At 47.6% G+C, this 72,089-nt stretch overlaps 2 protein-coding genes across 2 annotated transcripts; both read right to left on the minus strand.

Annotated features, from left to right (window-relative positions):
- Positions 1-34,945: 34,945 nt before the first annotated feature.
- LOC123104303 (uridine kinase-like protein 1, chloroplastic) lies at positions 34,946-40,707 on the minus strand. Its single transcript, XM_044526123.1, has 14 exons — positions 40,337-40,707; positions 40,144-40,235; positions 39,742-39,811; positions 39,536-39,654; positions 38,698-38,794; positions 38,506-38,585; positions 38,181-38,375; positions 38,015-38,098; positions 37,840-37,900; positions 36,960-37,020; positions 36,402-36,495; positions 36,223-36,295; positions 35,560-35,642; positions 34,946-35,480 (listed from the first exon to the last, which is right to left on the minus strand). The coding sequence occupies exons 1-14, from the start codon at positions 40,557-40,559 to the stop codon at positions 35,334-35,336; spliced, it is 1,479 nt and encodes a 492-aa protein (XP_044382058.1). The 5' UTR covers positions 40,560-40,707; the 3' UTR covers positions 34,946-35,333.
- A 573-nt stretch (positions 40,708-41,280) lies between these two features.
- Positions 41,281-45,301, minus strand: LOC123104304 (ribulose-phosphate 3-epimerase, cytoplasmic isoform). The gene is made up of 8 exons (XM_044526125.1): positions 45,069-45,301; positions 44,237-44,241; positions 43,104-43,166; positions 42,902-43,008; positions 42,729-42,826; positions 41,914-42,006; positions 41,746-41,787; positions 41,281-41,630 (listed from the first exon to the last, which is right to left on the minus strand). Exons 1-8 carry the CDS (start codon positions 45,183-45,185, stop codon positions 41,475-41,477), a joined length of 681 nt encoding a protein of 226 aa, XP_044382060.1. The 5' UTR covers positions 45,186-45,301; the 3' UTR covers positions 41,281-41,474.
- Between the last annotated feature and the right edge of the window lie 26,788 nt (positions 45,302-72,089).

Consider the following 72,089-nt stretch of genomic DNA (forward strand, 5'->3'; position numbering starts at 1 on the left):
TCTCCGAACCCCTTCGCCCGCGCGATTGCCTGCTCTGCCCTCGAGGTCTCCGGATCGTCTTCTCGCCGCCAGCAGCCTCCAGTCGCTGGTCTCCGTCGCCGTCAATGGGAATTCTGCCCCGCCGTTGCCGCCGTAGCAAGTCCCCGCCGAACTAGGGTATGGACTTGATCTTTGTGCTATTCCTCAATCTGATTCCTAGCACATTGTGATCATATTGTTTCTAGCCACGTTTGATAAACTTCTATCCAGTCAAAACGCTCATAGATTAGGTTTGATTCGAAAATTCTAGGTTTAGGTTTCCGCCGAAACTATCTCGGACCCACCGAGTTGAAAAACTCGGTCCCACCAATTTGGCTTATGCTTGCACAAGTGAGACTCGGTCTGACCGAGATTTACTTATCAGTGTGACCGATTTTTGAACTCAGTGAAACCCTAGCAGTCTCGGTGCCACCGAACAGTGACTCGGTCCTACCGAGTTCACTAGTTTAGGTTCCAAAACTGCTTCAGTATCACCGAGTTTGAAAATCGGTAGATCCGAGATGATTTCAGTGGGAAACTAAAACTAAGTTTTTGGATCATTCTTTTTGCAAAAATCTCTGCATTTTGTGATGCTCATCCACTCTATCTCCTCTATAATCTATTCACAGGGTCAGCAGTCAGTTTGCAGCATGTCAAACCAGAGTGATAGCCAGAATTTGTCAGAGCAGCAAGTGGTGATGAGTGAGGGCACTAGTCCCTCCAGTTCATCTGATGAAGGCAGCAGGAGCACTCCTAGCAATTTGCCAAAGGCTGCCACGAGACAAAGGAAGAAGAAAACTTCAGACTCTAAAGATGAGGACTATGTGGCAGAGGAAGAGGCCACTTCCAAGAGAATTGAACCAGCTCAAGGCACTAAGCCAGGTCTGAAAACCAAAAGGCCAGCAGGCAGGCAGCCCATGTCAAAGGCTAGAGCCTCAACTGAGAAGCCCACTTCCCAAGAACCAGCTGCAGCTAAGGGCAAGAAAAGGAAGGAGAGGGTGAAGAAGATTGTGGCTAGAGTGCTTGGCAAAGCTTCCATCATGGAAGAGGAAGAGGAAGAAGAGGCAGCTGCACCAGCGCCCAAGGCACCCAAGCTAATGGGAGATGCCATAAGGTCAAGGGGAGCTGCATCCAAGCCCAAGGAAGCACCTAAGGCTGCATCTAAGCCTAAGAGTGCACCAAAGAGAAACACAAGAAGCATCCCAGCCACTGAGAAGAACAAGGCCCTAGTGCCTGAAGCTGCAGAGGAAGAGGAAGAGAATGTCCTTCGGAAGCTCAAGCCCAAGATCCCAGGCCACAACGATGCTCATCCTGTGGCTGAGGATATGAAGCTCAGGAGAGACTCAGGGCTCAGGAAGTGGAGAGAAGCAGATCCATATGCTTCTAGGAGAAGGACTGCAGTGGACTACATGTTTCATACCAAGGAGCAGCATGATTTCTATGAGACAGTGCTACTTGACAAGAAGCCAATTGTATGTGACATGAGATGGGTCGACTGGACCTATATCAAGGACAATGAAGAGTACTACCCTAGAGTATTTGACAGCTTTAGTGCGTGTGGAGTTGCAGACTTTGTTGGGCAAAAGCTCACAAAGTGGAACGAGGAGCTAATCATGCAATTCTACTCCACAGCACACTTTTATCCGGATGGCAGGATCACGTGGATGTCAGAGGGTACAAGGTACCACTCTACTGTTGAGGAATGGGCGAAGCTGATCAATGCCCCAGAGGAGCAAGCAGATGACTTGGACATTTATGCCAAGAAAAAGATGGACCACAACTCCATGTCCAACATGTACAAGGAGATTCTGAATGAAGCACTTGACACGTTCAAGTTTTGCTCAGTGCATTATCTGCTATCAGGATTGCCTACGATCAACTGGATCCTTAGGCACACCCTTCTGCCCAAGTCTGAAGATCACAAGATGATCAGAGGTCACGCGATCAATTTGCTTCATGTCTTTGACGTGCCTCAAAAATTCAAAGTCATGAGCCTCATAGTGGAAACAATCAAAAGGACTGCGGCAGATCAGAAGAGGAGCTGTGGATATGCCCCTCAGATTCAGGAGCTCATCAACTCCAAGATGGGCACGGGCGTATATTTGTTGGATAAGGAACACCTGCCCATCCGTCCAGATTTCGAAGATAATCAAGTTGTTATGACTGAGAATGAACCATCATCTGCCCATGCACAAGCTCAGAAGGAGAAGGCGAAGAAGGAGAAAGCTGCCAGGATGCCTACTCAAGCGGAGGCATCTGATTACTTCCTGAAAACCAAACAAGAGCAACTTGGTTACCTGATTGCGTCCACCCTGCGGATTGAGCAGAGTATAGCCACCCTGACTCAGAACCAGGCGAGTTTAGAGAGGATCATGGAACAGAGATTCTATGACTTGGACATCAAGGTGACAGAGATACAGACTGCCGTGGAGCAGCTCCAGGAGGACATGAATGAGAGGAGAGGCAGGACCACGACTGATGCTTTCGCGAGGGTGCCACGAGGTCCGAGGTCGTCTGCACTGCCAGTTGCTGACACTAGAGCTACAACGTCTGCACCAGCCACAGCCTCAGTTCCACTAGCTCCAGCATCCACTTCAGCCTCGACTCCGACCACGTCTACCGAAGGCTTCGTCCTTGGAGTGCTCCGGACTCCACCACCGCCTGAAGATCAAGCCTGAGCGTCGATCTAGTGCTATGAATTTTCTAGGAACTTTTTGGTAACTTGTTGCCAAAGGGGGAGAAGATGTATAGATCATAGGCTTCGAGAGAGAGAGTGTTGCTTTTCTCTCTTGCTTTATTTGGTGGTTTTTCGAACTTATCTGCTTTTGAGTGCTTGATACTACGTCATTATTTGTGAGACATTGATGATCATGTGTTTGATCATAAGCTACACTTAATGCTTGCTTAATGCCATTATCCTATCTATCTTGTGTGATCATTCATTATTCTTGGTGATGAGTGCATGTATTTCATTCTTATCATTTTGAGCGCTCCACCAAGATGTATGTGACATGGAAGAGTAACCCATGACTCTAACTCTTTGTGCATTTGCAGTCCAAAGCAAATTTTAAATATGCACAAATTTAGGGGGAGCTCTTACTTATCACATACTTCTCAAAGCGACGATATATTTCATGCTTATTATCATTTGTCGAAGCTTTGATCTATATGTTGTCATCAATTACCAAAAAGGGGGAGATTGAAAGTGCAACTATCCCTAGGTGGTTTTGGTAATTCATAACAACATATAGCTCATTGAGCTAATGCTATTCCAAGATGATTATTTCAGGAAAGCTCAATGATTGGCATGGCATGGATGTGAAAGTGGAACTCTCAAAATGCTAAGGACAAAGGATTGGCTCAAGCTCAAAGCTCAAGACTCTTCATTTTATATTTTAGTGATCCAAGATCACATTGAGTCTTTAGGAAAAGCCAATACTATTAAGGAGGGATGAGGTGTTGCTTAATGAGCCTCTTGCTTCATGTGCTTAGTGATATGCTCCAAAACCCTCAACTACTTTCCCATATCCACATATGACCTAAACCCTAAGCCAAACTCGGTCCTACCGATTCTTCCTATCCGGCGCCACCGAGTTTCACTTGTCATTAGCCACTACCAAACCCTAGCAATTCGGTTCTACCGATAAGGATCTCGGTCTCACCGAGATGGGGTTGCGAACTCTCTGTTTCCCTTTCGTAACTTTTCGGTCTTACCGAAAGAGCGAATCGGTCCCACCGAGATTGCAATGTAAACTCAGTGTTTCCCCTTTGTAACTTTTCGGTCTCACCGAGATGGGGTTGCAAACTCTCTGTTTCCCTTTCGTAACTTTTCGGTCTTACCGAAAGAGCGAATCGGTCCCACCGAGATTGCAATGTAAACTCAGTGTTTCCCCTTTGTAACTTTTCGGTCTCACCGAGTTCCACTCGGTCTCACCGAAAGAGCAAATCGGTCCCACTGAGTTTGCCTGACCAACTCTCTGGTTAGCTAATTACCAAATTCGGTCTCACCGAGTTTGTGTAATCGGTCTCACCAAGATTACGTTATGCCCAAACCCTAACCGAATCGGTCCTACCGAGTTGCATGTCAGTCCCACCGAAATTCCTAACGGTCACTAGGTTTACTATTTCGGTCAGACCGAGTTTTCTGATTCAGTCCCACCGAGATTGGTAAACTGGATGTAACGGTTGGATTTTGTGTGGAGGCTATATATACCCCTCCACCTCCTTCTCATTCGATGTGAGAGCCATCAGAACACACACACCATTCCAACTCATATGTTCTGAGAGAGAACCACCTACTCATGTGTTGAGATCAAGACATTCCATTCCTACCATATGAATCTTGATCTCTAGCCTTCCCAAGTTGCTTTCCACAAAAACCCTCTTTCCACCAAATCCAAATCCTATGAGAGAGAGTTGAGTGTTGGGGAGACTATCATTTGAAGCACAAGAGCAAGGAGTTCATTACCTACACACCATTTGTTACTTCTTGGAGAGTGGTGTCTCCTAGATTGGCTAGGTGTCACTTGGGAGCCTCCGACAAGATTGTGGAGTTGAACCAAGGAGTTTGTAAGGGCAAGGAGATCGCCTACTTCGTGAAGATCTACCACTAGTGAGGCAAGTCCTATGTGGGCGATGGCCATGGTGGGATAGACAAGGTTGCTTCTTCGTGGACCCTTTGTGGGTGGTTGCTTCTTCGTGGACCCTTCATGGGTGGAGCCCTGTGTGGACTCGCGCAACCGTTGCCCTTGGGTGGAGCCCTGTGTGGACTCGCGCAACTGTTACACTTCGTGGGTTGAAGTCTCCATCAACGTGGATGTAGGATAGCACCACCTATCCGAACCACGGGAAAAACATCCGTGTCTCCAATAGCATTTGAATTCTCCAAACCCTTCCCTTTACATTCTCGCAAGTTGCATGCTTTACTTTCCGCTGCCCATAAACTCTTTGCATGCTTGCTTGAGTGATGTGATGATTGCTTGACTTGTCCTAAATTAGCTAAAATCTGCCAAGAACTAAAATTGGGAAAAGGTTAAGTTTTATTTGGTTAAGTAGTCTAATCACCCCCCCCCCCTCTAGACATACTTTCGATCCTACAATAACTTTCTTTGGCCATGTTATTTTGAGAAGACATGATTGCTTTGTTAGTATGCTTGAAGTATTATTGTTTCTATGTCAATATTAAACTTTTGTCTTGAATCTTATGGATCTGAATATTCATGCCACGATTAAGAAGAATTACATTGAAATTATGCCAACTAGCATTCCACATCAAAAATTATCTTTTTATCATTTACCTACTCAAGGACGAGTAGGAATTAAGCTTGGGGATGCTTGATACGTCTCCAACGTATCTATAATTTTTGATTGCTCCATGCTATATTATCTACTATTTTGGGCAATATTGGGCTTTATTATCCACTTTTATATTATTTTTGGGACTAACCTATTAACTGGAGGCCCAGCCCAGATTTACTGTTTTATGCCTATTTTAGTGTTTTGAAGAAAAGGAATATCAGACGGAGTCGAAACGGAACGAAATCAACTGGAGAAGTTATTTTTGGAAGGAAATACACCTGATGGACTTGGACCCCACGTCAGAAGATACATGAGCTGCCCACGAGGGTGGGGGCGCGCCCACCCCCTAGGGCGCGCCCCCTGCCTCGTGGGGCCCCCGTGGCTCCCCTGACGTACCTCCTGCACCCATATATACCCACGTGACCTAAAACTTCCAGAACGCACAATAGATCGGGAGTTCCGCCGCCAGAAGCCTCCGTAGCCACCAAAAGTCAATCGGGACCCTGTTCCGGCACCCTGCCGGAGGGGGGATCCCTCACCGGTGGCCATCTTCATCATCCCGGCGCTCTCCATGACGAGGAGGGAGTAGTTCTCCCTCGGGGCTGAGGGTATGTACCAGTAGCCATGTGTTTGATCTCTCTCTCTCTCTCGTGTTCTTGATTTGGCACGATCTTGATGTATCGCGCGCTTTGTTATTATAGTTGGATCTGATGTTTCTTCGCCCCTCTACTCTCTTGTAATGAATTGAGTTTCCCCTTTGGAGTTATCTTATCGGATTGAGTCTTTAAAGATTTGAGAACACTTAATGTATGTCTTGCCGTGGATATCTGTGGTGAAAATGGGATACCGCATGCCACTTGATGTATGTTTTGGTGACCAACTTGCGGGTTTCGCCCATGAACCTATGCATAGGGGTTGGCACACGTTTTCGTCGTGATTCTCCGGTAGAACTTTGGGGCACTCTTTGAGGTCCTTTGTGTTGGTTGAATAGATGAATCTAAGATTGTGTGATGCATATCGTATAATCATACCCATGGATACTTGAGGTGACATTGGAGTATCTAGGTGACATTAGGGTTTTGGTTGATTTGTGTCTTAAGGTGTTATTCTAGTACGAACTCTAGGGCTGTTTGTGACACTTATAGGAATAGCCCACCGGATTGATTGGAAAGAATAACTTTGAGGTGGTTTCGTACCCTACCAAAATCTCTTCATTCATTCTCCGCTATTGGTGACTTTGGAGTGACTCTTTGTTGCATGTTGAGGGATAGTTATGTGATCCAATTATGTTAGTATTGTTGAGGGAACTTACACTAGCGAAAGTATGAACCCTAGGCCTTGTTTCCTATTATTGCAATACCGTTTACGCTCACTTTTATCACTTGCTACCTTGCTGTTTTTAAAATTTCAGATTACAAATACCTTTATCTACCATCCATATGAAGGAAATATGCCCTAGAGGCAATAATAAATTTATTATTTATTTCCTTATAATCATGATAACTGTTTATTATTCATGCTAGAATTGTATTTACCGGAAACATAATACATGTGTGAATACATAGACAAACAGAGTGTCACTAGTATGCCTCTACTTGACTAGCTCGTTAATCAAAGATGGTTATGTTTCCTAACCATGAACAATGAGTTGTTATTTGATTAACGAGGTCACATCATTAGTAGAATGATCTGATTGACATGACCCATTCCATTAGCTTAGCACCCGATCGTTTAGTATGTTGCTATTGCTTTCTTCATGACTTATACATGTTCCTATGACTATGAGATTATGCAACTCCCGTTTACCGGAGGAACACTTTGGGTACTACCAAACGTCACAACGTAACTGGGTGATTATAAAGGAGTACTACAGGTGTCTCCAATGGTCGATGTTGGGTTGGCGTATTTCGAGATTAGGATTTGTCACTCCGATTGTTGGAGAGGTATCTCTGGGCCCTCTCGGTAATACACATCACATAAGCCTTGCAAGCATTACAACTAATATGTTAGTTGTGAGATGATGTATTACGGAACGAGTAAAGAGACTTGCCGGTAACGAGATTGAACTAGGTATTGGATACCGACGATCGAATCTCGGGCAAGTAAACATACCGATGACAAAGGGAACAATGTATGTTGTTATGCGGTCTGACCGATAAAGATCTTCGTAGAATATGTAGGAGCCAATATGGGCATCCAGGTCCCGCTATTGGTTATTGACCAGAGACGTGTCTCGGTCATGTCTACATTGTTCTCGAACCCGTAGGGTCCGCACGCTTAAGGTTACGATGACAGTTATATTATGAGTTTATGCATTTTGATGTACCGAAGGTTGTTCGGAGTCCCGGATGTGATCACGGACATGACGAGGAGTCTCGAAATGGTCGAGACATAAAGATTGATATATTGGAAGTCTATGTTTGGACATCGGAAGTGTTCCGGGTGAAATCGGGATTTTACCGGGTTACCGGGAGGTTACCGGAACCCCCCGGGAGCCATATGGGCCATCATGGGCCTTAGTGGAAAGGAGAAAGGGGCAGCCCAAGGGGGCTGCGCGCCTCCCCCCTTCCCCTAGTCCTATTAGGACTAGGAGAGGTGGCCAGCCACCCCTCTCCCTCTTTCCCCCTTGGGAATCCTAGTTGGAATAGGATTGGGGGGGGGGAGTCCTACTCCCGGTAGGAGTAGGACTCCTCCTGCGCCACCTCCTCCTGGCCGGCGCCTCCTCCCCCCTTGGCTCCTTTATATACGGAGGCAGGGGCACCTCTAAACACACAAGTTGACACAAGTTGATCCACGTGATCGATTCCTTAGCCGTGTGCGGTGCCCCCTGCCACCATATTCCTCGATAATACTGTAGCGGAGTTTAGGCGAAGCCCTGCTGCTGTAGTTCATCAAGATCGTCACCACGCCGTCGTGCTGACGGAACTCTTCCCCGACACTTTGCTGGATCGGAGTTCGGGGATCGTCATCGAGCTGAACGTGTGCTCGAACTCGGAGGTGCCGTAGTTTCGGTGCTTGATCGGTTGGATCGTGAAGACGTACGACTACTTCCTCTACGTCGTGTCATCGCTTCCGCAGTCGGTCTGCGTAGGGTACGTAGGCAATACTCTTCCCCTCGTTGCTATGCATCACATGATCTTGCGTGTGCGTAGGAAAATTTTTGAAATTACTACGAAACCCAACAGTGGTATCAGAGCCAGGTTAATGATGTTGATGTTATATGCACGAGTAGAACACAAGTAAGTTGTGGACGATACAAGTCATACTGCCTACCAGCATGTCATACTTTGGTTCGGCGGTATTGTTGGACGAGACGACCCGGACCAACCTTACGCGTACGCTTACGCGAGACCGGTTCCCTCGACGTGCTTTGCACAGAGATAGCTTGCGGGCGACTGCCTCTCCAACTTTAGTTGAACCAAGTATGGCTACGCCCGGTCCTTGCGAAGGTTAAAACGGAGTCTATTTGACAAACTATCGTTGTGGTTTTGATGCGTAGGTGAGATTGGTTCTTACTTAAGCCCGTAGCAGCCACGTAAAACATGCAACAACAAAGTAGAGGACGTCTAACTTGTTTTTGCAGGGCATGTTGTGATGTGATATGGTCAAGGCATGATGCTGAATTTTATTGTATGAGATGATCATGTTTTGTAAACAAGTTATCGGCAACTGGCAGGAGCCATATGGTTGTCGCTTTATTGTATGCAATGCAATCGCGATGTAATGCTTTACTTTATTACTAAACGGTAGTGATAGTCGTGGAAGCATAAGATTGGCAAGACGACAACGATGCTACGATGGAGATCAAGGTGTCGCGCCGGTGACGATGGTGATCATGACGGTGCTTCGGAGATGGAGATCACAAGCACAAGATGATGATGGCCATATCATATCACTTATATTGATTGCATGTGATGTTTATCTTTTTATGCATCTTATCTTGCTTTGCTTGACGGTAGCATTATAAGATGATCTCTCACTAAATTATCAAGAAGTGTTCTCCCTGAGTATGCACCGTTGCCAAAGTTCGTCGTGCCCAGACACCACGTGATGATCGGGTGTGATAAGCTCTACGTCCATCTACAACGGGTGCAAGCCAGTTTTGCACACGCAGAATACTCAGGTTAAACTTGACGAGCCTAGCATATGCAGATATGGCCTCGGAACACAGAGACCGAAAGGTCGAGCGTGAATCATATAGTAGATATGATCAACATAACGATGTTCACCATTGAAAACTACTCCATCTCACGTGCTGATCGGTTATGGTTTAGTTGATTTGGATCACGTGATCACTTAGAGGATTAGAGGGATGTCTATCTAAGTGGGAGTTCTTTAGTAATATGATTAATTGAACTTAAAATTTATCATGAACTTAGTCCCTGATAGTATCTTGCTTGTTTATGTTGATTGTAGATAGATGGCTCGTGCTGTTGTTCCGTTAAATTTTAATGCGTTCCTTGAGAAAGCAAAGTTGAAAGATGATGGTAGCAATTACACGGACTGGGTCCGTAACTTGAGGATTATCCTCATTGCTGCACAGAAGAATTACGTCCTGGAAGCACCGCTGGGTGCCAGGCCTGCTGCTGGAGCAACGCGAGATGTTATGAACGTCTGGCAGAGCAAAGCTGATGACTACTCAATAGTTCAGTGTGCCATGCTTTACGGCTTAGAATCGGGACTTCAACGACGTTTTGAACGTCATGGAGCATATGAGATGTTCCAGGAGTTGAAGTTAATATTTCAAGCAAATGCCCGGATTGAGAGATATGAAGTCTCCAATAAGTTCTATAGCTGCAAGATGGAGGAGAACAGTTCTGTCAGTGAGCATATACTCAAAATGTCTGGGTATAATAATCACTTGATTCAATTGGGAGTTAATCTTCCGGATGATTGCGTCATCGACAGAATTCTCCAATCACTGCCACCAAGCTACAAGAGCTTCGTGATGAACTATAATATGCAAGGGATGAACAAGACTATTCCCGAGCTCTTCGCAATGCTGAAAGCTGCGGAGGTAGAAATCAAAAAGGAGCATCAAGTGTTGATGGTTAACAAAACCACTAGTTTCAAGAAAAAGGGCAAAGGAAAGAAGAAAGGGAACTTCAAGAAGAACAACAAGCCAGTTGCTGCTCAAGATAAGAAACCCAAGTCTGGACCTAAGCCTGAAACTGAGTGCTTCTACTGCAAGCAGACTGGTCACTGGAAGCGGAACTGCCCCAAGTATTTGGCGGATAAGAAGGATGGCAAGGTGAACAAAGGTATATATGATATACATGTTATTGATGTGTACCTTACTAGAGCTCGCAGTAGCACCTGGGTATTTGATACTGGTTCTGTTGCTAATATTTGCAACTCGAAACAGGGACTACAGAATAAGCGGGCACTGGCAAAGGACGAGGTGACAATGCGCGTGGGAAACGGTTCCAAAGTCGATGTGATCGCGGTCGGCACGCTACCTCTACATCTACCTTCGGGATTAATATTAGACCTAAATAATTGTTATTTGGTGCCAGCGTTGAGCATGAACATTATATCTGGATCTTGTTTAATGCGAGACGGTTATTCATTTAAATCAGAGAATAATGGTTGTTCTATTTATATGAGTAATATCTTTTATGGTCATGCACCCTTGAAGAGTGGTCTATTCTTACTGAATCTCGATAGTAGTAATACACATATTCATAATGTTGAAACCAAAAGATGTAGAGTTGATAATGAAAGTGCAACTTATTTGTGGCACTGTCGTTTAGGTCATATCGGTGTAAAACGCATGAAGAAACTCCATACTAATGGACTTTTGGAACCACTTGATTATGAATCACTTGGTACTTGCGAACCGTGCCTCTTGGGCAAGATGACTAAAACACCGTTCTCCGGTACTATGGAGAGAGCAACGGATTTGTTGGAAATCATACATACCGATGTATGTGGTCCGATGAATATTGAGGCTCGTGGCGGATATCGTTATTTTCTCACCTTCACAGATGATTTGAGCAGATATGGATATATCTACTTAATGAAGCATAAGTCTGAAACATTTGAAAAGTTCAAAGAATTTCAGAGTGAAGTTGAAAATCATCGTAACAAGAAAATAAAGTTTCTACGATCTGATCATGGAGGAGAATATTTGAGTTACGAGTTTGGTGTACATTTGAAAAACTGTGGAATAGTTTCACAACTCACGCCACCCGGAACACCACAGCGCAATGGTGTGTCCGAACGTCGTAATCGTACTTTACTAGATATGGTGCGATCTATGATGTCTCTTACAGATTTACCGCTATCATTTTGGGGTTATGCTTTAGAGACGGCCGCATTCACGTTAAATAGGGCACCATCAAAATCCGTTGAGACGACGCCTTATGAACTATGGTTTGGCAAGAAACCAAAGTTGTCGTTTCTTAAAGTTTGGGGCTGCGATGCTTATGTGAAAAAACTTCAACCTGATAAGCTCGAACCCAAATCGGAGAAATGTGTATTCATAGGATACCCAAAGGAAACTGTTGGGTACACCTTCTATCACAGATCCGAAGGCAAAACATTCGTTGCTAAGAATGGATCATTTCTAGAGAAGGAGTTTCTCTCGAAAGAAGTGAGTGGGAGGAAAGTAGAACTTGACGAGGTAACTGTACCTGCTCCCTTACTGGAAAGTAGTTCATCACAGAAAACTGTTTCAGTGACACCTACACCAGTTAGTGAGGAAGCCAATGATAATGATCATGAAACTTCAGATCAAGATACTACTGAACCACGTAGATCAACCAGAGTAAGATCCGCGCCAGAGTGGTACGGAAATCCTGTTCTGGAAGTCATGCTACTAGATCATGATGAACCTACGAACTATGAAGAAGCGATGGTGAGCCCAGATTCCGCAAAGTGGCTTGAAGCCATGAAATCTGAGATGGGATCCATGTATGAAAACAAAGTATGGACTTTGGTTGACTTACCCGATGATCGGCAAGCAATTGAGAATAAATGGATCTTTAAGAAGAAGACTGACGCTGATGGTAATGTTACTGTCTACAAAGCTCGACTTGTCGCAAAAGGTTTTCGACAAGTTCAAGGGATTGACTACGATGAGACCTTCTCACCCGTAGCGATGCTTAAGTCCGTCCGAATCATGTTAGCAATTGCCGCATTTTATGATTATGAAATTTGGCAGATGGATGTCAAAACTGCATTCCTGAATGGATTTCTGGAAGAAGAGTTGTATATGATGCAACCAGAAGGTTTTGTCGATCCAAAGGGAGCTAACAAAGTGTGCAAGCTCCAGCGATCCATTTATGGACTGGTGCAAGCCTCTCGGAGTTGGAATAAACGTTTTGATAGTGTGATCAAAGCATTTGGTTTTATACAGACTTTCGGAGAAGCCTGTATTTACAAGAAAGTGAGTGGGAGCTCTGTAGCATTTCTGATATTATATGTGGATGACATATTACTGATTGGAAATGATATAGAATTTCTGGATTGCATAAAGGGATACTTGAATAAAAGTTTTTCAATGAAAGACCTCGGTGAAGCTGCTTACATATTAGGCATTAAGATCTATAGAGATAGATCAAGACGCTTAATTGGACTTTCACAAAGCACATACCTTGACAAGATTTTGAAGAAATTCAAAATGGATCAAGCAAAGAAAGGATTCTTGCCTGTATTACAAGGTGTGAAATTGAGTAAGACTCAATGCCCGACCACTTCAGAAGATAGAGAGAATATGAAAGATGTTCCCTATGCATCAGCCATAGGCTCTATCATGTATGCAATGCTGTGTACCAGACCTGATGTGTGCCTTGCTATAAGTTTAGCAGGGAGGTACCAAAGTAATCCAGGAGTGGATCACTGGACAGCGGTCAAGAACATCCTGAAATACCTGAAAAGGACTAAGGATATGTTTCTCGTATATGGAGGTGACAAAGAGCTCATCGTAAAAGGTTACGTTGATGCAAGCTTTGACACTGATCCGGACGATTCTAAATCGCAAACCGGATACGTGTTTACATTAAACGGTGGAGCTGTCAGTTGGTGCAGTTCTAAACAAAGCGTCGTAGCGGGATCTACATGTGAAGCGGAATACATAGCTGCTTCGGAAGCAGCAAATGAAGGAGTCTGGATGAAGGAGTTCATATCCGATCTAGGTGTCATACCTAGTGCATCGGGTCCAATGAAAATCTTTTGTGACAATACTGGTGCAATTGCCTTGGCAAAGGAATCCAGATTTCACAAAAGGACCAAACACATCAAGAGACGCTTCAACTCCATCCGAGATCTAGTCCAGGTGGGAGACATAGAGATTTGCAAGATACATACGGATCTGAATGTTGCAGACCCGTTGACTAAGCCTCTTCCACGAGCAAAACATGATCAGCACCAAAGCTCCATGGGTGTTAGATTCATTACAGTGTAATCTAGATTATTTGACTCTAGTGCAAGTGGGAGACTGAAGGAAATATGCCCTAGAGGCAATAATAAAGTTATTATTTATTTCCTTATAATCATGATAAATGTTTATTATTCATGCTAGAATTGTATTTACCGGAAACATAATACATGTGTGAATACATAGACAAACAGAGTGTCACTAGTATGCCTCTACTTGACTAGCTCGTTAATCAAAGATGGTTATGTTTCCTAACCATGAACAATGAGTTGTTATTTGATTAACGAGGTCACATCATTAGTAGAATGATCTGATTGACATGACCCATTCCATTAGCTTAGCACCCGATCGTTTAGTATGTTGCTATTGCTTTCTTCATGACTTATACATGTTCCTATGACTATGAGATTATGCAACTCCCGTTTACCGGAGGAACACTTTGGGTACTACCAAACGTCACAACGTAACTGGGTGATTATAAAGGAGTACTACAGGTGTCTCCAATGGTCGATGTTGGGTTGGCGTATTTCGAGATTAGGATTTGTCACTCCGATTGTTGGAGAGGTATCTCTGGGCCCTCTCGGTAATACACATCACATAAGCCTTGCAAGCATTACAACTAATATGTTAGTTGTGAGATGATGTATTACGGAACGAGTAAAGAGACTTGCCGGTAACGAGATTGAACTAGGTATTGGATACCGACGATCAAATCTCGGGCAAGTAACATACCGATGACAAAGGGAACAACGTATGTTGTTATGCGGTCTGACCGATAAAGATCTTCGTAGAATATGCAGGAGCCAATATGGGCATCCAGGTCCCGCTATTGGTTATTGACCGGAGACGTGTCTCGGTCATGTCTACATTGTTCTCGAACCCGTAGGGTCCGCACGCTTAAGGTTACGATGACAGTTATATTATGAGTTTATGCATTTTGATGTACCGAAGGTTGTTCGGAGTCCCGGATGTGATCACGGACATGACGAGGAGTCTCGAAATGGTCGAGACATAAAGATTGATATATTGGAAGTCTATGTTTGGACATCGGAAGTGTTCCGGGTGAAATCGGGATTTTACCGGGTTACCGGGAGGTTACCGGAACCCCCCGGGAGCCATATGGGCCATCATGGGCCTTAGTGGAAAGGAGAAAGGGGCAGCCCAAGGGGGCTGCGCGCCTCCCCCCTTCCCCTAGTCCTATTAGGACTAGGAGAGGTGGCCGGCCACCCCTCTCCCTCTTTCCCCCTTGGGAATCCTAGTTGGAATAGGATTGGGGGGGAAGTCCTACTCCCGGTAGGAGTAGGACTCCTCCTGCGCCTCTCCCTCTTGGCCGGTGCACCCTCCCCCCTTGGCTCCTTTATATACGGAGGCAGGGGCACCTCTAAACACACAAGTTGACACAAGTTGATCCACGTGATCGATTCCTTAGCCGTGTGCGGTGCCCCCTGCCACCATATTCCTCGATAATACTGTAGCGGAGTTTAGGCGAAGCCCTGCTGCTGTAGTTCATCAAGATCGTCACCACGCTGTCGTGCTGACGGAACTCTTCCCCGACACTTTGCTGGATCGGAGTTCGGGGATCGTCATCGAGCTGAACGTGTGCTCAAACTCGGAGGTGCCGTAGTTTCGGTGCTTGATCGGTTGGATCGTGAAGACGTACGACTACTTCCTCTACGTCGTGTCATCGCTTCCGCAGTCAGTCTGCGTAGGGTACATAGGCAATACTCTTCCCCTCGTTGCTATGCATCACATGATCTTGCGTGTGCGTAGGAAATTTTTTGAAATTACTACGAAACCCAACACCATATACCACTTGTATCACCACCTCTTCGCCGAACTAGTGAACCTATACAATTTACCATTGTATTGGGTGTGTTGGGGACACAAGAGACTCTTTGTTATTCGGTTGCAGGGTTGCTTGAGAGAGACCATCTTCATCCTACGCCTCCTACGGATTGATAAACCTTAGGTCATCCACTTGAGGGAAATTTGCTACTGTCCTACAAACCTGTGCACTTGCAGGCCCAACAACATCTACAAGAAGAAGGTTGTGTAGTAGACATCACCGGACTGTTGGACTATGAAGATACAAGATTGAAGACTTCATCTCATGTCCGGATGGAACTCTACTTGGCGTGGAAGGCAAGCTAGGAAGTACGGATATGGATATCTCCTCCTTTGTAACCGACCTTGTGTAACCCTAGCCCCCTCCGGTGTCTATATAAATCGGAGGGTTTTAGTCCGTAGGACAACATACAATCATACCATAGGGTAGCTTCTAGGGTTTAGCCTCTCCAATCTCGTGGTAGATCAACTCTTGTAATACTCATATCATCAAGAATAAATCAAGCAGGACGTAGGGTTTTACCTCCATCAAGAGGGCCCGAACCTGGGTAAAACATCGTGTTCCCTGCCTCCTGTTACCATCCGCCTTAGACACACAGTTCGGTACCCCCTACCCTAGATCCGCCGGTTTTGACACCGACATTGGTGCTTTCGTTGAGAGTTCCTCTGTGACGTCGCCGTAAGGAAGGATGCCTCATCTCGTTGTTAAAAATAACATTACCGCCGGGGGAGCTCTGGCTGTCGGCCAAACTCTCCGGCTAGGCAGTTTCGTCATGACTGCCTGTTCGGCCGCTGCACCGACGATGACTTCTCGGGTCATCAAAAACAGCCTCCACGTCGGCTCGGAATTTGCCGAGCAGATGGATCCAATGGAGCTCTCTTCCCTAAACGAACTCTTGGATCGCATCACCGCCTTGGGAGTCGCTACAAACTATGATCAGATTGGGTTTAAACCCGATCAAAGGGAGATTAACTCTCCATCGGTCACCCATCACGTTGCGGTGGTGGAGGAACAATGCGGCAACTCTTCCTCTATTTTGAGGACTAACTATGTACGGATTCCTGAGCCCTCCGAGCCGGATACCCACTTATGGGAGGACATCACCCAAGCCCTGAACCTAGAATCAGGCAGTGGGCCAGACTTATTGGGCAACACTCTGGAACCCGAACTTCCAAGATTGGAAACTCCTCGGCCCCTGGGTCTCAGATCGGGTAGGGGTTCGGACTCAAATCCACCCACCCACCCAGACATAAACGATCTTTCCCACATCAGGCAAGAGCCCCATGAAACAGTACATCATTATTGGGCCAGATTCCTCCTTGTGATGAACAAGGTTAAGGACTATCGCGAGGAAGATGCAGTCTCACTTTTCTGCAATAATTGCACGGACAAGGGAATCCTTAACGCCTTAAGTCGCTGTGACATATCACGCTTCGCTGACTTGGCATCCATAGTACGAAAGTATGTGCGATGGAAAGCGCCTGGAAAACCAAAATGAAATTTTGGGATAATCCGGCTCCGAATATACACCCAGTTCAAAGTACAAGGGTGCACTATCATAAGACACCCGAGCTAGTTGCAAAGAAATAAAAACCCTCTACAGGGCATGGAACCGTACTGTAGGGATGGCTTAACGGACCCTGCAAAATTCATAGTACAACAAATACAATACCAACGCACAACCTTAGAGCATGTTGGATACTCCGGCAGGTGGCCAAAAGTGGTGAGGATCTTCTTATCCCAAATGCCACAGAGCACCATCCCGTGGATAACAATACAGTGTTAATAGTATTTGAGACCTTCGCGTCAAATAATAGGCGCAAGCGAACAGCATGGCCGAAATCTACCACGTAGCAGCAATAAATCCATGGAGTGACACGGCTATTACCTTCAATGCCAGTGACGAACCTAAATTCCGAACAGCCCAAGCACCAGCCGCACTGGTCCTCAGTCCAATTGTGGACGGCTTTCGACTCACCAAAGTACTCATGGACGGCGGCAGCGGATTAAACCTCATCTATGAGTAAATTCTTCAAAAAATGGAAATAGACTGGAACCGCATTGAGCAAAGTAGCACAACCTTCAGGGGAATCATACCCAGTCGAGAGGCACGATGCGCTGGGAAAATCACACTAGATGTGATATTCGGTACGCCAGAGAACTATAGGTCCGAAGAAATTACATTTCAAGTGGCCCCGTTCAGTAGTGGATACCACGCCCTTTTAGGACGTGAGGTGTTCACGATCTTCCAAGCCGTACCCCATTATGGGTACATGAAGCTCAAAATGCCCGGGCCCAATGGAATCATCACCCTCGCCAGTGATCCGGACACAGCACTCCGCGCCGAAAACAAAATAGCCGCACTGGCCCTCAAGGCATTATCCGAAGCCCTCTCGACCGAGGAATTAACCACGCTACGCTCCACAGTGGACAAGGACGACATGATCCTCGATAAGAGATCCAAGTCCACCTCTTTTAAACCAGCGGATGAAATAGTCAAATTCCAAGTCCACCCAACGGACCCTACGAAAACAGCCTCCATCGGGGCATAGTTAAACCCCGTCGTGGACGCCGCACTACGAGAGTTCCTGCACGAGAATTGGGACATATCTGCCTCGCATCCCTCAGACATGCTAGGACCCCCACGCAGGCTAGCCAAGCATAGCCTCAATATCCTAAATGAGTTCAAGCCGGTTAAGCAAGCTCTTCGGCGTTTCTCCGAACCTAAGAGACAGGCCATAGTTATTGGAGGCCGGATTCATCAGAGAAATAAAACACCCGGACTGGCTAGCAAACCTAGTGATGGTACCAAAGAAGGATAAATCCTGACGCCTTTGTGTCAATTTCAAGGACCTCAATAAAGCCTGCCCAAAGGATCCCTTCCCCCTCCCCCGCATCGATCAAATTATTGATGCTACTGCAGGACATGAGTCATTGTGTTTCCTCGACGCATACTCCGGTTACCACCAAATCAAGATGGCGGATTCCGACCAAGCCGCAACGGCATTCATCACACCATACGGTGCCTTCTGTTTCAACACAATGCCTTTTGGGCTCAAATACGCTGGCGCAACATATCAGCGCATGATTCAGACATGTCTGGAGAAACAAATCGGCAAAACAGTAGAGGCATACGTAGACGATGTGGTCGTCAAAACCAAACACGTTGACTCTTTGATAAATGACTTGAGGCTCACATTCGACAACCTCCGAACATACGACATCAAGCTCAATCCGGAAAAATGCGTTTTCGGCGTACCAGCCGGAAAGCTCCTGGGTTTCATTGTCTCCAGTAGAGGTATTGAAGCTAATCCGGCCAAAATCCGAGCTTTGTCACAGTTGGCTACCCCAACAAACCTCAAACAAATCTAGAAGTTAACTGGAAGTGTGGCGGCTCTAAGCCGCTTTATCCCCCGCTTAGGAGAAAAGGCTTTACCCCTTTATCGCCTCCTTCGGCGCACCGAACACTTCGAGTGGACGGATGCGGCCACAGCCGGATTGGAAGAAATAAAGGCCATTTTGGCAACCAACCCAATCCTGGCTGCACCAAACATCGGCGAACCAATGTTGTTGTACATTGCAGCAACTCATCAAGTTGTAAGCGCAGTGCTCGTTGTCGAACGGGAAGCGAACGGACATAAATTCCCTCTTCAAAAGCCGGTATACTATGTATCCACTGTCCTCACTCCATGCAAATCACGGTACCCACATTATCAAAAGATAGCCTATGCGGTATTCATGGCATCCCAGAAGCTACGACACTACTTTCAAGAGTGTTCGATTACAGTAGGCTCGGAAGTGCCACTTAATGATATTATAAACAACCGCGACGCTACAGGCCGGATTGCCAAATGGGCCATTGAGCTCCTCCCATTCGTCATAACATACAAACCTCGACGAGCCATTAAGTCACAAGTATTGGCCGACTTCGTCGCCGAATGGACGGAGGCCGAACTCCCTAAAGAGTACGGCGCATACTCCAATTGGATCATGCACTTAGACGGTTCTAAAATGTTGGCGGGTCTAGGGGCTGGCGTCGCCCTGACATCCACAACCGGAGATACCGTTCAGTATGTACTGCAAATATTGTATACAGACTCCAACAACGCAGCCGAATACGAAGCTTTGTTGCATGGTCTTCGGATGGCAGTCTCCATGGGCATTCAACGCCTGGAGGTGCGTGGGGATTCAAACCTCGCAATATCCCAAATAAATGGAGACTTTGACGCCAAGGATCCGAAAATGGCGGCCTACCGAAATGCCATCCTAAAAATGTCAGCTCGGTTCGAGGGGCTCGAATTTCACCATGTTGCTCGGGAAAACAATCAGACCCGGCCAAAATACCCGATACCGAACACTCTGACACAATCGGAGGCTCCGCCACCGAAATAACACCTTTAGCCCACGTAATAATGGCCATCATAGCCCCGTGGACAGAACCATTCCTGGCCTACCTAACTAGGCAGGAACTTCTGGAGGACCAAAACGAGGCACGCTGCATAGTGCGGCGATCTAAGGCCTACAGGGTCCATAAGGAAGAATTGTATAAAAAAAGCACTGCCGGAGTTCTTCAAAGGTGCATCTCCGAAGAGGAAGGGCGGAACCTTTTGGCAGAAATTCACGCCGGACTCGGCGGTCACCACGCCGCAGCCCGGGATCTTGTAAGCAAGGCCTTCCGTACAAGATTCTATTGGCCAACAGCCCGGGCAGATGCACAGGACTTGGTCCAACATTGCGACGGTTGCCAGCTCTTTGCAAATCAAAGCCACATGCCACCCACCGCCCTCCAAACAATCCCCATTACGTGGCCCTTCGCGGTCTGGGGGCTTGACATGGTTGGATCCCTTAAAGGGGGAACCCACAAGAAAAATACTTACTGGTCATGGTGGACAAATTCACCAAATGGATAGAGGCCAAACCTGTTAAAATGGCCGAATCCGGACCGGTGATAGACTTCATATCCGGGGTCGTACACCGTTATGGCGTCCCCCACAGCATCATCACTGACAACGGCACGAACTTCACTGCCGATGAGGTAAAACTCTGGTGCAGCAAAATGGGCATCAAGCTCGATTATGCTTCAGTCTATCACCCACAAACCAATGGCCAAGTTGAGTGAGCAAACGGTCTTATAATGAGTGGCATTAAACCCAGATTAGTGCGTTCCTTAACGGAGTCTAACACACACTGGGTAGAGGAGATCGACTCCGTACTCTGGGGGCTGCGGACCACGCCGAACTGTAGTACCAGATATACACCCTTCTTTATGGTGTACGGCGCAGAGGCAGTCTTGCCCTGCAACATAATTCATGACTCGCCTCGGGTGCGCATGTACGAAGAAAGAGAAGCCGAGCTCGATCGATAGGACAGTCTGGACACCCTGGAGGAGGAGCGCGACGTAGGAAAAGCTCGTTCCGCATTTTATCAGCAACAGGCTCGCAGATACCAAAGCAGAGAAGTATGGGCAAAAACTTATAACGTTGGCGAACTAGTTCTACGCCTGCCGGATAAGAAAAAGAACAAGCTCGAGCCCAAATGGGAAGGTCCCTTCATTATTGACCAAGTTCTGACCAGTGGAGTGTACCGACTGCGGGATGCATTGACTAATCGACTCGAGCCGAACCCATGAAACGCGGCTAGACTCCGAAGATTCTACGCCTAGCGTCGGACTCTATGTTCGTCCACTTCCTCTGTCCATTTTTTGCATATACATTATATGTCTTGTTTTTCTTTCTTTCTTTTTTTATTCTTTCTCTAGGCCTTCAAGGGCCAACTTGTGCCTCACTTGCACACTATAGATGCGCTAGCCGCGCTCGTCATACCTGGGGGCTTCTTTCACAGAAGCTTAATTATTTATCTGGGCCTCATGCCCCGCACATGTGTTATGCTTCCGCATGTACCTTTTTTCGACATTATATGCATCGATATGACTTAAGTTTTGGCCAAGCTGGGTTGCGTGGCTCTTGTATTTATGCCCTACGTTTCCGTTAATTCAGCTAGGGCATAAGGGGAGCACCTTTGCGATTGTTACTGCCAGGTCAGTCGGATGTGTACCTCGGACTGGGTGAAGCCGAAAGCTAGCGTTCTTAAGAGAATATTCGGTCGGTGAACAAAAAATGATTTTTTTATTTTCCATATCTGCCCCTAGATGTTTTTTTCATGCGTTTCTTATCGCAGTCCGGACATGCACTTTAGGGCATGCATACCCAGGGAAAGGAACCCTTAACGGAACTATTCTCCCTGAAAGATGTTTCTTACTACCCATGTAATATAACATAACTAGTTGGGCACTTGTCCGTTCAAGCACTAATGACCCCTACGCCCGGTACCCACGCATACCCCGGTTCTTATATAACTGAGCGGGTATTCGGATACACTCCGAACTATCGGGTCCCGAGGTTGAAGCGAAAAGGTCCGCCAAGACAAATGATCTACAATCCGGCTAGAAGGCATTATACATGTCACTTTAATTACATAGTCATGCAGACTGACTAAATTCCTCTTCTATACCATCCAACAGGCGGTCTAGCCTACAATCCTGTTGGAAATACTTTGCGGCTAATTCTACTTGCCCATAAACTAAGCTAACGGGGATCTCTTTTCCGTCGGGCCCCACAGGTCCGACCTTGGCCATGTGATTTGGGTCAGCCTTGGTATACCGCGTCTTCACCATGGCCCAGGCTTCTTTGGCACCTTGTCGGCAGGCCGATATCTTCCATAATCGGAAGCGCCGCCGTGCTCCCTTGAGCTTCTCCGTAAGCTCTGCAACGCCCTCTGGCAGGGAGATGGATGGCCACAAGGCTTGGGCAACACCTTGCATCACCTGCCGAACTTGTTCGTGCAGATGTGAGAGCTCAGATAGAAGATCACCCGCAGACCCGGGCATTTCCTCCGCAGGACGACCCGTCAGCATACCTACAGACATAACGCTATCAGTCGGCTTCTTCGCCAAACTCCTTCAAAAGGATTCGTTCAAGCACTTACTGAAAATGTCGCGCCGAAGCCGCTTATTCTCCTTCTCGGAGTCTGCAAGCTGGGCTCGAACGTCTTTTAGTTCCACGCTCAGCTTGATATTGGCGTCTTGGAGATTGTTTTTCTCCCGCCTAACCTCAGTCAGCACGCGTTTGCCAGCCTCTAGCTGTCGCACGACATGCTAGTCCTCCGGATTTTCTCCGGATTCATTTGTAACATCTATTGTTAGATCTGCAGCCACGCCGCACACTATATGGTAACCATCATTCTTTAAAGTAAATGTTACCAGCGGGAGACTTTTTCGGTTCCTGCAATGCGGCAACAACAGCCCGTAGTTGGGTCTTGCATTCCTCCAGCTCCTGTGACAGCCTAGTATTCTTCTCTGTAAGAACCTGCACAATAAAGATGATCCTTAAATCAGTTTTGCTAACTGTTTCAAGTCTCGGGGGCTACTGATACATATAAATTGTCAGGTCCGGTCCTGGCGCCCGACTGGTGGAAGCGTGATTAGCAACATCGCCGGACATATTCCGGCAAGCGTTTTTTCTGTTAAAGAAACACTGGCGTCATTACATTTCGAGAAAGACGACAACCACGGAGCAGGGTTTTTGTTATAGCTTTTCGCCGGCGTCTCTGTCCTGACCGCCTTTCTTTTTGGCCTACCCGGCCTCGGTGCCTCTTGTTGGCGAGTTGCCGCGGGTTCGGCAGGGCGTCCCGAATGCCTTCCCTGTAAAAATGCCATATGTATATGGTGGGTGAAGTGTATAAAAGGGGATCCTAGTTTTTGGAGTTGGGATTTTTTGGTTTTTCTTACGTGCGATGCAGGGAGCAGTCCAGGATAGTTGGCCGTAATGGCCACCATGGCATCATCACAGCTTAACTGATAGAACTGCCGGTCTATCAGCTCCACGAATATAACCGGATCTTCTTCAAGTCCGGAGTCGAGGGCCCGATAGGGTCCTATGGTTGTGGAGAAGGGCTGCTGACCTCCTTTATGGCTTTTCGCAATTCCTACCGCAAAGTGGCAAGGTGAATACTTACGACAAAGAATGCGGGAAAAATGGGAGTAAGGAGATATAACTTACCCAGCTTGGAGGATTGTACATGGAGAATCCATCCCGTGGCTTGATGCGGGTGAACTCCTCTTCCTCTCCCTTAAACAATTCGGGCAGAATTTTTGCTAAAGCGGCAGCATTGTCCGGACCCTTACGCTCGCAGCGGGTGGCATCATCCGCCCCGTTAAAACACCACAAGGGGTGCCCACGATATTGAAGTGGTTGCACTCCCCGCATTATGCAAATCGACATAACTTCGATTACTGTCAATCCTGATTGAGCCAGTGCTTTAATCCGGTTCATCAGATAGAGGACTTCTCCATTGTCTTCCACCTGGGGGCTCCGTGGGCGCCAACGTCGGTGTTTCTTTAGAGGAGCATTGTTGAACTCAGGAAGACCCCGCCGAACAGGGTCCGGAAGGGGAATGTCCTCCATATAAAACTATTGGAAATATGCCCTAGAGGCAATAATAAATTAGTTATTATAATATTTCCTTGTTCATGATAATCATTTATTATCCATGCTAGAATTGTATTGATAGGAAACTCAGATACATGTGTGGATACATAGACAACACCATGTCCCTAGTAAGCATCTAGTTGACTAGCTCGTTGATCAATAGATGGTTACGGTTTCCTGACCATGGACATTGGATGTCGTTGATAACGGGATCACATCATTAGGAGAATGATGTGATGGACAAGACCCAATCCTAAGCCTAGCACAAGATCATGTAGTTCGTATGCTAAAGCTTTTCTAATGTCAAGTATCATTTCCTTAGACCATGAGATTGTGCAACTCCCGGATACCGTAGGAGTGCTTTGGGTGTGCCAAACGTCACAACGTAACTGGGTGGCTATAAAGGTACATTACAGGTATCTCCAAAAGTGTCTGTTGGGTTGGCACGAATCGAGACTGGGATTTGTCACTCCGTGTAAACAGAGAGGTATCTCTGGGCCCACTCGGTAGGACATCATCATAATGTGCACAATGTGATCAAGGAGTTGATCACGGGATGATGTGTTACGGAACGAGTAAAGAGACTTGCCGGTAACGAGATTGAACAAGGTATCGAGATACCGACGATCGAATCTCGGGCAAGTATCGTACCGATAGACAAAGGGAATTGTATACAGGATTGATTAAGTCCTTGACATCGTGGTTCATCCGATGAGATCATCGTGGAACATGTGGGAGCCAACATGGGTATCCAGATCTCGCTGTTGGTTATTGGCCAGAGAGTCGTCTCGGTCATGTCTACGTGTCTCTCGAACCCGTAGGGTCTACACACTTAAGGTTCGGTGACGCTAGGGTTATAGAGATATTAGTATGCGGTAACCCGAAAGTTGTTCGGAGTCCCGGATGAGATCCCGGACGTCACGAGGAGTTCCGGAATGGTCCGGAGGTAAAGAATTATATATAGGAAGTGCTATTTCGGCTATCGGGACAAGTTTCGGGGTCATCGGTATTGTACCGGAACCACCGGAAGGGTCCCGGAGGTCCACCGGGTGGGGCCACCTGCCCCGGGGGGCCACATGGGCTGTAGGGGGTGCGCCTTGACCTGTATGGGCCAAGGGCACCAGCCCCAAGAGGCCCATGCGCCAAGAAATAAGGGAAAGAAAGAGTCCTAAAGGGGGAAGGCACCTCCGAGGTGCCTTGGGGAGGATGGACTCCTCCCTGGCCGCACCCTTCCTTGGAGGAAGGGCCAAGGCTGCGCCCCCCCCCCTCTCCCTTGGCCCTATATATAGTGGGGGAAGGGAGGGCAGCCATACCTAAGCCCTGACGCCTCCCTCTCCCTCCCATGACACATCTCCCTCCTCCCGCAACGCTTGGCGAAGCCCTGTTGGAATCCCGCTACTTCCAGCACGCCGTTGTGCTGCTGGATCTCCATCAACCTCTCCTCCCCCCTTGCTGGATCAAGAAGGAGGAGACGTTGCTGCTCCGTACGTGTGTTGAACGCGGAGGTGCCGTCCGTTCGGCGCTAGGATCATCGGTGATTTGGATCACGACGAGTACGACTCCATCAACCCCGTTCTCTTGAATGCTTCCGCACGCGATCTACAAGGGTATGTAGATCCACTCCTCCCTCGTTGCTAGATGACTCCATAGATAGATCTTGGTGACACGTAGGAAAATTTTGAATTATTGCTACGTTACCCAACAGTGGCATCATGAGCTAGGTCTATGCGTAGTTTCTATGCACGAGTAGAACACAAAGTAGTTGTGGGCGTTGATTTTGTTCAATATGCTTACCATTACTAGTCCAATCTTGATTCGGTGGCATTGTGGGATGAAGCGGCCCGGACCGACCTTACACGTACTCTTACGTGAGACTGGTTCCACCGACTGACATGCACTAGTTGCATAAGGTGGCTAGCGGGTGTCTGTCTCTCCCACTTTAGTCGGATCGGATTCGATGAAAAGGGTCCTTATGAAGGGTAAATAGCAATTGGCATATCACATTGTGGTTTTTGCGTAGGTAAGAAACGTTCTTGCTAGAAACCCATAGCAGCCACGTAAAACATGCAAACAACAATTAGAGGACGTCTAACTTGTTTTTGCAGGGTATGCTATGTGATGTGATATGGCCAAAAGGATGTGATGAATGATATATGTGATGTATGAGATTGATCATGTTCTTGTAATAGGAATCATGACTTGCATGTCGATGAGTATGACAACCGACAGGAGCCATAGGAGTTGTCTTAATTTATTTATGACCTGCGTGTCAACATAAACGTCATGTAATTACTTTACTTTATTGCTAACCGTTAGATGTAGTAGTAGAAGTAATAGTTGACGAGACAACTTCATGAAGACACGATGATAGAGATCATGATGATGGAGATCATGGTGTCATGCCGGTGACGATGATGATCATGGAGCCCCGAAGATGGAGATCAAGAGGAGCAAAGTGATGATGGCCATATCATGTCACTATTTGATTGCATCTGATGTTTATCATGTTTATGCATCTTGTTTACTTAGAACGACGGTAGTAAATAAGATGATCCCTCATAATAATTTCAAGAAAGTGTTCCCCCTAACTATGCACCGTTGCGACAGTTCGTTATTTCGAAGCACCACGTGATGATCGGGTGTTAGATTCTAACGTTCACATACAACGGGTGTAAGACAGATTTACACACGCGAAACACTTAGGTTGACTTGACGAGCCTAGCATGTACAGACATGGCCTCGGAACACAAGAGACCGAAAGGTCGAGCGTGAATCGTATGGTAGATGCGATCAACATGAAGATGTTCACCCATGATGACTATTCCGTCTCACGTGATGATCGGACACGGCCTAGTTGACTCGGATCATGTAATCACTTAGATGACTAGAGGGATGTCTATCTGAGTGGGAGTTCATAAGATGAACTTGTTTATCCTGAACATAGTCAAAAGGATTTTGCAAATTATGTCGTAGCTCGCGCTTTAGTTCTACTGTTTAGATATGTTCCTAGAGAAAATTTAGTTGAAAGTTGATAGTAGCAATTATGCGGACTAGGTCCGTAGACTGAGGATTGTCTTCATTGCTTCATAGAAGGCTTATGTCCTTAATGCACCGCTCAGTGTGCTGAACCTCGAACGTCGTCTGTGGATGTTGCGAACATCTGACATACACATTTTGATAACTATGTGATAGTTCAGTTAAACGGTTTAGAGTTGAGGCACCGAAGACGTTTTGAAACATCGCGAAACATATGAGATGTTTCGAGGGCTGAAATTGGGATTTCAGGCTCGTGCCCACGTCAAGAGGTATGAGACCTCCGACGATTTTCTTAGCCTGCAAACTAAGGAGAAAAGCTCAATTGTTGAGCTTGTGCTCAGATTGTCTGAGTACAACAATCGCTTGAATCAAGTGGGAGTTGATCTTCCAGATGAGAAAGTGATGTTTCTCCGAAGTCATTACCACCAAGCTGCTAGAGCTTCGTGATGAACTATAATATATCAAGGACATATATGATGATCCTTGAGATATTCGCGATGTTTGACACCACAAAAGTAGAAATCAAGAAGGAGCATCAATTGTTGATGGTTGGTGAAACCACTAGTTTCAAGAAGGGCAAGGGCAAGAAGGGAAACTTCATGAAATGGCAAATCAGCTGCTTCTCTAGTGAAGAAACCCAAGGTTGAACCCAAACCCGAGACTAAGTGCTTCTGTAATAAGGGGAACTGCCACTGGAGCAGAATTACCCTAGATACTTGGTAGATGAGAAGGCTGGCAAGGTCGATAGAAGTATATTGGATATACATTGTGTTAATGTGTACTTTACTAGTACTCCTAGTAGCACCAGGGTATTAGATACTGGTTCGGTTGCTAAGTGTTAGTAACTCGAAATAAAAGCTATGGAATAAACGGAGACTAGCTAAAGGTGAGATGACGATATGTGTTGGAAGTATTTCCAAGGTTGATCAAATATCGTACGCTCCCTCTACCATCGAGATTGGTGTTTGCGTTGAGCATAGACATGATTGGATTATGTCTATCGCAATACAGTTATTCATTTAAAGAGAATAATGGTTACTCTGTTTATTTGAATAATACCTTCAATGGTCTTACACCTGAAATGAATGGTTTATTGAATCTCGATTGTAGTGATACACATGTTCATGCCAAAAGATAGTAATGATAGTACCACCTACTTGTGGCACTGCCACGTAAGTCATATCGGTATAAAACGCATGAAGAAGCTCCATGTTGATGGATCTTTGGGCGCACTCATTTTGAAAAGTTTGAGACATGCGAACCATGTCTATTGGTGTATATGCATGAAGAAACTCCATGCAAATGGACCGTTTGGACTCACTTGATTTTGAATCACTTGAGACATGCAAATCATACCACATGGGCAAGATGACTGAAAGCCTCGTTTTCAGTAAAGTGGAACAAGAAAGCAACTTGCTGGAAGTAATACATTTTGATGTGTGCAGTCCAATGAGTGCTGAGGCATGTAGTGGATGTCGTTATGTTCTTACTTCACAGATGATTTGAGTAGATGTTGAGTATATTTACTTGATGAATCATGAGTCTGAATTATTGAAAGGTTCAAGTAATTTCAGGGTGAAGTTGAAAGATCGTCGTGACAAGAATATCTATGATATGATCATAGAGATGAATATCTGAATTACGAGTTTGGCATAGAATTAAGACATTGTGGAAATTGTTTCACAACTAATACAACCTGGAACAGCATAGTGTGATGGTGTGTCCGAACATCATAACTGCACCCTATTGGATATGGTGCATACCATGATGTCTCTTATCGAATTACCACGATAGTTTATGGGTTAGGCATTAGAGACAACCACATTCACTTTAAATAGGGCACCACGTAATTCCGATGAGATGACACCGTATGAACTATGGTTTAGAGAAACCTAAGCTGTCATTTCTTAAAAGTTTGGGGCTGCGACGCTTATGCGAAAAAGTTTCAGGCTGATAAGCTCGAACCCAAAGAGGATAAATGCATCTTCATAGGACACCCAAAACAGTTGGGTATACCTCCTGTCTCAGATCCGAAAGCAATAAGGGATTGTTTCTAGAATCGGGTCCTTTCTCGAGGAAAAGTTTCTCTCGAAAGAATTGAGTGGGAGGATGGTGGAGACTTGATGAGGTTATTGAACCATCTCTTCAACTAGTGTGTGACAGGGCACAGGGAGTTGTTCCTGTGGCACCTACACCAATTGAAGTGGAAGCTTATGATAGTGATCATGAAACTTCAGATCAAGTCACTACCAAACCTCGTGGGATGACAAGGATGCGTACTACTTCAGAGTGGTATGTAATCCTGTCTTGGAAGTCATGTTGCTAGACAACAATGAACCTACGAGCTATGGAGAAGCGATGGTGGGCCTGGATTCCAAAATGGCTCGAGGCCATATAATCCGAGAGAGGATCCATGTATGAAAACAAAGTGTAGACTTTGGAAAAGCTACTTGATGGTCGTAAGGCTGTTAGGTACATATGGATTTTAAAAGGAAGACAGACAATGATGGTAAGTGTCACCATTGAGAAAGCTCGACTTGTCGTTAAGATGTTTCCCGACAAGTTCAAGGAGTTGACTACGATGAGACTTTCTCACACGTAGCGATGCTAAAAGTCTGTTGGAATTATATTAGCAATTACTGCATTATTTGTGAAATCTTGCAGATAGGATGCCAAAAACCATTGTTTCCTCAACGATTTTTGAGGAAAGGTTGTATGTGATACAACCGGAAGGTTTTGTCAATCCTAAAAGATGCTAACAAGTATGCCAAGCTCCAGCAATCCTTCTAAGGACTGGAGTAAGCATCTCGGAGTTGGAATGTATGCTTTGATAAGATGATCAAAGTTTTGGGTGTATACAAAGTTTATGAGAAACTTGTATTTCCAAAGAAGTGAGTGGGAGCACTTTAGAATTTCTGATGAATATATGTTGTTGACATATTGTTGATCAGAAATGACATAGAATTTCTGGAAAGCATATAGGGTTATTTGGAAAGTGTTTTTCAATGGAAAGCCTGGATTAAGCTACTTGAACATTGAGCATCAAGATCTATAAGGATAGATCAAAACGCTTAATGGTACTTTCAAATGAGCACATACCTTGACATGATCTTGAAGGTGTTCAAGATGGATCAGTCAAAGAAGGAGTTCTTGCCTGAGTTGTAAGGTATGAAGTTAAGACTTAAAGCTCGACCACGGCACAATAGAGAGAAAGGACGAAGGTCGTCCCCTATGCTTAAGACATAGGCTCTACAGTATGCTATGCTGTGTACTGCACCTGGAATGTGCCTTGCCATGAGTCAGTCAAGGGGTACAAGAGTGATCTAAGAATGGATCACAGGACAGCGGTCAAAGTTATCCTTAGTAACTAGTGGACTAAGGAATTTTCTCGATTCTGGAGGTGGTAAAAGAGTTCGTCGTAAAGGGTTACGCCGATGCAAACTTTGACACTAATCCAGATTATTCTGAGTAGTAAACTGGATTCGTATAGTAGAACAGTTATTTGGAATAGCTCCAAATGTAGCGTAGTAGTTGCATCTACAAGATGACATAGAAATTTGCGAAGTACATACGGATCTGAAAGATTCAGACCCGTTGACTATAACATCTCTCACAAGCATAACATGATCAAACCCAGAACTCATCGAGTGTTAATCACATGGTAATGTGAACTAGATTATTGACTCTAGTAAACTCTTTGGGTGTTAGTCACATGGGGATGTGACCTTGAGTGTTAATCACATAGCGATGTGAACTGGATTATTGACTCTAGTGCAAGTGGGAGACTGTTGGAAATATGCCCTAGAGGCAATAATAAATTAGTTATTATAATATTTCCTTGTTCATGATAATCGTTTATTATCCATGCTAGAATTGTATTGATAGGAAACTCAGATACATGTGTGGATACATAGACAACACCATGTCCCTAGTAAGCATCTAGTTGACTAGCTCGTTGATCAATAGATGGTTACGGTTTCCTGACCATGGACATTGGATGTCGTTGATAACGGGATCACATCATTGGGAGAATGATGTGATGGACAAGACCCAATCCTAAGCCTAGCACAAGATCATGTAGTTCGTATGCTAAAGCTTTTCTAATGTCAAGTATCATTTCCTTAGACCATGAGATTGTGCAACTCCCGGATACCGTAGGAGTGCTTTGGGTGTGCCAAACGTCACAACGTAACTGGGTGGCTATAAAGGTACATTACAGGTATCTCCAAAAGTGTCTGTTGGGTTGGCACGAATCGAGACTGGGATTTGTCACTCCGTGTAAACGGAGAGGTATCTCTGGGCCCACTCGGTAGGACATCATCATAATGTGCACAATGTGATCAAGGAGTTGATCACGGGATGATGTGTTACGAAACGAGTAAAGAGACTTGCCGGTAACGAGATTGAACAAGGTATCGAGATACCGATGATCGAATCTCGGGCAAGTATCGTACCGATAGACAAAGGGAATTGTATACGGGATTGATTAAGTCCTCGACATCGTGGTTCATCCGATGAGATCATCGTGGAACATGTGGGAGCCAACATGGGTATCCAGATCCCGCTGTTCGTTATTGGCCGGAGAGTCGTCTCGGTCATGTCTACGTGTCTCCCGAACCCATAGGGTCTACACACTTAAGGTTCGGTGACGCTAGGGTTATAGAGATATTAGTATGCGGTAACCCGAAAATTGTTCGGAGTCCCGGGTGAGATCCCGGACGTCAGAGGAGTTCCGGAATGGTCCGGAGGTAAAGAATTATATATAGGAAGTGCTATTTCGGCTATCGGGACAAGTTTCGGGGTCATCGGTATTGTACCGGGACCACCGGAAGGGTCCCGGGGGTCCACCGGGTGGGGCCACCTGCCCCGGGGGGGCCACATGGGCTGTAGGGGATGCGCCTTGGCCTGTATGGGCCAAGGGCACCAGCCCCAAGAGGCCCATGCGCCAAGAGATAAGGGAAAGAAAGAGTCCTAAAGGGGGAAGGCACCTCCGAGGTGCCTTGGGGAGGATGGACTCCTCCCTGGCCGCACCCTTCCTTGGAGGAAGGGCCAAGGCTGCGCCCCCCCTCTCCCTTGGCCCTATATATAGTGGGGGGAAGGGAGGGTAGCCATACCTAAGCCCTGGCGCCTCCCTCTCCCTCCCATGACACATCTCCCTCCTCCCGCAGCGCTTGGCGAAGCCCTGTTGGAATCCCGCTACTTCCACCACGCCGTCGTGCTGCTGGATCTCCATCAACCTCTCCTCCCCCCTTGCTGGATCAAGAAGGAGGAGACGTCGCTGCTCCGTACGTGTGTTGAACGCGGAGGTGCCGACCGTCCGGCGCTAGGATCATCGGTGATTTGGATCACGACGAGTACGACTCCATCAACCCCGTTCTCTTGAACGCTTCCGCGTGCGATCTACAAGGGTATGTAGATCCACTCCTCCCTTGTTGCTAGATGACTCCATAGATAGATCTTGGTGACATGTAGGAAAATTTTGAATTATTGCTACGTTACCCAACAAAAACCATTCTGAAGGCCAGTCTTCGGACGACTTCTTCGGGGTACCGGAGAGGTATCCGGTACCGGCGATGCGCCATATTTCGGCTCCGCCCACTTGATAAAGTGACCCCCTCTGTGTGCGAGGGACGAGGCAAAATAGCCTTTCCCACAGCTCGAAGTGAGCCTCGCAGCCCAGGAACAACTCGCAGAGAGCAACATAGCCAGCGATATGTAGAATGGAGGCAGGGGTGAAATTGTGTAATTGGAGGCCGTAGAACTCCAGGAGCCCGCGGAGGAATGGATGAATTGGAAATCCAAGTCCCCTTAATAAATAAGGAACAAGGCAGACCCGTTCCCCCATAGAGGGGCAGGGAAAACTCTCTGCTTGCTCCCCGCCATTGTAGGTGGCAAGCCCGGCTCGAACAGGCACCATATACGCCGGAGGGAGAAATCCCTTAGTCTGCAGTTCGACTAATCGATTGTGCGGGACTGAACACCTCTCCCAATCACCGGGCTTAGGGCTATGGGGGCGGGAGGAGGAGCTGCGGAGGTCGGCCATGCTGGAATGGATCTTTCCGAAACGCGCTCTGATGGATTCTCGCTGGGGAAGGATGGTATGGATCGGATCTAAGAATCCCCATTCCTTTAATAGATAATTTATTTATCTGGCTAGGGGGGCGAATGTAAAAACGGCCTGGCGCCTCGTATTCATTCGACGCGTGGGATATAGCCCTTATTGGGCACAGAAGCCAAGAGGTCCAAACATTTATGGGACCGGACACTGCTTTACAAACGTTTGAAAGATGGAGAAGAACCCGCCTTGCAATGCCGAAGACAACATTGCGCGCTGGACTCATCGTCATTGAAGCCTGGTTCGGAGGCTACTGAGGGAGTCCTGGATTAGGGGGTATCCGGACAGCCGGATTATATCCTTTGGCCGAACTGTTGGACTATGAAGATACAAGATTGAAGACTTCGTCTCGTGTCCGGATGGAACTCTACTTGGCGTGGAAGGCAAGCTAGGCAGTACGGATATGGATATCTCCTCCTTTGTAACCGACCTTGGAGTAACCCTAGCCCCCTCCGGTGTCTATATAAACCGGAGGGTTTTAGTTCGTAGGACAACATACAATCATACCATAGGCTAGCTTCTAGGGTTTAGCCTCTTCGATCTCGTGGTAGATCAACTCTTGTAATACTCATATCATCAAGAATAAATCAAGCAGGACGTAGGGTTTTACCTCCATCAAGAGAGCCCGAACCTGGGTAAAACATCGTGTTCCCTGCCTCCTGTTACCATCCGCCTTAGACGCACAGTTCGGGACCCCCTACCCGAGATCCGCCGGTTTTGACACTGACAGCGCCCATCCACCGCCCCCAGGGCAGGCGCGTCCGGCTTGTACGTCTCCTTGGCCTTGGCGACGGTGAGCCGGACCTCCCTCTACTTCTCGCATGACTCGTTCCGGGAGAACACGTGAAGGAACTTGAACTCTTGGTCGTTGTCGTCCTCGCGATACATGTTGAACACCCGAACCATCTACGCAGCCGAAGAACAAGTCTCGGCGACATACACGGCGAAAGAAGTGAGTCGGCGGCTGGACATACCTAACCCTCGACGTTGGCGCCGCTTTCCGGGCGAGCCGCGATCTCCTCGACGATCCCATGCCATTTGTTGCAGGCCACCTGGATGATCGCCCAATGGTCCGCCATGGCCTTGTCGCGAGGCACTCGTCTTCCTTGGAAGTCCACTTGACGCGCGGCTCGCCCGGCCTGGCACTGGCCGCCCGCTTCTTCTTTCTCCCTTTCGTCACCGGCGCAGGGTTCATCTCCTCCTCTGCATGTTCTTCCTCCTCCCCTCCTCAGCGTCATCGAGCTCGTCGTCCATGTCGACGGCGGTGTCCATTGTTTTGTCTTGCGCGTGGAACCCAGGGCAGGAGGCGGCGGCAAGCTGCCCCACGCGCCTTTTCCTTCGGCCGGCGCCCCAGGGGGCTAGGTTCGGCTCAGGTTCGCCGGCTGTTATTTCGATCCAAACTGACGATAACTGAGAGTTGAGGACGCGGCTGGGCCATTTTTCGCAGCCGACGCTAAAAAAAGGCGCCTGGGGCCTGTTGGGGGGACCTGCATGCTGTGGACTTCTCCGGTTTGCCTACGCTAAATACGGTTCACCCTGCTTCAATCGAAAACCTCAATCTGTTGATGATCGAGGGCTTGTGTCCTGATACGGAATGTGCATTTGCTACAGAGATTAATTTGTGCTGACGATTAGAATAAATCGAAAGCACGGTTTACTGGCTACCTCCCAGGCATGGAATACTAGCGTGATAGATGCGGTTCAGCAAAATGTTTTTCTCAAAGCCACTTCTAGATTTGGCTTGATTAGAGGACACATTCTCCAACTGTTAACTGTAACATCTGATATCAAGAGGTGCAAATAGGTTTGATATAATTTTACACAGTAGCAGCGAAACGGGCTAGCTGAAGCAGCACAGCAACAGAGATATTCAAACGAAACGAGCTTGCAATCATTTCTACTACTCCCTCTGTTCCGAATTGTACCTCCAGTCCTCCATTCAGGGCTAAGGCCAGACTACCTCCAGCAATGGCTAAGGACAGATATCTAACTCTGGAGTCTAAAAAAATTCATGTTGTATCTTCTGATTCAATGTTTCCCCGGCATGTATCCTCGGTCCAATCGATGCTACCGCCGATTGTACGATCATCCCTCTGCAGTCTCCAGCGATGAAGTCAGCTTTTGCACAGGCATCGATAGCAGTACGAGCCACCATCAGTTGTCTGTGCCGAAGTAGCGATCACCATACTCTCCCAAACCTGGGATGACTCTGAATTCCTCGCTCAGCCCGGTATCTATCTCTGACGTTACAAGCTTCAACTTTGGAAATCGCGTGCACACACATTGAATCCCTTCGGGTGCCTACAAGGAGTCGAAAAAACAGGCTGGAGTGACATGAAAAAGAGACGAGTAAACTGATTCAGTATGCTAAGAGGTTTACCGAGATGAGAGTGAGGAATATGATCCTCTCCTCAGCAACGCCTTTCCTTCGAAGAAGATCTATAGCTTGATTTGCTGAGTTCCCTGAATAAAAAAGGAAGAAGTAAAACACTTCAGTCACGAGCAAATCGGAAGATAGCTGGTGCAATATCAATTCAATTGCAGATGGACGAACGAATTACAGATTTGTGGATCTAAAGAACAATAATCATCTACGAGTCATGGAGTACTATATATGAGTAGCAGCTTATCTTCCAAAGTAAAGATGTAGCACCAAACTTCCACTATTTATTGAGAACACGGTTAAATATATTTGACATGAAATTTACCAAAGCCAAGACATCTCCCAACAGATAAACCAACAATGAAAAAGTTTATTAAATCTTTAATTTTATGCATTAGTAAAGGAAAAATTATCACTGGGTGAGATTTGGTATCAGGATATCTCATAACATCCAGATATGTTTCTGTGAATGCATGCCATATGTATAAACTGCATCGAATAAAAAAAGCACTCATATCTATTATCATACAAAGCATTGCTTTCAATAAGAAATACGGAGTACAATTATAGGGTGTGCCAAGGGAAACTTTTACTAACACAACCTAAATAACTTTAGCGCCAACAAATAAATGAACAGGAATAGAGGCAAGCAAAACTGACCTGTGCCAAGCACCGGATCCAAAAGCAGAACATGCCGTTCATCTATGTCCATTGGCAGTTTGTGGTATATGAGCTAGATGAAGAAAGTGTATTGTAGTTATTGAGATTTGACACCACAAAAACTTAACCATTTTACAAATTTATTAGCAAGTCATTAATCACAAGATCTTAGTGCTTACTTGCTGTCCATTATCTCCAACACGATGTATCAAAATTTTGCCAATTTTTATTCCTTTACAGCAAGCACGCAAAGCATTCTCCATACTTTCACCACTGCAGTGACAATGAATTTGTTTACAGTAGTGCTGTTGTCTCAATATATATTAACAGAATGGGTGAGAAAAGAACATATGTAACATGGCTGGTGTGCAAAGAGTAAACTGCAACTATTTGGTATTTATAGACATCGTTTCATGATGTTGAACTAAGATTCAGGATTAAATGGGACATGAGTTCAAAATTGTAGTCTGGACTCTGGAACTATAAAACTATCTTACAACTTGCAAGACAATGGCACAGAGAAAACAAAAGGTTCCACATGCCAGGACAGAACAGAATGTATACTCATAATAAATTATCTTTTGCAGTATTAACTAGCATCTCTAATAAAATGAAGAACTTCTGTTCAAACATAGTTATTACTAAATGCAGTCTGCATGCCCGACGTTCAAAAAAATACTTCTGTCAATGGTGTGTGCTGTTGTGTTGGGTTGATAATAACTATCTTCAGTGTTTACCTTCGGACAATAGACACTCCGCAGAGCTTCTTGCAGAAATCAACTCCCGTATAAACAGATCCTGGACAAACAAGTAGAGCATCACATAATGTTTGGCACAGATAAATAAATACAAGCATGTGTGCACCTAGCATTACAGAAAACAACTGAAAACATATAAATATATGAAAATGGCCAGAGCTCCAGGTTTCCACATGTTTTATGCATATTAAATCAGAGCATCCAAATTCAAATGTTCGCAGCACAAAACAAATTGCTGCTTTCAAGGAGTACTAATTTATCGGCATATGAAGTTAGGTGACAAACCCCAAGGCTCGGTAATGGTAGAAATAGTAAGCATGAGCTCATGTCAACGAGCTTCATTTTCCATCTAATACTGTGTAACATCAAAGCTATAAAGAAAAAATAATTCTAAAGGGAATAGACTCTTCATATTAACAAGCTTCAGTTTCTACCTACTACTGCATAACATCACAGCTACAAATCAAAAATAATCCTAGTGGGGGATAAACTCTCCATATCAACAATTTTCAATTCGTACCTAGTACTGTGTAATATCAAAGATATTATTCAAAAATGTAATTCGAGGGGAAATAAGATACTAGCATTTAGCCCAACATTAGTCAATGCATCGATTCTATTTTACTTCCTATTATTGTTGAAGTGGAAATGTTTGTCTTCACAACATTTCAGAACTTATGGTGTTAACTATTTTAGCAATAAAATTCCGTAGGTATAAATTCTTCTAGTTGATCAAACAACAATTATTCTAGGAAATCAATCAAAGTGAAAAACTTCTCGATGAAACAGTACTTGAAATGCAAAATCGAAAAGTGGACAACTAAGTGAAAAAAGATACGCAATGCCATTTGCAAACTACCTGTTGGAGTAATAATCTGCTTTTCTGTAAATGGCAAATGGCCCAAACCATGCTCAACTACCTAACATGACATTATTCAAACAAACAGGAGACCAGTTAAATCAATTTTAAACTCAATGCAATTAACTCAACATAAAGTTGATAATAATAAGATAAAGGCTTGGAAACGAGGTACCAAACGTATCAATCGATCTGAATAAAACACAAAGTCAGGTGTAGTGATATCCCTATCACGAATCAGAGTATGCATTCCTCGGATCTGGCAAATTCATCATAAAGGCAACTTCAAGATACAATGAAAAACAGTATAATGCTTAATCAATGAAGATGATTAACTTTACCTGGAAAGTTGATTGAACTACAAAGACGTTTCGGAAGACTTTGCACAAGTCATGCATACCAAGCTTTGTACGAATATGTTGAACGATCAGGTCAATTGCAACATGGTTATCACCTCCGCGTGGTATGATCACATCAGCATATTTCTTTGAAGGCAGAACAAAATCATCAAATGCTGGCTTCACAAACCTCCCATACTGAGACACCAAAAGAATTGCATATTACATCACAGGCATTTACATATCAAGAAACAAATAGACAGAATCTTCTTGCAAATCACAATGAAAAATCTAAACAACAGCAGAAAATCTACAATAGTTAACCTACCTGATCAAGCACCGAGCTAACATCTCTACCTCTTTCAACTGTATCACGCCTTATTCGCCGGGCAAGCCTAATATCTGCATCTGTTTGGATACACCATGGATGCAAGAAAGTGAACAAAATTTTAGCTACCAGCGAGAAAATTATAGAGAACAAGTCAAATGCTTATAAGTACACTGTACACATAACACAGACCTGTGTCCACAAAAATTTTCATGTCCATCAGATTGCGAACCCTTTGATCATGGAAGACTAAAATGCCCTCCAAAATAATGACATCTGATGCATTGACCTTACAAAATGAAATTTGACAATTCGTTTAGTTGGCAAAAAGGTTCATGATTAGACCAGTTTTCCTACTTATCCAGTACTTCAACTAAAATCATCTCGGTTGACGATCCCTGGTACTGATAGAAGCCAGCAAACATAATACTAAAATATAATTATTCTAAACTAACAAACTGAAATAAATATATATCAAGATATTCACTAGTGCTAATTGAAGGAACTATATTCTTTATCCCAGATTAATACAGTTTACTTCAAAATTAAGAATACAGACTGCATAAGTTCACAAGTCAGAATAGTGGATAGTTTTGGAAATAATTTGCCCGTTCATACAAATGTCTATGACATGATCAAAAGGGTAAAAAAATTAACAAAAACAAAACCTTCAGTGACTATATTAACAGAATTCCTTGCAAGGCTGTAAATTATCAGGCTGCAAAAATGCTGTACACGCTATGCAATAAATCTTCATACTCAAACTAGTATTATTTTCCAATTCACGCAGAAAGCAAATAGCATCCTCTGTAATTTCAATAATTCCCATAGAAAGCATTGCACCCTACCATACAATATACCTGATGGTCATATGGTTGTACATGTAGAAAAAAGGCTTCACCCAAAGTTATCGAATAGTAATTCTCAGGAACAAGTTATTGAAAAGTCAAATGAGCTGGACTCAACATTGTAAACACGGGAAACTTCTTCATGTCAACAAGTTCATAAGGCATAACTGATTACTACCAACCTTTCGGAACCTTTCTGAGCACCTTCGGTGATTTTTGAAGTCATATATAGGAACATTTACAGGCAATGCACGTTTTAGTTGCCCCATGCATTCAAGAAGTTGCTCCGTATCAAATGCATCTGTAAACAAAGAAAGCATCTGCTTCACATTCTCTGATCACTAACAAAGGTAGAACACTTCCAATCAACATGGCATAGGTGAAATACCAGGATGATCGAAATTGTAGTCCTGAGCGCGTGCAGATTCCTCAGCGGTTAAGCCGCGGTAGAATGAATCCTACAAAATCAAAAGCCATACTGAAAATCAGGCATGTCCCGGAAATGAAATTGGTCTCCCTTTGAAACTTGCTGTAGGGTTGTGCGCGACTAGCTTTATTGCAACTTCATTGTTCAGTTCTGAAGGTACAATCATTAATTGTTCAGTTCCCAGCTAAGTAATGACTATGGCAGCACGACAGGCCTTCGGATTTCATAAACTGCATCACTTGGGCACGACATACAAACTAAAAGGCGTGATTCCACTGCAGGAGCTAGTATCAAGTGAGGACACCTAGCAATCTCGTAACGCAGAGCATTTGCAATGGCAGAAGCAGACAGTGAGGAGCAGACCTGGTTGACGAGCACGACGCGGTGGTCGTGCAGCTGCTGGATGATCATGTCGCACACGGTGGTCTTCCCCGAGGCCGTCCCGCCCGAAACCCCTTGAGACAATTAGCAGTGTCAGTCAGGACTCGCAACCACCGCACTGGGCAAACTGATCAGCAGAATGGGGGGCGCAGGGGCGGCCGCAGAAAAAGGTTACCGATGACGAAGGGCTGCCTGAGGGAGGATGGGGAGGCGACGTCGGCGTGGGCGTGGGCGAGCCCGTTGGCGAGGGCGGCGGCGGCGGCGGCGCCGGCGGAGGTGGAGGAGGAGGGGGAGGAGGACCCGGAGGGGGCGGGCAGGCGCAGCGCCTCGAGGCGGAGGCCGCTGAAGTGGGCCCCCACCGCGGACTCCATGGCGTCGTCCACCGCCTTGTCCGGCATGGTGTCAGCGGACTCCGGTCGTCGGTCCCGCCGCCGCCGCCGCCGCGCCGCGATTGATCGGGATTCGGTCGCTCGCGGGTCCTGCTGACTGTTCTCCCCGACCCGGATCCGCTCGCGAGTCGCGATCGGGTTTTTGAACCGACGGGAAAATAATTAGTTCCCCCGAGCGAAACGTGGTGCGTGGGGCCGGTTTTGCTCGTGGAGGGGATGGGATGGGTGCGTGCGCCGTGGACTGGGGGAGTGGCGGGTGGGCCCGCCGACGGGGATGGGAGTCACGGCGCAGGAACACCTCGCGCAGGGAGGGAGCAGGACGGCCGGATGGTGTGGGGCCGGTGGCTAGCTCGGTGTACGATCTGATCACGCTGTTTTTCCCTTCTTCTCATCTCAACGACAAGGCCATGAAGCATGTTGATCCGTTCGAGTCTGTCGTCTATCAGCAAGTAGTAGCGTATATAATACGGGTGCATCAGTAGCATGAGCATGCGTGACCCAGTTTAGGGCATGGATGGATGGACAACTGATCGGTCAACGTGCGATGCACATGGCTCGAGACGTCTTGGCAGTGTTGAGAAAAAAAGAGACCAGGACCAATCTGATTCCGTTCCTATCGACAACGCGTGCCGCCTCGCCGTGTCCTCCCGTTTGGTAATGGCAGCGTGACAGGGAGGGAACGAGGAATCAGATCCAAAGCTCCAACCTGCGACGCACAGTGAACCAGAAATATCATACGGTAGTAGTAGTAGTATGCCATTCATGTCACTGTTACCACCATCTCTACAAGACCCAAACTGCGTGAAAGCCAAGGGCACATTTTATTCGGAATCGCAAAACTGCTGACCGAGCGTCGGTCGTGCAGAGTGGTTCTAGTTTACAGCAGAAACATGCGTCCGTCCGAGCGCGCAGAGCTACAGATGATCAGCTCTTGATCTGCGACGCCTCCACGCTCTTGCGCAGCGCCGAGATGACCTCTCCGGGGTCGGGCGCGCCGAACACGGAGCTCCCGGCGACGATGCAGTTGGCGCCGGCCGACGCGGCGGCGTCGATGGTGGAAGGACCCAGGCCACCGTCGACCTACACACACAAACAATATAACGTCAGGAAACGAGACGCCGTGGGAAGATCGCCTATGGGCGCCTGTGGCTGTGATGTGATACTAGCCTAACATGGATCGGCATTGTAACTGTACCTCAATGTCGAGGGACGGGTACTTCTTCCTCAGCGTACGCACCTGGAGAAACATATCCAGGTTACAGAGAGGAAGTGGTCAGAACTAAGCTTAAAAAAAAGTGGTCAGAACTATCCTAGATAAGAAACGGTAAGAGTATCGACCCCAGAAAACAAAATGGGTGGATACCTTATCCATCATCTCCGGCATGAACTTCTGGCCACCAAAGCCAGGCTCGACCGTCATCACGAGAACCAACTCTACAGGGGTTTCTGCTTCCACCTGTAAATACAGTTATTAGTAGAAATGCTAGCTAATCGGAGATCAGATGATTAAGTTTAGACAGGTCATCATAAGTTCATAACAAAGGCCATTCATCTGCAATGGAAGATGTACTAGAGTACAGTAACATTCAGTGATGATTGTAAGAAGGGGAGGTGAAATGCGCCTGAACAAGGGAAACTGGATGTGCTTGTGCCACGATCATTTTGATCAACAAATTATGCTAAAAGTTAAACATAACACATTGCTACTTGATTGGATCAATGAACCAATGGTCCAGTATACGAGTGTACAACAACACTAGTACACACCTAAAAAAGAACTACTTCCTACATAAATCAGCTCTGGACGGGGTTTCAGTTCTGGACACAAAAGGAGGACACAATGAACTTTATGCATTAGAAATAAAGCTAACTGTGCACGTTGAAAATAAATGCATACGAGCTCACTTCTCATGTTAGCTATTAATATGAAAAAGTTTCTGGAAAATGTATTCCAGTGGTTTTTCTATAATGTACTCCCTCCGTTCCTAAATATTTGTCTTTTTAGAGGTTTCAACAAGTGACTACATTCGGAGCAAAATGAGTGAATCTACACTCTAAAATATGTCTATATACATCCGTATGTGGTAACCATTTGAAATCTCTAGAAAGACAAATATTTAGGAACGGAGGGAGTACAACATGATAACAAGAATAATTGTATGGGGCAAATGAAGTTACCAGGGGGAAAACATCCTCCACAGGAGTACCAGGCTTCAATGATACACCAGGCCGCATGCCCTTTGCTTTGATGCTTTGGGTGAGCTCTTTCCAGTTATCTACACCAAGCTTTCCATAAGGCAACAAAAATCATGAAGAACCATTCGCAGATTTGTCAGCACGTGTTTATTTACCCCTCGCTACTTCTATATGGAATGTGAATCCTGAGGCACCAGCTTTTCCAAATGCCTCTACATAATCGGAAGGATTTGTGACCATGAGATGGCAGTCCAAATATGCCCTAGAAATCGAGAATAGCAGTATTAGGTGCATACAGCCTATAAGAACAGAATCCATCAAAGTGAATATTAAATAAGACAAGGAAGGTCACCATACTTTGTGTGCTTCCTCAAGCTCTCAATCACTGGAGCTCCAATAGTTAAATTAGGAACGAAGTGCCTGCGTGTGCAAACAGCCAGCTTCAAAATTGATAGTTCTTTTGGTCGTCATCAAAATAGTCTATCATCAAATTTCCGAACAAGATGAATGCATTGTCCTTCAAACTTGATTCAACATATAACATAATAATGATATTCTTTTTGCATGCAGTCTTTCATCTGGGAGTTATAGAAAGATATTCAAGAGAACATCCAGACATAGGATCTGTATGATCCTGTTGACAAAAAAAAAAGATTCCCACGTGAAGGAAGACAGCAATTCATGTTCAATACTTACTTCGATGATGTCCAGTTCATAAAAAAAAAGCATCTTAAGCAAGCATTCTACTTTTCACCAGCTTGAAGAAGGTGTCTAATTTCTCTCCCGTATGCTCAAGGTGTGTGATCTCTGTCTAAGAAAACAGAGGGAACACCATCTCCATACTGACTGCAGATACCTCTTGTTTCATCATTAGCTACTTGAATTTTCCTATTGTTTATTTTCAGAACGAAAGGTCAACATTCCTTTAAGTAGGCAAAATGTGAAAGAATAGAGCATAGTTTAAGCTGCTTCTTTTTCAAGTTTAGTCACATGGCTATCAGGCTTATTGCTTTCCTTCTTATATACATATTTTGGAAATCATGCTCTTTATGTGAGATTTTATTAACATTTCGCATCCATGAGCAGGATGTTCGAATAAGTAAGGTATCTAACGAAAGTAGCCAAAAATTAAATAGAAAGGTCCATAGGTCGAACAGCAACTAAGAGAACATACATGTGTGGGTTAAAAACAAAAATCATCTAGGTAGATGTAGCTTGTAGGCATGTATACAGCCACCTGCATACTTATCTAGTTAGCTTAGCTTAAACACCCACTGCCAGCCTGCTATGCTAGCAGATAAATAAGGGCAAACATATCTTCCATTATTTGAACGAAAGGCAGAGTTCTGCCTACATACTAAGAGATAAGGAATAAAATTTGGCATTGGTATGTCAGAATAGTTTTTTGGCACCAGAAAGTGCCGACACAATTCAGTAACAGATCAAAATCGATCTGCCGCATCCGCAGTGGAAAGTAGAGACAAACTCACCCATCCTGCAAGGTGGAAAAGGAACAGAATGAGCATAAGGCAAATGGAATTCCAAGCTTGAATGTCCATGATCAATGCACACGATCCCTGTCTAAAAGAAAAATAAAATGGAACACAATCGTTGGGAGGAACAAAATTAACTACTACTCCCTCCGTTCCAAATTACTCGTCGCAAAAATGGATGTATCTAGAACTAAAATACATCTATATACATCCATTTCTGCGACGAGTAATTCGGAACGGAGGGAGTAGAACACATTCCCTGAGAGGAACAAAATTAACTGAACTTGTCACATGCCTGTAACAGGCAAGTCACAGCCTTGACATGGATTTGGCTGTATTTCCGTTATATCTTTATTAATGGAAAGGGGATTAGCCCGGTTCAAAAAAAAAGTCACTGCCTTAGACTAGTAAGTACCAGTACAGTTGCAGCATAGCACATCGCAGACCAGAACTACTGCGAACATGACAGCTCACGCTCATGCTCTGAACAACGATGTTCAGAGTAACCTTTCAGTAGCAGAAAGCGGAGCAGAGAAGACTGTCAACTCCGAACAGATTCTACCGAATCGCCTATGCTCACTGCAAGGCCTGGTTGTGTGCAGAAACAAGAAGTATGGCAGCTCCTCTGATTCATTCAGTGGTTCAATCCTATTATCCCTAGTTCCCTAGCATGACCGACTCCGTCACGGCGGCAAACGACTGAAGCGACCATAACAGTGCGCGGTCCAATCCTACTCCTGAACGAATCTCGAGGATTCGAGGGTGGATCAATCAAGCAGGGTTAGGAAACATGGTGGGGGGAGAGAGGGGACGGGAGGGGGGATCGTACCATGACGTCCATGTGGAGCCAGTCGGCGCCGAGGCGGACCATGCGCTCGGCCTCCGAGGCGAGGTTGGCGAAGTCCGACGAGAGCATGGACGGCGCTATCTTCGCCGCCGCCGCCATGGTTGGTGCTTCCGATTGGAGGACCGGTGGTCGCTGGATGGTAGTAGTTGAGTGTCGAAGGTGGGGAAGCGGACGACGTTTCGTTCGGGTCTCGTGACGGAACGGAGGCTGGTTTGTTTCACGCCTGTGTTTGGGGCAGGTGAGCCGCCTATGGCCCACTCGTCAGTGGCCGGAGAAGGGGCTGCTACTGCCAGGGCCAACACAATACTGTTTTTTCTTTTTCTTTCATCAACCCTTGGTTGTGGGCTCAGACGAATTATTTGTTGAATTTCATGAATAAATATCGAGACTTGTAAAAGGTTGTGAAATGAGGGGAAATACATATGAGCACTCGGGTGCTCCACCCCCCAATGCAACTTGTGGCACGTGGGTGGCGGAGGCTGCACACGAGGAGGCGTTCTCGAGACGTCACGTTGTTTCTCGAAGCGGCGCCATAATCACCCTCACATTCATTTACTGATCTCTCTCCCCTTTCTCCGCTCTCCCCGCTCTCATACTGGCGGCGGCAATGGCAGGACTTTGACAATGGTTGTAAGCCCTTGCCCTCTCTTTCGATTACCTGCATTCAACTCGCACTTTAGCATTTCCACATTTGATTCAAGCGTTAGGGATTGGACTAAAACAAGGGGGTGGAGGGATTGGATTTTCACATTCGATTATGTAGTAGTTCGGAAATGGCATTATCAATGGATTTTAGGGTTCATACGGTGATTTTGAGTAAAGGGGGTTGGAGAATGGGGGTACATCAACCTTACAAGCACCTAAACATTCTAAACCGGCGACCTTGGAGGTGCTTGGAGCAGCGGGGCCCTGTAGCCTTGTTGTTGTCCACCACCGGCTCCACCGCAGCATCCATCATCTCCTCTACATCATCTTCGTCTAGAACGATGGGCCTTGCGCGGTCGTTTGGTGCCGCCGCCCTAACCAGCAGCTCCACCACTTTGTGGTCATCCTCCGACGCCACCGCAATGGCCGGTTGGGCATGAGGAGGCCTCACAAGCCTGTACATTGCCCATCTGGCCCTCTGAACAGGATCGCCGAACTCGGCCTGATCCATCGCCCAGCATAGTATGTCCACTAACATAGCGCCTTTCACTAGGTCGGGTATCATCGTCTTCAACTGCTCCTTCATCCCCATAGCGCATGCCTCTTTTTGTGCATCTCCTTGATGCTAGTGAACTGAGAGCACACCTTCATGGTCTTGACGAACTTGGTGCGGTCATCGAGCGAGCATCCATGGAAGAAAGCCCTCCATCTAATGCCCCAGGGGAAGGGCTGGGGATGGATTCGTGGCAATGCTGAGGTGGTGAGACAGAGCTGTGGAAGAGGATAGAAGTGAAGGAAATATGCCCTAGAGGCAATAATAAAGTTGTTACTTATATTTCCTTATATCATGATGAATGTTTATTATTCATGCTAGAATTGTATTAACCGGAAACTTAGCACATGTGTGAATACATAGACAAAACAGAATGTCCCTAGTATGCCTCTACTTGACTAGCTCGTTAATCAAAGATGTTTAAGTTTTCTAACCATAGACATGTGTTGTCATTTTATGAACGAGATCACATCATTGGAGAATGATGTGATGGACAAGACCCATCAGTTAGCTTAGCATAATGATTGTTTAGTTTTATATTGCTATTGCTTTCTTCATGACTTATACATATTCCTTTGACTATGAGATTATGCAACTCCCGAATACCGGAGGAACACCTTGTGTGCTATCAAAAGTCACAACGTAACTAGGTGATTATAAAGATGCTCTACAGGTGTCTCCGAAGGTGTTTGTTGGGTTGGCATAGATCGAGATTAGGATTTCTCACTCTGTGTATCGGAGAGGTATCTTTGGGCCCTCTCGATAATGCACATCACTATAAGCCTTGCAAGCAATGCAATTAATGAGTTAGTTGCGGGATGACGCATTACGGAACGAGTAAAGAGAATTCTCGGTAACGAGATTGAACTAGGTATGATGATACTGATGATCGAATCTCGGGCAAGTAACATACCGACGACAAAGGGAACAACGTATGTTGTCACGCGGTTTGACCGATAAAGATCTTTGTCGGTGTCAAAACCGGCGGATCTTGGGTAGGGGGTCCCAAACTGTGCGTCTAGGCCAGATGGTAACAGGAGGCAGGGGACACGAAGTTTTACCCAGGTTCGGGCCCTCTCAATGGAGGTAAAACCCTATGTCGTGCTTGATTAGTATTGATGGTATGGGTATTACAAGAGTTGATCTACCACGAGATCAAAGAGGCTAAACCCTAGAAGCTAGCCTATGGTATGATTGTTGAAGTGTATGTTGTCCTACGGACTAAAACCCTCCGGTTTATATAGACACCGGATGGGGTTAGGGTTACATAGAGTCGGTTACAATGGTAGGAGATCTGAACATCCGTATCGCCAAGCTTGCCTTCCACGCCAAGGAAAGTCCCTTCCGGACACGGGACAAAGTCTTCAATCTTATATCTTCATAGTCCAGGAGTCTGGCTTGAAGGTATAGTTCGGCTATCCGAACACCCCCCTAATCCAGGACTCCCTCAGTAGCCCCTGAACCAGGCTTCAATGACGACGAGTCCGGCGCGCAAATTCTCTTCGGCATTGCAAGGCGGGTTCCTCCTCCAAATACTTCATAGAAGATCTTGAACACAAAGATAGTGTCCGGCTCTGCAAAATAAGTTTCCACATATTGCCATAGAGAGAATAATAATATTAACACAAATCTAATCTGCTGGCGTATTCCATGGTGCGACACGCCATGGCCAAGCCTTTATCCCAATCGTTTCATTATCCCACCTTAGCGCGTTATGCGAGGCAGTTTCCTTGGCACGTCTTGTCAAAGCAGAGATCATGTGCCCTCATTTCGGGATTCTCATCAATACGGGCGTGGGTAACCCAACCGCGCCTTTGATTACGGCGCTTGGAGATAAGCAAGTTTTACCAGGCTGGTGGGGACACATAATCGCGTCCACCCATATAAGGGGATAAGGATCCACCTTTTTACCCACGCCTTCTTCCTCCTCTGCCTATCCATTCTTGCGCACTCGAGCTCCAGCGGCCAAGTTCGCACTACCACCTCAACCCTCTCCAGTCATGTCCGGAGCGGGAGGCAAGTGGATGGTCTCCTCCGTCACGGAAGGACACATCAAAAAGTTGAGGAAGGCCGGATATCTGGCTAGCGACATCGCGCACCGACTCCCCGAGAAGGGGCAGCTCATCCCCACTCCTAGGTAGGGGTGGGCATATAAACCGATGACCGAAGTACTGACCCGAAATAACCGGGACCGAACCCGAACGCACCGAAACCGATTCGTTCGCTCGTAACTTCGGTCAGCCAATCTGGAGAACCGAACTTTCTTCGGTTGATTCGGGTGCATGTATCAAGTAACCGGACACACCAAAGTACCGAAGCAATTTTCAACTCACGAGAAATCTATGTAGCCCACGGCCCACAGCCCAACTACTGAACCTGGATAGAGCGAGTCATACATTCACATCAGCAGCATCTCGAGCCCTAAACGCTCGACCGCGCCCTAGCCGCCGCCCGCGAGTGTCTGTGCCTCGACCACCTCAACCTAGTCGCCACTGCCTTTGACTTCTATCCATCCCTGCGTCCGGCGGCGGCGGCGGCTCCACTTCCACCTCTCATCCATGTCCCTCTGCTTATATCCATCCCCGGTATGACGGTGTCAGTGTTGCTGCTCATGGAGGCGAGGCGGCGACCATCTCTCTTCGACCTACCGAGCATAGATCTGTGCTGCAGATCTTCAATTTTTGATTCTGTTTTTGTGCATGGATCTGAGGATTTGATTTTTGATTCGATTTTTGCCACAACTGATCTTCGTCGCTGTCATATTTCCTCTATCTTCGTTGCATGCTCAGTTTTGTTTTCGTCAGTTGTTCAGTCTCAACCGAGACCCAAACCGAAGCATCGGTACACCGAACTCTCGGTTAGTATTTTTATAGGAAACCGATCGGTCTGCCAAATCTCAAAACCGAAATTCATTAAAACACGAAGCACCGAACTGTTCGGTTCGGGGGAACCGAACGCCCAGCCCTACTCCTAGGCCCCATGAGAGGATGGTATTTCTCCCCCATTTCCTCCGCGGACTGGGCTTCCCTCTGCATCCATTTGTCCGGGGGCTCATGTTCTACTACAACCTGGATTTCCACGATCTGGCCCCGAACTCCGTCCTCAACATCTCGGAGTTTATCGTCGTGTGCGAGGCTTTCCTCCGCATCCGCCCTCATTTCGGCTTATGGCTAAAGACCTTCAACATCAAGCCGAAGGTGGTGCGCGGCATCCAGGCGGAGTGCGGCGGTGCCATGGTTGGCAAGATGGCCAACATCCTGTGGCTCGAGGGCTCCTTTGTGGAGACCCTGAAGGGGTGGCAATCGGGATGGTTTTACATCACCGAGCCGTGCGACCCCGAATGGGTCGCAGCCCCCGAGTTTCGGTCTGGACCCCCTACGCGGCTCACCTCCTGGAAGGAGACCGGCTTGTCGTGGGTAAAAAAGGAGAGCTGACCGGACTCCAAACATGCATCCAAACCCTGGTGGACAAGAAGCTCAAGCTTGTCAACGTAGTCCAGGTTATGCTCGTCCGCCTGATCCTCCCGTGTCAACGACGGGCCTTCAACCTGTGGGAGTTCGACCCGGCGCAACATTAAACTCTAAACAAGCTCTTCGACACGACGTACGAAGATGCCTGGAGGGTGCTTTTCAAGGGCGCCGAGGCTCCCGCATCCGCCGCCGAGGATCGCAAATTCAGTACTCAGCATCACGCTCATGCAGTAAGCCGTTTTTGTCTTTTTACAGGGTACCAGTTTTTCATGGTTTGACTCTATGCGGGATCTGAGCTCCCTTATCTTTGATAGGATTGGGTGGCAACGTCCAGACAGATCAACTGTCCGGCTCCTCTGCCCAAAGGCCCAGCGGACGCTCGCTTGGCGAAGCTGCTGGTTCCGGCGCCCTACGTGGTGCCGGAGAAGAAGGCCACGAAAAGGGCCACGGGGACTCGAAAGAGTGCCCGGAGTCAGGAGGTGTCGGATTCGTCATCCGACGGTCCTGAAGCGCCTTCCTCTCATGAAGACAAGGAGGAAGAAGAAGAGACCTCTCCCCCTCCAGCGGGAGGAGAGAAGAAAAGGAAGGCCGCCCTCCTCGAGGAGGCCGGAGGGTCCAAGAAGGGGAAAACCCTTCCTCCGGATTGCTCCACCGACGCCGACGACAACGAAGAGGAGTGGCAGCCCAGGGCCAAGCCCCTGGCGAAATCGTAAGTGTCCGGATACCGGGGTAATTCATAGTATTCGTTTTTCGCACAACTTTTCCTTATGTCGAATATGTTTGTGCAACCCACCCAAGGACCCGCTTGACGCATCGTCGAGCGGCTCGCTGGACCCATCGAAGGTGAACTTGCTTCCGACGGCTTCATCCCCCCGCCTTGCGGATGACACCGAAGTGTTGTCCCAACAGGTTCCAAGCCGGGAGGAGGTGGTCCTGGGGGTGCCGCAAGGCGACCTCCCGGACTCCAGGAGTAAAGGGGATGAAACCCCCCAGGGCTCCAAGTCCGGCTTAAGGCCGGACACAGCTCTGGAATCTTCAAGGGTTCCAGAGTCCGGCGAGCGACCTCCTTCCAAGAGGAACAAGCCTACCATGCCGGTGACCTCCGCCCAACCGGAGGCGCCGGACAATATGTTGGAGGCGCTCCAAGGTGCCTCCATCAACGAGAGGCACCGCACTATTATGAGTGCAGTGATCCAGAAGGTTCAGTCCGCCAAAAGCGGACTGACTGAAGCTTGTACAAGCCTTTTAACAGGCTTTGAGGTAAGTAAAGAATGTTCAAATAATGTTACCGCATAGACAGTAGCCCCTGATGCTCTGTTGGGTGTTCGGGAAGAAAAGCCGAATAGAGGATCAAAGAATTTGCAGGAGTCTAACAAAAGGAGTCAATATGCGTATGCAGGCTTCTCTGCTAGCGTCCGCCACACTGACTGCGGAAGTGGACATGCTGAAGCAGAGTCTCGAGAAGGCCGAGCAAGAGCTCGGGCGTGCCAAGAAGCAGCTCGAGGAGAAGGAAGGTAAGAAATACCCTGTTTGGATATGTATATAAAAAAGGTGCAATTGCAAAAAATGACAGGATTGACATGGCTATTGCAGGGGCCACGTCTGAGTTGGCGACCCTTAAGCAAGCACTGCTCGAGGCCGAGAAGAGTGCGGCCGTGGAGCGCACCAAGCGGGGGAGGTATGAGGCTGAGGTTGGCAAGGTGCGGGAAGAGCTCCAGGTTCTCATGAAGAAACATGAGAGTTTGGAGCTTGACTCAAAGACGCGAGCGTCCGTGCTCGCTGCAGCTATAGAAAATGCCAAGTCTGCCAAGGCCGAGTCCCAGAAGACCCTCCAGGAGTTGGATGAGGTGAAGAAGATTGCGGCGGGTAAGGCATTCTTTATGCAAAGCAAACACATAAACGTGAGTTACCTGTTACTTACCCGAATCCGGAGCTCTCTAGGAGCGTTCGCAGATCTTCCCCGGAGTGTATATGATGCCGCCGCATTCTATCGAGCCGAGGAGGGCAGCTCGACGGAGAAGGTGTTCTGGTCTCAGTACGCTGAGGCCGGACACCCCGTGCCCCTGAGCGACCAGCTGAAGCAACTGGTCAAGCTCCACAAGGCGGCCGAACATGCCATGAAAGGCCTCCTAGTTTGGCTGTGGCCTGGAGAGGCTCCGCCTAGGAGCTATTTCGGGCTGGTGCGGTGGCTGGTGGAGGCCTGTCCGAGGCTTGAAGACATCAAGCGCTCTGTCTGCATTGAAGGTGCCCGTAGGGCCCTTGCCCGTGCCAAGGTGCACTGGGGCAAGCTGGATGCGGAGAAGCTTGTGAAGGACGGGCCACCTCCGGGGAAAGAGCATCGCAAGCCCGAGAATTATTATAAGGATGTTCTGAAGGGTGCCCGTCTTGTTGCGAATGAATGTACCAAGGATGTATTTTTTGAGTAAAACCCGCTCGTGTTATCCTGTGCGCTGAAAAATTATCCATATGCGCTAAGCAATGTTGCTTGAATTTAAAATATTACCTTCTGTGCGGCTGTTTATCAATACTGAGAGATGGCGAGTCGTCGGCTTCTGCCCCCATGCCGCTAGTGCTGGGGTGTTCGGGGATAAACCTGGACGCTCTTTTTCCCATATTTGGGTCCTTCGAGGGAGGCGCTCAGCCCAACGAACGAGGCAATCAGACTATAATGCATGAACACTCTCACTTAGCCATAGAATTCTATAATTTTAAATTTCGGCGAAGCCCCTAGTATTCGGAAGACCAATTTCGGGGCGCTATCCATGCCTTGGCCGGACATAGCCGGCTCTTCGCCCGAAGAGGCATAAGTCTTTAGGGACTCGAAAAAACCTCTCGAACAGCGACCAGCTCTCGCTTCATCATGACAGTCACTTTTAGCTTTCTCCACTGAGTTGCTCGGCCCAGCTCAACTGGGGCACAATCGCAGTGGTTCTCCTAGTGCTACCTTAGCCGATATAGCGGAACGTAAGGCACCAAAACATAGAAGCCGGGCAAACCCAACTATTGATCCAAGACATGATTCGGAGCCGATGCATATAATGCTATAAGTTCGGGGTGCCGCACTTTTTAGAGTGTTCGGACTTCTCACACCATGTTGAGGGGTATTGAAGCCCCTGGCGTATTTTGGCCGTACCAAAGTGTACGGGTGCAACATGTCATTAAGGAACATATATATATATATATTAAAAAAAGGGTAATGCAAAAAATGGGCAAAAGCTACGCATTGTTCACTAAAATAGCTGCGATCAAAGCAGAATGATACAAGTGATGCGATAAATGAAAAGTTGGACTATTTAACATGTTTGCTTCAGGGCAAGCTGCGGGATAATATGCGAAACGGGTATACTGCTCGTGATAGAGACCACCTGGGATTTCCGTAATGCGGCATGGCTTGTCTTCTTTCCTGGTCCTTGCATCGTTTGTGCGGCAATTGAACTGCCGAACAAGCCTTCCGAAGAGTAGAGCCCTGGAAGTAAGAGAAAAGTATAAAAAAGGTCGGCAGCCCCTGGTGCGGTTTAAGCCGTGTTTTGGGCGCGCCGTGATGGTGCCCCTCCCCCTATGCCCATGGTATTTCTAGGGCGTAGTTATGTATGCGAAGTACTGGCATCACCTTTTTGCGGGGGTTGGGGTTGGGGCCGCATTGCTACGCCTGCTCGGAACGTGCAAGGCGGTCTTGTTGTAGGTTACTCCGGGCGCGCTTGACTGTGTCCGGACGTTTAATGGCCGGACTGGAGAACTGCCTGGAGAGGCTGCTTTGTACTTCCGCTGCAAGGGCCGCCGTGTGCTCCTCCGTTCGGAGGGAGCGTTCGGTGTTTCCATTGACCGTAATTACTCCTCGAAGGCCTGGCATCTTGAGCTTAAGGTATGCGTAGTGCGGGACCGCATTGAACTTGGCAAATGCGGTTCGCCCGAGCAGTGCATTGTAGCCACTGCGGAACGGGACTATGTCGAAGATTAACTCCTCACTTCGGAAATTATCCGGAGATCTGAAGACCACTTCAAGTCTGACTGAGCCTGTGCAGCTGGCCTCTACACATGGTATTACGCCTTTAAAGGTCGTTTTGGTGGGCTTAATCCTCGAGGGATCTATGCCCATTTTCCGCAATGTATCCTGGTAAAGTAGGTTCAGGCTACTGCCGCCGTCCATAAGGACTCTAGTGAGATGAAATCCGTCAATAATTGGGTCAAGAACCAATGCGGCGAATACGCCATGACGGATGCTAGTGGGATGGTCTCTTCGATCAAAGGTGATCGGGCAGGAGGACCATGGGTTGAACTTTGGGGCGACTGGCACTACCGCGTATACGTCCCTTAACGCGTGCTTCCGCTCCCTTTTGGGGACGTGGGTGGCGTATATCATGTTCACCGTCCGCACTTGTGGGGGAAAACCCTTCTGCCCATTATTGTTCGGCGGCCGGGGCTCCTCGTCGTCGTCGCTATGCAACCCCTTGTCTTCATTGTCAGCGCTTAATCTGCCGCCTGCTTGAACACCCAGCAATCCCTATTGGTGTGATTGGCTGGCTTTTCGGGGGTGCCGTGTATTTGGCACAAGCGGTCGAGTATTCGGTCCAAGCTGGACGGCCCCCTAGGGTTCCTTTTGAATGATTTTTTCCGCTGACCGGATTTAGAGCCTCTAAATCCGGCATTAACTGCCGTATCCTTAGCATTGTCGCCGTTGAGGCGGTGCTTCTGTTGGTTGCGACGCGACCTTCCACTAACGTCCCTGATGTCTGAACTACCAGGGTTCTTGGTCATATTGTTGCTACGAGCAAGCCAACTATCCTCTCCTGTGCAAAAGCGGGTCATGAGTGTCGTGAGTGCTGCCATAGATTTCGGCTTCTCCTGTCCTAGGTGCCGGGCAAGCCACTCGTCGCGGATATTATGCTTGAAGGCTGCTAAGGCCTCTGCGTCCGGACAGTCGAGTATTTGATTTTTCTTTGTTAGGAACCATGTCTAGAATTGCCTGGCCGATTCGTCTGGCTGCTGAATTACATGGCTTAGGTCATCAGCGTCTGGGGGTCACACATAGGTGCCCTGGAAATTGTCGAGGAATGCGGCTTCCAGGTCCTCCCAACAGCCGATTGACCCTGTTGGCAGGCTGTTAAGCCACTGCCGGGCTGGTCCTTTAAGCTTGAGTGGGAGGTATTTGATGGCGTGGAAATCATCACCGCAGGCCATGTGGATATGAAGGAGATAATCCTCGATCCATACCACGGGATCTGTTGAGCCGTCATATGATTCGATGTTTACGGGTTTGAAACCCTCGGGGATTTGATGATCCATTATTTCGTCTGTGAAGCACAATGGGTGTGCGGCGCCTCTGTACTGGGCGATATCATGACATAGCTCCAATGAGCTTTGTCTACTATGTTCGGCCCTGCCGAATTTGTGGTCGGCGTGACGATTATCGTCTCGAGCCGTGGGGTGCCTACGTGATCCGTAGATCGATCTTGTTTGCCTTGCCTTGTCCTCCAACATGTCTCGCAAGTCCCGCGCATATTCTCGTGCCTTGGTATGGGGTGCGGCTTGGGTGGAGGGCCATGAGGCCTCTCTGTCGCGGCCACGAGGTGGCCTGTTGGCCGCGTCTAGTGCTTCCTCCTCTAATCGGGGTAGCAACATGCGCTTTGGGTAGCACTTGGAGGGGCGTTCGGGTTTATGCTCTTCGGCCGCGAGGACTTCAGTCCATCTATCGACTAGCCGATCTTGATCAGCTTTAAGCTGCTACTGTTTTTTCTTGAGGCTTCTTGCCGTGGCCATAAGCCTGCGTTGAAAACGCTCTTGTTCGACGGGATCCTTCGGCACGGCGAATTCGTCGTCGTCGAGGCTTGCCTCGTCTTCGGAGGGAGGCATACAATTATCGTCCTCGACCTCTCTGTCGGCCGCTCTCTCATGTGGGCTGGTTTCTCCATCCTCCTATGCTAAATCTTGCTCGGGGGGATGTTCTTCGGCACTTTCCGGGGTATTATTATCTCCCGTGCTGGAATCGCCGTTTTTGTGTTGGCGGGATTTTGAGCGGCGCCGCTGACGCCAGCGCTTTTGCTGTTTCTTGGAGGGGTCATCCTCCGCTGTTCCATTGCCCTCTCCCTCTTTTGGGGTGTCCACCATGTATATGTCATATGACGAGGTGGCTTTCTAGGGCCTAGTAGGCGCTGGTTCTTCATCATCTCCTTCATCGGCGTCCATACCGTCAATGTCTTCGGAGTCGAAGTCGAGCATGTCGGTTAAGTTGTCGACAGTGGCTACAAAGTGGGTGGTGGGTGGGTTTTGAATTTCTTCGTCGTCCGTGCCCCAACCTCGCTGACCGTAGTCCAGCCAGGGCTCTCCCGACGAAGAGAGAGACTTCAGTGATTTCAGGATATCGCTGAAAGGCGAGTGCTGAAAGACGTCCACGGTCGTGAACTCCATGATCGGCGCCCAATCGGATTCGCTCGGCAGGGGCGTGGAGGGTTCGGAGTCCGGAGAAGAATTCGGCTCCATGGAGTCACGAGTCTTGTAGAGTACGGGGCTGGTGTTCGGCTCAACCACCGTTGGGATCGCAGCCCCCGAGGCAGCGTCCAACCGCCCATCCTCGATCGGCGCGGTCGGCTCCGAACCAGGGGCCGGAGCCGATGCAGGTGCGGCCTCCAGGGCACTGTTCGGCGGCAGAGCTAGATCATGCTCATCGTGACAGTGCGGTGCGCTCGGCAGTGGTTCGAATCCGTCGAAGATCAAGTCCCCGCGGATGTCGGCCGTGTAGTTTAAACTTCTTAATCTGACCTGACGGCCAGGGGCGTAGCTTTCGATCTGCTCTAGATGGCCAAGTGAATCGGCCCACAGTGCAAAGCCGCCAAAGACGAAGATCTGTCCGGGGAGGAAGGTCTCACCCTGGACCGCATCGTCGTTGATGATCGTAGGAGCCATCGGGCCTGACGGCGACGGCACAGAGGAACTCTCAATGAAAGCACCAATGTCAGTGTCAAAACCGGTGGATCTCGGGTAGGGTGTCCCGAACTGTGCGTCTAGGCCAGATGGTAACAGGAGGCAGGGGACACGAAGTTTTACCCAGGTTCGGGCCCTCTCAATGGAGGTAAAACCCTACGTATTGATGGTATGGGTATTACAAGAGTTGATCTACCACGAGATCAAAGAGGCTAAACCCTAGAAGCTAGCCTATGGTATGCTTGTTGAAGTGTATGTTATCCTACGGACTAAAACCCTCCGGTTTATATAGACACAGGATAGGGTTAGGGTTACATAGAGTCGGTTACAATGGTAGGAGATCTGAACATCCGTATCGCCAAGCTTGCCTTCCACGCCAAGGAAAGTCCCTTCCGGACACGGGACAAAGTCTTCAATCTTGTATCTTCATAGTCCAGGAGTCCGACTTGAAGGTATAGTTCGGCTATCCGAACACCCCCTAATCCAGGACTCCCTCAATCTTTGTAGAATATGTAGGAACCAACATGAGCATCCATGTTCCGCTATTAGTTATTGACCAGAGATGAGTCTCGGTCATGTCTACATAGTTCTCGAACCCGTAGGGTCCACACGCTTAATGTTCGATGACGATATGTATTATGAGTTTTGTGACTTGATGCACCGAAGGTTGTTCGGAGTCCCGGATGTGATCACAGACATGACAAAGAGTCTCTAAATGGTCGAGACATGAAGATTGATATATTAGAAGGTTATGTTTGGACACCGGAAAGGTTTCGGATGAGTTTGGGCATTTTTCGAAGTACCGGGGGGTTACCGGAACCCCCTGGGGAGTTAATGGGCCTTAGTGGGCCATGGTGGAAGAGGGGAGGAGGCTTCCAAGTGGTGGGGCAGCCCCCCAAGCCCAATCCGAATTTGGAAGGGGGCCTGAAGGAAATATGCCCTAGAGGCAATAATAAAGTTGTTATTTATATTTCCTTATATCATGATAAATGTTTATTATTCATTCTAGAATTGTATTAACTGGAAACTTAGTACATGTGTGAATACATAGACAAACAGAGTGTCACTAGTATGCCTCTACTTGACTAGCTCGTTGAATCAAAGATGGTTATGTTTCCTAGCCATAGACATGAGTTGTCATTTGATTAACGGGGTCACATCATTAGAGAATGATGTGATTGACTTGACCCATTTTGTTAGCTTAGCACTTGATCATTTTAGTATGTTGCTATTGCTTTCTTCATGACTTATACATGTTCCCATGACTATGGGATTATGCAACTCCCGAATACCGGAGGAACACTTTGTGTGCTACCAAACGTCACAAGGTAACTGGGTGATTATAAAGGTGCTCTACAGGTGTCTCCGATGGTACTTGTTGAGTTGGCATAGATCAAGATTAGGATTTTTCACTCCGATTATCGGAGAGGTATCTCTGGGCCCTCTCGGTAATGCACATCACTCTAAGCCTTGCAGGCAATGTAGCTAATGAGTTAGTTATGAGATGATGCATTACGAAAAGAGTAAATTGTCTTGCCGGTAAAGAGATTGAACTAGGTATTGAGATACCGACGATCGAATCTCGGACAAGTAACATACCGATGACAAAGGGAACAACGTATGTTGTTATGCGGTTTGACCGATAAAGATGTTCATAGAATATGTGGGAACCAATATGAACATCTAGGTTCCGCTATTGGTTATTGACCGGAGACGTGTCTCGGTCACGTCTACATAGTTCTCGAACCCATAGGGTCCGCACGCTTAATGTTGTGTGATGATCAGTATTATGAGTTTATGTGTTTTGATGTACCGAAGATAGTTCAGAGTCCCGGATGTGATCACAAACATGACGAGGAGTCTCGAAATGGTCGAGACATAAAGATTGATATATTGGACGACTATATTCGGACACCTTATGAGTTTCAGGGGTCACCAGATATTTATCAGAGTGTCGGGGTTATCGGAACCCCCGGGGGATCTAATGGGCCAACATGGGTGTCGGTGTAAAAACTGGCGGATCTCGGGTAGGGGGTCCCGAACTGTGCGTCTAGGCCGGATGGTAACAGGAGGCAGGGGACACGAAGTTTTACCCAGGTTCAGGCCCTCTCAATGGAGGTAAAACCCTACGTCCTGCTTGATTAATATTGATGGTATGGGCATTACAGGAGTTGATATACCACGAGATCAGAGAGGCTAAACCCTAGAAGCTAGCCTATGGTATGATTGTTGATGTGTATGTTGTCCTACGGACTAAAACCCTCTGGTTTATATAGACATCCGATAGGGTTAGGGTTACATAGAGTCGGTTACAATGGTAGGAGATCTGAACATCCGTATCGCCAAGCTTGCCTTCCACGCCAAGGAAATTCCCTTCCAGACACGGGACGGAGTCTTCAATCTTGTATCTTCATAGTCCAGGATTCCGGCTTGAAGGTATAGTTCGGCTATCCGAACACCCCCTAATCCAGGACTCCCTCAGTAGCCCCCGAACCAGGCTTCAATGACGATGAGTCCGATGCGCAGATTGTCTTCGGCATTGCAAGGCGGGTTCTCCTCCAAATTCTGTGTACCTGTTCGAATAAAGTCCGGTTTCTTGTAGATGTTGCGCTCCTTGGCTTCTACGCCCAACAATGGCCGTTTTCCACGTGTCAAACGAATATGAAAAGTCTGAGTGTTTTTACGTTCACACCCCTAGCTGCGTGAATGAGTTGCCCTTTTTAAGGGGACGAGGATTTAGATCCAATCCACACCTTCTCCCCTCCATGAGTGTTCATCAGAGCGCATCCGACAAAAGTCCATTCCACCATGGCCAGCCGCCGCAACTCCTCCTCTCGTCCTTCTAGCCCTAAGCCTGGATATTGGGAGAGATGTTCTACTCTGCACAGCGAGCTAGTGATGCTTCAGACCAAAGGATTTCTCCCCCCGGCCTATATGGTCCCGGTCCGAGCCGGTCTCGCCGTCTACAACAGCGGAGAGCAAGCAGAGAATGCCCCTAATCCATCTAAAGGAGAGCGGGTGTGCCTTGTTCCTTACTTAATAAGGGGGCTCGGATTTCCCATCCACCCATTTCTCCGGGGGTTGCTGGAGTTCTACGGCCTCCAGCTACATCATCTCACGCCTGCCTCAGTATTGCATATCGCGGGCTTTGTAGCCCTCTGCGAGCTATTCCTGGGTATCAAAGCTCATTTCGGACTGTGGAAGGAGCTATTTTGCCTCGTGCCCCGTTCCAAGAAAGGGTCAATGTATCAAGTGGGCGGAGCCGAAGTATGGCGCATCGCCGGGACCGGATATCTATCCGGAACCCCAAAGAAGGAGTCCGAAGACTGGCCCTTGGAATGGTTCTATATAGAAGACGCTCGGCTGCCGGATCCTGTCCGGATCGGCCTCCCAGAGTTCGATAGTGCTCCTTTAAAAAGTGCCTAAGCTGGCGTCCATGGAGCCCTCAAAGGGAAAGCGACAGGAACATCGTTTATCTCATGGGCCGAATAAGATTGTTAGCCCATTCCGGACTAACCATGATCAGAGTTATGGCCGAATGCATCATGCAGGGGGTGCAGCCGCTTCAGTACAGAAGCCACCCCATGTGGGATTTCAACGGGGAGGATGACGCCACCTGCTACGGCCGTAAAGGGCCAGATTCAGTTGCCGCTCTATTAAAGATCTTGTCCACTTTGTACAAGGGGGAAGAGGAGGAATTTCTCCGCGTCAACCCATAGGGTGGATTCTCTATGCACAATCCCCCAAGCTGGGTAAGTGGTCGCTTTTACTTGCTCATCCGTTTAGTGTTCCCATTGTTAAACACTTAGTCTGATGACTTCAACGCAGGAACTGCGCCGGGCCGTAAAGGACATAAGCAGCTCGCCTCCTCAACCTGAGGACTGAGGACGGTCTCTCGACCCGACCTCTCAGGAGGATCCGGACATATCTGTGGAGTTGATTGATGGAGCGTTCCATCAATTGAGTGAGGATAGCGCCTTGGTGGCCATTACGGCCGATTACCCAGGGTTAATCCAAACACCCAAGGTACCTGAGACCGAAGTCCTTGTACCCCGGACAGGGATCCGTCCACGCGTGTTTAATTTCCTGATTGCAACCGAACTTTGCAGGGGAGGTTTCTAAGGCAGAAGGCCGAACCTGCGCGACAAACCAACCAGGGGCTGCAGGGCCCCATGGGCAGAAAAGAGGTGCAGTCCGGACCGAGGCGTCAACGCGAAGGTATGGCGCGCCCCTTTATCCCAGTCGTTATACCTTCGAGGCACACTTGACATTCGTGCCCTTTTCAGGACGAAGAGACCTCGCCGGGCTATATCCGGAGAGGCTGCTAATCATGCCTCCACCAGCCAGGCTCCAAGGTCTGGTCCAGGGGCGGAAGCGAACGCAAGGCGTGTGCCAGACGTTCCTCCGACGGAAGATGCGGACGGGTTATCTGCCACCAACTCAGAGGTGGAAAGTGCCATGAACCACAGGCGTCGCCGGACAATTCTTTGCGACGCTTGCTTCTCCCAAGAGGCATTAGATGCCTTCAATTCGGGAGATGCACACCTCCATGCCGCTCAAAATGGTCTAGCTAGAGCCACGGAGCAATATGTAAAAGACATACGGGTAAGAAATTTTTGATAAATATATATGTAGCAGTAGCCCCCGAGACTGAAAACAGTTAGAATAACTAGTTTAAGGATCATTTGAAATGTAGGTTCTTACAGAAAAGAATTCCCTACTGACCCAGGAGCTGGAAGAGTGCAAAGCCCAACTAGAGGCCGCACTAGCCGCGGCAGGGGAGCCTAAGGAGACCCCCTCTGGTAATATTCGTTTCAAAAGATAAGTATGTGGTAAAGCGCGGCTTGTGTGCGAATCTGACAAATAAAATTGCAGATGGCGCCGGATTGAATCCGGAAAGGCAACACCTCGAACGCCAACTAAAGGCTGGTGAGAGGGTGCTAGGGGGAGAAGAACGTTCTCCAAGATGCCAACACCCGGCTGGGCGTCGAGCTAAAAGATATTCGTGCCCAGCTATCAGACTCCGTGAAGGAGAATCAACGGCTTCGGCGCGACATATTTATTAAGTGCTTGAGCGAACCTTTTAAAAGAAATTTCGGCAGTGTCGTTGATTAACAGAGCAATATCCGTAGGTATGTTAACAGGTCGTCCTGCAGAGGAGATGCCCGGTTCTACGGGTGACCTTCTTCCCGAGCTCTTGCAGTTGCTCGATCGAGTTCGGCAGGCAATGCGAGGCGTCGCCCAAGTCCTATGGCCATCCGTCTCCACACCCGAAGGTCTTTGAGAGCTTGCGGAGAAGCTGAGGGGAGCACGGCGGCGATTCCAGTTGTGGAAGATATCAGCTTGCCGTCAAGGCGCTAGGGAGGCCTGGGCCATGGTGAAGACGCGATATTCACAAGCCGACCCCAACCATATGGCCAAGGTTGGTCCTGTAGGGCCCGATGGGAAGGAGATCCCTGTGAGCTTAGTATATGGGCAAGTGGAGTTGGCCGCAAAGTATTCCTAGCAGGACTGTAAATTGGACAGCCTGTTAGATGGTATTGAGGAGGAGTACAGTCAGTCAAAATGACTATGTAATTTTAATTGACATTTATAATGCCTTCTAGCCGGATTGTAGATCATTTGTCATGCCGACCTTTTCACTTCAGCCTCGGGACCTGACGGTCCGGAGTGTGTCCGAATTCCCATGCGGTTATATAGGAACCGGGGAATGCGTGGAGATCAGGCGTAGGGATCATTGTGGCGTGAACAGACAAGTGCCCGACTAGTTATGTTATATTACATGGTTAGTAAGAAACATCTTCCAGGGAGAATAGTTCCGTTAGGGGTTCCTTTCCCTAGGAGGCATGCCCTAAAGTGCATGTCCATGCTGCGAAGAGAAACGCAGAAAAAACATCTGGGGGCACGTGGAAAAAATAAAAAAGATCGTCTTTAGTTCACCGACCGAATATTCCCTTAAGAACGCTAGCTTTCGGCTTCACCCAGTCTGAGGTACACGTCCGGCTGACCCGGCAGTAACAATCGCAGAGGTGCTCCCTTTACCGCCTAGCCGAACAATCGGGAACGTAGGGGTAAGCACAAGAGCTAGGCAACACAGCTTGGCCAAAACGTAAGTCATATTGATGCATATAGTGGTGAATAAAAGGTATATGCGGAACTTTGACACATGTGTTGGGCGTGAAGCCCGTAGATGTAAGCTTCTGTCGAAAGAAGCCCCCAGGTTTGCTGAGCGCGGATAGCGCGTCACTTTGTGAGCCTCTAAAGGCTATAAGGGGGGAAGAGAGAGAAGGAGAGAAATGTACGACAGAAGGTATATATAAAAAATGGACAGAGTAAGGAGACGAACACGGGATCCGGCGCTAGGCATAGAATCTTCGGAGGTGGGCGGCGTTCCATGGGTTCGGCTCGAGTCGGTTATCCAATGCACTTCGCAGGCGGTATGCACCACCAGTCAGGACTTGGTCGATGATGAAGGGACCTTCCCACTTGGGCTTGAGTTTGTCCTTTTTCTTGTCCGGTAGGCGTAGAACTAGTTCGCCAACGTTGTAATTTTTGGCCCGTACTTCTCTGCTTTGGTATCTTCGAGCCTGCTGTTGATAAAATGCAGAACGGGCCTTTGCCACATCACGCTCCTCCTCTAATGCATCCAAACTGTCCTGCCGATCGAGCTCGGCTTCTCTTTCTTCGTACATGCGCACTCGAGGTGAGTCATGAATTATGTCGCAAGGCAAAAATGCCTCAGCGCCGTACACCATGAAGAATGGTGTGTATCCGGTGGTGTGATTCGGCATGGTCCGCAACCCCCAGAATACGGAGTCGAGCTCCTCTACCCAGTGTGTGTTAGATTCTGTGAGGGACCGCACTAACCTGGGTTTGATGCCGCTCATGATAAGACCATTTGCATGTTCGACCTGGCCGTTGGTTTGTGGGTAATAGACGGAAACATAATCGAGCTTGATGCCCATGTTTTTGCACTAGAGTTTTACCTCGTCGGCCGTGAAGTTCATGCCGTTATCTGTGATGATGCTGTGGGGGACGCCGTAACGGTGTACAACCCCGGATATAAAGTCTATCACAGGTCCGGATTCGGCCGTCTTAACAGGCTTGGCTTCTATCCATTTGGTGAACTTATCCACCATGACCAGTAAGTATTTGTGCTTGTGGGTTCCGCCTTTAAGCGGTCCAACCATGTCAAGCCCCCAGACCGCGAAAGGCCAAGTGATGGGGATGGTTTGGAGGGCAGTAGGTGGCATATGGCTTTGGTTTGCAAAGAGCTGGCAACCGGTGCATTTTTGGACTAAGTCCTGGGCATCTGCCCGAGCCGTCGGCCAATAAAAGCCTGTACGGAAGGCCTTGCTTACAAGGGACCGAGCTGCAGCGTGATGACCACCGAGTCTGGCATGAATTTCAGCTAGGAGGTCCCGCCCTTCCTCTTCGGAGATGCACCTTTGAAGGACTCCGGTAGTGCTTTTCTTATAAAGCTCTCCTTCATGGACTTTGTAGGCTTTGGATCGCCGCACTATGCAGCGTGCCTCATTTTGGTCCTCGGGGAGTTCCTGCCTATTAAGGTAGGCGAGGAATGGTTCTGTCCACGGGGCTATGACGGCCATTATTACGTGGGCTGAGGGTGTTATTTCATTGGCAGAGCCGCCGATTGTGTCAGAATGTTCGATGTCGGGCAGTGCGGTTGGGTCCGGGCTGTTGTTGTGCGGCTCCCCTTCCCATACTACAGATGGCTTGAACAACCTTTCCAAGAAGATGTTGGGGGGGGACTACATCGCGTTTTGCGCTGATGCGTGCCAGGAGATCTGCCGCCTAATTATTTTCCCGGGCTATGTGGTGAAATTCAAGCCCTTCGAACCGAGCTGACATTTTTAGGACGGCGTTACGGTAAGCTGCCATCTTTGGATCTTTGGCATCGAAGTCTCCATTTATTTGGGATATTGCGAGGTTCGAGTCTTCGCGCACCTCTAGGTGTTGAATGCCCATGGATACTGCCATCCGGAGATCATGTAAAAGGGCCTCATATTCGGCTGCATTATTGGAGTCTGTGTACATAATCTGTAGTACGTATTGAACTGTGTCTCCTATGGGGGACGTCAAAATAACACCAGCCCCCAGTCCGGCCAACATCTTGGAGCCGTCGAAATGCATGATCCAATTTGAATATGTGTCGTACTCTTTAGGGAGTTCGGCCTCCGTCCATTCTGCGATGAAATCGGCCAAAACTTGTGACTTGATGGCTCGTCATGGCTTATAAGTTATGTCGAACGGGAGGAGCTCGATGGCCCATTTTGCGATCCGGCCCGTTGCGTCACGGTTGTTAATAATGTCATTGAGTGGTACTTCCGAGGCTACTATTATTGAACACTCTTGGAAGTAGTGTCGTAGCTTCCGGGATGCCATGAATACCACGTACACAATCTTTTGATAATGCAGGTACCGTGATTTGCAGGGAGTGAGGACAATGGACACATAATAGACAGGCCTTTGAAGGGGGAATTTGTGTCCGTCCGCTTCTCGTTCAACGACGAGCACTGTGCTTACAACCTGATGTGTTGCAGCGATGTACAATAGCATTGGTTCACCGATGTTTGGCGCGGCCAGGACTGGGTTTGTTGCCAGTATGGCTTTTATTTCGTCGAGTCCGGCCGTGGCTGCGTCCGTCCATTTGAAGTGTTCGGTGCGCCGAAGGAGGCGGTAAAGGGGGAGGGCCTTTTCTCCCAGGCGGGAGATAAAGCGGCTTAGAGCCGCCACACATCCGGTTAACTTTTGTATTTGTTTGAGGTCCTTTGGTATATCCAATTGCGACAGAGCTCGGATCTTGGCTGGATTGGTTTCAATTCCTCTACTGGATACAATGAAGCCCAAGAGCTTTCTGGCTGGGACGCCGAAAACGCATTTTTCCGGGTTGAGCTTGATGTCGTATGTTCAGAGATTATCAAATGTGAGCCTCAAGTCGTCTACTAGAGATTCAACATGTCTTGTTTTGACGACCACATCATCTACGTATGCCTCCACTGTTTTACTGATCTGGCTTGCCAGACATGTCTGAGTCATGCGCTGTTATGTTGCGCCGGTGTTTTTGAGCCCGAAGGGCATTGTGTTGAAGCAGAATGGCCCGTATGGTGTGATAAATGCCGCTGCGGCTTGGTCTGATTCTGCCATCTTGATTTGATGGTAGCCAGAATATGCGTCGAGGAAACACAATGAATCGTGTCCTGCGGTGGCATCGATAATTTGATTGATGCGGGGGAGAGGGAAGGGATCCTTTGGGCAAGCCTTGTTGAGGTCTTTAAAATCGACACACAGGCGCCAGGATTTTTCCTTCTTTGGTACCATCACCAGGTTTGCTAGCCAGTTCGGATGTTTTATATCTCTAATGAATCCGGCTTCCAATAGCTTTGCTAGCTCCTCTCCCATAGCTTGTCTCTTAGGTTCGGAAAAACGCCAAAGAGCCTGTTTGACAGGTTTGAATCCTGTTTGGATATTTAAGCTGTGCTCGGCCAGCCTGCGTGGGATTCCTGGCATGTCCGAAGGATGCCAGGCGAAAATGTCCCAGTTCTCCCGTAGGAACTCTCGCAATGCGGCGTCGACATCAGGGTTTAACTGTGCCCCGATGGAAGCTGTTTTGTTGGGGTCCGTTGGATGGACTTGGAATTTGACTATTTCGTCCGTTGGTTTAAAGGAGGTGGACTTGGATCTTTTGTCGAGTACCACGTCGTCCCTATTCACGGTAGAGCGCAGCACCGTCAGTTCCTCGGCTGCTAGGGCTTCGGATAGTGCCTCGAGGGCCAGTGCGGCTGTCTTGTTTTCGGCGCGGAGTGCTACATCCGGATCACTAGCGAGAGTGATGATCCTGTTAGGCCCGGGCATCTTGAGCTTCATGTACCTGTAATAGGGTATTGCTTGGAAGATTGTGAATGCTTCCCGCCCCAGCAAAGCATGATAACCACTGCTGAACGGGGCCATGTGGAACGTGACTTCTTCGGACCTGTAATTGTCCGGCGTGCCGAACACCACATCCAGTGTGATTTTTCCTGTACAGCGCGCTTCCCGACTGGGGATTATTCCTCTAAAGGTTGTGCTGCTTCACGTGATGCGGTTCCAGTCTATATCCGTTTTTTGGAGGGTTTCCTCATAGATGAGGTTCAATCCGCTGCCGCCGTCCATGAGTACCTTGGTGAGACGAAAGCCGTCCACTATTGGACTGAGGACCAATGCGGCTGGTGCTCGGGCTGTTCGGAATTTAGGTTCATCACTGGCGTTGAAGGTAATGGCCGTGTCACTCCACGGGTTTACTGTTGCTACTTGGTAGACTTCGGCAAGGCTGCGGAGTGTCCTTTTTTGCATAGATGCGAAGGTCTCGAAGATTGTTAGTACCGTATTGGAGTCTCTGGGGTGGCTTTTTGTGGTCTCTGTGATTAGGAGGTTCTCGCCGATCTTGGCCACCTGCCGGAGTATCCAACATGCTCTAAGGCTGTGAGTTGGTATGGCGTCCTCTGTGCTATGAATTTTACAGGGTCCATTCAGCCATCCTTCCAGTACGGTCTCCGTGATTAGGAGGTTCTCGCCGACCTTGGCCACCTGCCGGAGTATCCAACATGCTCTAAGGCTGTGAGTTGGTATGGCGTCCTCTGTGCTATGAATTTTACAGGGTCCATTCAGCCATCCTTCCAGTACGGTTCCATGCCCTGTAGAGGGTTTTTGCTTTTTGGTGTTTGACCCGGGTGTCTGGCGATGATGCACCCTCTTGTTTCGGACTGGGCTTGCATTAAGGGCCGGATTGTCCCAAAATTTTGTTTCGGTTTTCCGGGCGCTGTCCATCACGCAGTACTTTCGTACTATGGATGCTAAGTTAGCGAAGCGTGTAATATCACGGCGACTTATGGCGTTGAGTATTCCCTTGTCCGTGCAATTATTGCAGAAGGATAGAATTGCGTCTTCCTCGCGGCAGCCCTTTATCCTGTGCATAACCAGGAGGAATCTGGCCCAGTAATGATGTACTGTTTTGTTGGGCTCTTGCCTGATTTGGGATAGATTGCTAATGTTCGGGTGGGAGGGTGGAATTAAGTCCGAAGCCTTACCCCTTCTAAGGCTCAGAGGCCGAGGAATTTCCAAACTCGAAAATTTGGATTCCTGGATGTCGTCCAATGAATCCAGTCCATCGCCTGATTCTAGGTTCAGGTCTTGAGTGATATCCTCCCCTCCGCGGACAGCCGGCTTGGAGGGATCAGGAATCCGGACGTAGCGAGTCCTTAGGATAGATGAAGGGTCGCCGCACTGTCCCTCTACCACAGCGACGTGGTGGGTGGCTTGGGGAGAGTTAATCTTTCTCAGATCGGTTTTAGGCCCGATCTGGTCGTAATCTGTAGCGACTCCCAGGGTGGCGAAGCGATCCAAGAGCTCGTTTATGGAGGAAACCTCTATTGGATCTAACTACTCGGCAAGTTCCGAGTTGACATGAAGATTGTTTTCGATGGCTCGAGAGGTCATCGTCGGTGTAGAAGCCGAACAGGTGGTCATAAGAAAACCACCTAGCCGGAGGGCTTGGCCGACAGCCAAAGCTCCCTTAGCAACGGTGCCGTCTTTAAAGACGGGGCGAGGCATCCTTCGTGATGGCGACGACACAGAGGAACTCTCAATGAAAGCACCAATGTCGGTGTCAAAACCAGCGGATCTCGGGTAGGGGGTCCCGAACTGTGTGTCTAGGCCAGATGATAACAGGAGGCAGGGGACACGAAGTTTTACCCAGGTTCGGGCCCTCTCGATGGAGGTAAAACCCTACGTCCTGCTTGATTAATATTGATGGTATGAGTATTACAAGAGTTGATCTACCACGAGATCAGAGAGGCTAAACCCTAGAAGCTAGCCTATGGTATGATTGTTGATGTGTATGTTGTCCTACGGACTAAAACCCTCCGGCTTATATAGACACCGGATAGGGTTAGGGTTACATAGAGTCGGTTACAATGGTAGGAGATCTGAACATCTGTATCGCCAAGCTTGCCTTCCATGCCAAGGAAAATCCCTTCCGGACACTGGACAGAGTCTTCAATCTTGTATCTTCATAGTCCAGGAGTCTGGCTTGAAGGTATAGTTCGGCTATCCGAACACCCCCTAATCCAGGACTCCCTCAATGGGCCTTGTGAGAGAGAGAGGAGGGGGCCTAGGGCTGGCCGCCCCCCATTGGGAGTCCAAATTGGACAAGGAGGGGCGGCGCCCCCTCTTTCCTCCCTCTCTCCCTCTCCTTCCTTCCCCCTTCCTCCTTCCTAGTTGGACTAGGAAAGGGGAGTCCTACTCCCACTAGGAGGAGGACTCCCCCCTCTCCTTGGCGCACCCCAAGGCCGGCCGGCCTCCCCCCTTGCTCCTTTATATACGGGGACAGGGGCACCCTAGAACACACAAGTTGATTGTTCCAGCCGTGTGTGGTGCCCCCTCCATCATATTCCACCTCGGTCATATCCTTGCAGTGCTTAGGCGAAGCCCTGCGCCAATAGTTTCATCATCACCGTCATCACGCCGTCGTGCTGACAAAACTCTCCCTTGACACTCTGCTGGATCGTGAGTTCGTGGGACGTCACCGAGCTGAACATGTGCAGATCGCGGAGGTGCTGTATGTTCGGTACTAGGATTGGTCGATCATGAAGACCCGCGACTACATCAATCGCGTTGTCATAACACTTTCGCTTATGGTCTACGAGGGTACGTGGACAACACTCTCCCCTCTCGTTGCTATGCATCACCATGATCCTGCATGTGCGTAGGATTTTTTTTGAAATTACTACGTTTTCCAACAATGGCATCTGAGCCAGGTTTATGCGTAGATGTTATATGCACGAGTAGAACACAAGTGAGTTGTGGGCGATACTAGTCATACTACTTACCAGCATGTCATACTTTGATTCGGTGGTATTGTTGGATAAAGCGGCCCGGACTGACATTACGCGTACGCTTACGCGAGACTGGTTCTACCGATGTGCTTCGCACACAGGTGGCTGACGGGTGTCAGTTTCTCCAACTTTAGTTGAATCGAGTATGGCTACGCCCGGTCCTTGTTCAAGGTTAAAATAGCACATACTTGACGAAATATCGTTGTGTTTTTGATACGTAGGTAAGAACGGTTCTTGCTCAGCCCGTAGCAGCCACGTAAAACTTGCAACAACAAAGTAGATGACGTCTAACTTGTTTTGCAGGGCATGTTGGGATGTGATATGGTCAAGACATGATGCTAAATTTTATTGTATGAGATGATCATATTTTGTAACGGAGTTATCGGCAACTGGCGGGAGCCATATGGTTGTCGTTTTATTGTATGAAATGCAATTGCCATGTAATTGATTTACTTTATCACTAAGCGGTAGCGATTGTCGTAGAAGCAATAGTTGGCGAGATGACAACGATGCTACGATGGAGATCAAGGTGTCGCGGCAGTGACGATGGTGATCCTGACGGTGCTTTGGAGATGGAGATCAAAGGCACAAGATGATGATGGCCATATCATATCACGTATACTGATTGCATGTGATGTTTATCCTTTATGCATCTTATTTTGCTTAGTTCGGCGGTAGCATTATAAGATGATCTCTCACTAAATTTCAAGGTACAAGTGTTCTCCCTGAGTATGCACCGTTGTGAAAGTTCGCCGTGCTGAAACACCACGTGATGGTCGGGTGTGATAAGCTCTACGCTCACATACAACGGGTGCAAGCCAGTTTTGCACATGCAGAATACTCAGGTTAAACTTGACGAGCCTAGCATATGCAGATATGGCCTCAGAACACTGAGACTGAAAGGTCGAGCGTGAATCATATAGTAGATATGATCAACATAGTGATGTTCACCATTGAAAACTAATCCATCTCACGTGATGATCAGACATGGTTTAGTTGATATGGATCACGTGATCACTTAGATGACTAGAGGGATGTCTATCTAAGTGGGAGTTCTTTAGTAATTTGATTAATTGAATTTTAATTTATCATGAACTTAGTACCTGATAGTATTTTGCATGTCTATGTTGTTGTAGATAGATGGCCCGTGCTGTTGTTCCATTGAATTTTAATGCGTTCCTAGAGAAAGCTAAGTTGAAAGATGATGGTAGCAACTACACGGACTGGGTCCGTAACTTGAGGATTATCCTCATTGCTGCATAGAAGAATTACATCCTGGAAGCACCGCTAGGTGCCAAACCCGCTGCGAGAGCAACACCAGATATTATGAACGTCTGGCAGAGCAAAGCTGATGACTACTCGATAGTTCAGTGTGCCATGCTTTACGGCTTAGAACCGGGACTTCAACGACGTTTTGAACGTCATGGAGCATATGAGATGTTCTAGGAGTTGAAGCTAATATTTCAAGCAAATGCCCGGATTGAGAGATACGAAATCTCCAATAAGTTCTACGGCTGCAAGATGAACGAGAATAGTCCTGTCAGTGAACATATATTCTCAAAATGTCTGGGTATAACAATCACTTGATTCAACTGGGAGTTAATCTTCCTGATGATAGTGTCATTGACAGAATTTTTCAATCACTACCACCAAGCTACAAGAGCTTCGTGATGAACTATAACATGCAAGGGATGGATAAGGCAATTCCCGAGCTCTTCGCAATGCTAAAGGCTGTGGAGGTAGAAATCAAGAAGGAGCATCAAGTGTTGATGGTCAACAAGACCACCAATTTCAAGAAAAAGGGTAAAGGAAGAAGGGGAACTTCAAGAAGAATGGCAAGCAAGTTGTTGATCAAGTGAAGAAGCCCAAGTCTGGACCTAAGCCTGATACTGAGTGCTTCTACTGCCAAGGGACTGGTCACTGGAAGCAGAACTGCCCCAAGTATTTGGCGGATAAAAAGGATGGCAAGGTGAACAAAGGTATATGTGATATACATGTTATTGATGTGTACCTTACTAATGCTCACAGTAGTGTCTGGGTATTTGATACTGGTTCTGTTGCTAATATTTGCAACTTGAAACAGGTACTATGGATTAAGCGAAGATTATCTAAGGACGAGGTGACGATGCGCGTGGGAAATGGTTCCAAAGTCGATGTGATCGCGGTCGGCACGCTACCTCTACATCTACCTTCGGGATTAGTTTTAGACCTGAATAATTGTTCTTTGGTGCCAGCATTGAGCATGAACATTATATCTGGATCTTGTTTGCTGCGAGACAATTATTCATTTAAATCAGAGAATAATGGTTGTTCTATTTATATGAGTAATATCTTTTATGGTCATGCACCCTTGAAGAGTGGTCTATTTATATTGAATCTCGATAGTAGTGATACACATATTCATAATATTAAAGCCAAAAGATGCAGAGTTGATAATGATAGTGCAACTTATTTGTGGCACTACCATCTAGGTCACATTGGTGTAAAGCACATGCATGAAGAAACTCCATTCTGATGGACTTTT

This window comes from Triticum aestivum, chromosome 5A (assembly GCF_018294505.1).
Source record: "Triticum aestivum cultivar Chinese Spring chromosome 5A, IWGSC CS RefSeq v2.1, whole genome shotgun sequence".
Lineage (NCBI taxonomy): Eukaryota > Viridiplantae > Streptophyta > Magnoliopsida > Poales > Poaceae > Triticum > Triticum aestivum.

Excerpts from the sequence above, each read along its gene's own strand:
- LOC123104303 (XM_044526123.1), bottom strand. The coding sequence starts at position 40,559 with ATGCCGGACAAGGCGGTGGACGACGCCATGGAGTCCGCGGTGGGGGCC. Across the intron at positions 39,655-39,741 it reads CTACAATTTCGATCATCCTG|ATGCATTTGATACGGAGCAA; the intron begins GTATTTCACCTA and ends CTTTGTTTACAG. Across the intron at positions 38,795-39,535 it reads GCTCAGAAAGGTTCCGAAAG|GTCAATGCATCAGATGTCAT; the intron begins GTTGGTAGTAAT and ends TCATTTTGTAAG.
- LOC123104304 (XM_044526125.1), bottom strand. The coding sequence starts at position 45,185 with ATGGCGGCGGCGGCGAAGATAGCGCCGTCCATGCTCTCGTCGGACTTC. Across the intron at positions 43,009-43,103 it reads AGCTTGAGGAAGCACACAAA|GGCATATTTGGACTGCCATC; the intron begins GTATGGTGACCT and ends CTCGATTTCTAG. Across the intron at positions 41,631-41,745 it reads ACCCGTCCCTCGACATTGAG|GTCGACGGTGGCCTGGGTCC; the intron begins GTACAGTTACAA and ends TTGTGTGTGTAG.